This window comes from Ranitomeya imitator, chromosome 4, assembly GCF_032444005.1.
Source record: "Ranitomeya imitator isolate aRanImi1 chromosome 4, aRanImi1.pri, whole genome shotgun sequence".
Lineage (NCBI taxonomy): Eukaryota > Metazoa > Chordata > Amphibia > Anura > Dendrobatidae > Ranitomeya > Ranitomeya imitator.
In genome coordinates this window covers 144275364-144347452 of record NC_091285.1, presented here as the reverse complement: position 1 = coordinate 144347452, position 72089 = coordinate 144275364, and positions in this window count along the sequence as shown.

Sequence of the window (72089 nt, the reverse complement as noted above, 5' to 3'; positions counted from 1 at the left end):
GCGATCGTTTTCCCGACCGCCGTGGACATTTATTAGTGTAATGTCCTCGTTGGTGACAATTTTTACAAACCATGGGTACTCGAGCGGCCTGAGACTTAGGTCCCGCTCGAGAAACCTCCATAGGCTCATGGGAGTCGGACGCCAAAACGGAAGATTCAAGAGGTCTGGCGAAGGTGGGAGCCAGTTTAAACCTCTGCCTACACTGGGTCTGCTCTAACCTTCGTTCGTGAAAACGGAGGTCGATGTGGGTAGATAGAGAAATAAGCTCCTCCAGTGTGGCGGGTATCTCCCTGGTGGCTAAGGCGTCCTTCACGTGGTCTGCCAGTCCCCTCCAGAACACCGGAATTAGAACTTTATACGACCACTCTAACTCCGAGGCTAGAGTCCGGAACTGGATGGCAAACTGACTGACCACGGACGAACCCTGAGTGATTGTCAATAACTGGAGCGCGGTATCGTGTGTAATACGGGGTCCCAAAAAGACCTGCTTCAGAGCTTCCAGAAAGAGCGGAGCACTCTGTACCACACGGTCATCACGCTCCCAAAGTGGCGTTGCCCACTCCAACGCCCTGCCCGACAAGAGAGATAAAATAAATCCCACTTTCGCCCGTTCCGTAGGGAAACGCGCCGCCAGGAGCTCAAGGTGTATGGAGCACTGGCTTACGAATCCGCGACATTGTTCACTGTCACCAGCAAACTTGTCAGGAAGCGGGAGACGGGATAAAATCGGGGCAGAGGTGGCAGCGGACAAACTGGCTGCGGCTACACTTGCAGCCTGAACAGCGACAGCAGTGACATCCACAGCTGAGGTTGAACGCTCTAGAGCCGCCAACCTTCCCTCCAGCTGCTGGATGTACCGCTGTAAACGCTGATCGTCTGCCATTTACTAGCCAGACCCTGGCGCTAGTATTCTGTTAGGACTGGCGGAAAGCACCAAGAAAGATGTAATAGATGCTTTCGCAGTCCGGGGTCCACCGTGCAGGTAAAAACCTGCTGCTAGTAAATGGCAGCGTAATATGGCGGTGGAAGCGAACCCGGTAAAACCACAGGTCCGCAATACCGCACTAAAGAGTGCAAGCAAGGAGTCAGCGAACACAACCCCAAGACACAGGATTGAAGTCCGATTAGACCACTTGCTGACACAACACCGCAACAGGGTGTGTTAGGCAACTCTTATAATTAGAGCACCGAAGTGCGAACTGTGCCGTGCTGGCAGGCACCACTAAGCACCCAGACGTGGGTCAGGAAGAGCACTACTGGCGCGTGGCGCCGCACTGGCGGTCACAGCAATAGACGCTGATACGTGTGTGACACGTTGAGTGATCAATCGGGCGCTAGATAGCAGCCATACTCCATACGCGAACAGTCATACAATAGGGTAGGGGTATTTAATGAACGACTTGCACTCACAACAAACACACGTATTCAATTGTAAGACAATACTAGCGCATGGCCGTGCGGTCATGCGCAGTTTATATAGCAGCAGCACAGGAAGTGGCTACAGTACCTTTGCCCTTCCAAGACCTGCCAAAAGGACCAATGGAATGTGCTGCAGAGCCTGAGCACATGACCCTCGATCTCCAACGGGAGATCTTACCCTGGACATGCTCAGTACGTGCAGACAAGGACTTAGTCCCAGAGAAGTCCGCTCGCTGCTGACCAGCACTGACTTTAATGGCAGAGACTGGAGAAGCAGCAGTAACTCTCAGAACAGAGTGAGAATGAGCAAGACGCTGGGACCGACGTCTTTGCTGAGCAGACTCCACTGCGGCTGGACAAGAATGGGAGACCGCAGCGGAGGTGGCTCGAGATTCCCCCTGTGCAGAAGCGGGAACTCGACCCCTAACAGTATGACTGAAAAACAGATGCCTACAAAATTTTTAAAAGCATTTGTTCCCTGAGATCACAGAAATATTCACATACAAAGTAACACTGTATGTCTGAGAAATGGAGGCTTACAACACTTTTAAAAGCTTTTTTCCAGATTTAGAGATCTCAAAAATGTTCTCAGATCACGTAACACTGTATGTCTGAGAAATGGAGGCCTACAAAATTTTTAAAAGCATTTGTCCACTAAAATCACAGAAATAATCACAAAGTAACACTGTATGTCTGAGAAATCGAGGCTTACAACATTTTTAAAAGCTTTTGTTCACTGAGATCACAGAAATATTCGCAGACAAAACAAAACTGTACATCTGAGAAATGGAGGCCTACATTTTTAAAAGCTATTTTTCACTTTTACTGTTCACAAAAATTTCCATAGACCATGTAACACTGTATGTCTGAGAAATAGAGACCTACTAAATTTTTAAAAGCTTTTGTTCACTGAGATCACAGAAGTATTCACATACAAAGTAACAATGTATGTCTGGGAAATGGAGGCCTACAACATTTTTAAAAGCTATTTGCAGTTTTACTGATCACAAAAATGTTCATAGACCACGTAACACTATATATCTGAGAAAATGAGGCCTACAACATTATTAAAAGCTTTTTTGCAGTTTCACAGATTACAAAAATGTTCACAGACAACGTAACACTGTATATCTGAGAAACTGAAACCTATAACATTTTTAATAGCTTTTGTTCACTGAGATCACAGAAATTTGCCCCACACTACGGTATAGTGTGTGGCTGAGAAATGTAGCCCTGGAAAATGTTTCAATGGTTTTTGGGTGTGTTTGCTAACGCATAAAAGGACCTCAAAGAACAAAACAATTGATGGATCAAAGTATATTCAATTTTTCCAGTACCCACAAAAGAAATCAGCTATATATTTGCAAACAGACTGCACAGGCCTAGTCAATGACTTCAGACTGGATTCTGTCACTCTTCCTGCTTCCACGACTCTCCCTCCCTCTGTAGGCTATATGCAGATTGTATGTGTTGCAAATGATTAGACCTTAGAATGGCTGTTAGTGTGATGACTCAACTTCAGCACCAGTATCAACACTACAGGCCTCTGATTCGTTGTACTGTGTATACAGGCCTTGACAACCACTCTCTTCCTCCAATATGAAGTGTCACTGAGCTGTGCAATGGTGTCAGTATAACAAGTTCGGTGGCGCCTGTTCTTTTATACCCTTTGAGAAAGTCACAGGGCCAGCCAATAACAGTAATGGCACAACCAAGATGTCTGACATTACAATGACTCACAGGCAATTGGCTCATGCTTGTTGGCTGTGTAACAGGCTTCAAAGATGTGGGGCAGGGATTAGAGTTTTACATCAAGCATCGCCCAATACTCACTAAGCAACAAGCATATCCTAGCACCATGACACTCGATTGATAACCGAGTATCACCGAGTATGTTCATTCATCCTTAGTCTATGGATGACCCTCCTCATAATTTTTTGTCTGGTTTTGCACTTTCTGCAAAGCCTTTATGTCTGCAAAAGTAAACCAAGTACATTTTCAAAATATTTTCATTTAAACTTTTCTTATGGTCTCACTGACTCATCAATATAGATTAACATAATTATTGTTGCATTATGTTGGTATGTAAAACTTACAAAAAAGCATATAAAAATAGTTCAGGATTAGATTACTCATCCATACAATATTATGTGATTTTTGTCACATTTTTGAGGTATATAACAATAGAAAAAAGCATTTGAAAATGTTGTATTTTTTTCTCACATTTCTTACCAATATACACTATTTCATGTTCTATGCATATTTTGTAATGTTTAAGACTAACAAAAAACATTTAAAAACTTTTCTGGGTTACATTTCTCAGCCATACATTTTTAATAGTTCTTTTGGTACATTTCGTTTGCATATGAACCTCACAAATCTTGTTAAAAATGTATTGGTATTATATTGCTCATCCATAGGGTATAAAATATTTATGGGTACATTTTGTTGCTAAATAAGCATCAAGCAATTGATCAAAATTTTATCTGTATTATATTTCTCATCAATAGACTATTTTGTGGTCTGGAATACATTTTGTTGATATATAAACTGCTCAAAGCGTGTTTACAAAATGTATCTGTGTTATATTGCTCATCCATATACTTTTACATATTCTTGGGTAGATTTCATTGTTATATAAGCCTCAAAAAATGTTAAAACAATTTATAGTTATTATAATGCTCACCTATAGACTATTTTGTGATCTGGAGTACATTTCATTGGTAAATAACCCTCAAAAAATGTGTTCAAAATGTATCTGTGTTATATTGCTCACATAGAGTAGCACATCTTCTTTGGTACATTTGGTTGCTATAAAATCCTCAAGATTTCAGAATTTATTGGTGTTATATTGCTCATCCATAGGGTATTACATTTTCTTGGGTACATTTAGTTGCTACAAAAACCTCAAAAAAGTTGTTCCAAATTTATTGGTATCATAGTACTCAACCCTTAAGGTATTACATCTTCCTGGGTTTCGTTGCCATAAACGCCTTAAAAAACTTTTTCCAAATTTATCAGTATTATATTGCTTGCCCAATGGGTATTACATCTTCTTTGGTACATCTTGTTGATACAAAAGCCTCAAAAAACAAATTTAAAATTTATCGGTTTTATAATGCTCACACATAAGGTATTACATCTTCATGGGTACATTTTGTTGCTATATAAACCTCCCAAAACTTGCTCAAAGTTTATCTGTATTATATTGCTCATCCATAGGCAATTAAATCTTCTTGTGTACGTTTAGTTGATATACTGTAAAAGCCGAAAAAAGCTTGTTCAAAATGTATGGGCAGTACATTGCTCATCCATAGGGTATTACATATTCTTGAATATATTTCATTGGTATATAACCCTCATCAAACGTGTTCAAAATTTAGGCTGTGTGTACACATTGCAGATTTGGTGCATTTTTGTTGTGTTTTTTCTGTGCTGATGTGTGACAAAACCTGAAGCAATACCTGATGCCTTCAAAGTGAATGAGAAATCTGAAGTTTCATGCACATGTTGAGTATTTTTGACTTGCAGATTTGGTTCAGAGAATAATCTGCAATTCTCTGTGCATTTTTGCCCTGTGTTTTTCAACCTTCACTAAAATCAATCAAAAATGCAAGTTTCTGCACCTGCTTTTTTCCTGCCAAGAGAAGCAGAAATGGTGTACAAATTTTATTCAACATCTGCACATACCGGTACCGGTATTGCCGGTACTGGTATTATATTGCTTGCACATAGATTATTCCTTGGTCTGGAGTACATTTCCTTGGTATATAACCCTCAAAAGTGCATAGCCTTTATGGGCCTAGAAGTACCAATACATATGACAATGTGAGCAGAATGTATAGGAGGCAATCCTTTGTGTCTAATACAGGATGTATCCAAGTCCCTTATTTTTGGCAGCTCTTGCTTCCTTCATAAATGAAACTAAAATTTCCTATTTTTTAATTAACAAATCAATTTTATTTTACTTAAATTATATTATATTTTAAATCCTTTTTATATTTTGCCTTACATACAAGTCAATATACAAAAAAAATGTTCCTTATTTTCTCGTTGGTTTGGAATATTTTATTGTCACTCCTTAAAGTGGAGTAAAAGTGTGACAACATTGTTCTCTGCAGCGATCTGGGAGTCAGAGATGCTTCCAGGGGTCTTCTCTATGCTGTTCTTCTTCCATTCAGTACTTTTCCCATACATTTGAACATTTTCGCGGCCCCCAGAACTTTTTGTTGGGTTTGCCAGAGAAAAGATCGGCTTTCCCACTGACTCCCATTATACTGGTTATTCGAAACAAGCATGTGAGTGTTGGGAATTGCTTGGTTTGAGCAACGAGCACCCGAGCATTTTAGTGCTTGCTCATCCCTAAACCTAATGTCTTGTCCATTACTCCCTATGTCAGACCATGTACCAACAAACCCTTGTTTCATGTGGGCTTCCTCAGGAGGGTTTCAGGGGTGTGAGGGGGGTTTACACAGAAAACATAGCTCTTCTATATCTACAGCGGACAGAAAAGGAATTCTATCAAAACTGCACCAAGCAGTTCAGTAAGTCCATACATCCCTGAAATCAGGGTCTTTGCCATTATTGCAGTAAGGTACCAGGATGGGGCCAGTATTAAATGATGGAGGACACTAATGTAGGAGATGAGACATTATTACAGTGAGGGGACCAGGACAGAGATTATTATTTCAGGAAGGAGCCAAAATGGGAGAAATTATTAAATAAAGGTCCAATAATGGAGCACACTATTAGAGGATGGAGTGCATTATTATAGGATGAGGTATAGGATTATGGATATTATTCCAAGATGGGAGACATTGCTACAGGATAGGATACAGGATGAAGGGCATTACAAGGGCCCACAGATTTAACTACCTTGCTAGTGAGGGACACAGTCCAAATTTTGAACCTGGGCCCCAAGGACTCTAGTTACATCACTGTATATTAGCTTACAATTAAATATAAAGACAACTTTTCTTCCTGCAGTCTATGAAAACTGTACATAATTAATTAGAAAGGATATTATAACATTTCATTGTACATTCATCATGTATTTGTTTCTAGCATATGGAAATCATGGATTATTCTGAAGAGTACTTTCAGTGTGTACATTTACGGGACAGTGAATTGTATTAGTATTCCAGTGATCAACTGCAATATAATTGAGTGTTTTCGCTCTGGATAAGTGCTGGAGATGAGAATTGGTCAGTGATCTTCTGCAATCAATCAAATCAATTGTACTTTTCTTAAAATACTATATTCCAATGAAAAAGTCACTTTATTCACAAGTTATATTTTCTAGCACTCTTTATTCAGCATTAGATAGCAACTTCAGGCACCAGTGATTTCAAGTATTGGCTCTCAGCATGATAGGCTCTTGTATAGACAAGTTTTCTTTTCAGAATAGAATGCAATATATCACTGTGTTTTGAGTACCTCCATCATACTTTGTTAGAGGAAAATTATTTCTTATTTTGAACAAAAGAAATCTGTAGCTATCTGTATCTCTTTTCCTCATGCACGTATACATAGAAATGGCAATCACAAAACTTGGGTGATACTTTGCAAATTTCTTTTTCATTTATAAAAGAAAATGAAATTAAAAAGAGATAGGAAAAATAGATTTTGCCGCATGCAATATTGGTCCAAAAAATTATTCAACACATATCCAATTGCATCTCAATTCATAGATTCTGGCTTACCACTGTTATAAAGACTAATAAGGCTACTTTCACACTTGCGTTTTTTGCAATCCGTCGCAATCCATCGTTTTGGGCAAAAAACAGATCCTGCAAATGTGCTCGCAGGATGCGTTTTTGCCCATAAACTTGTATTAGCAATGGATCGCGAGAGATGGCCATACGTCGCGTCCGTCGTGCGATGGATACGTCGTGTTTTGGCGGACCATCGTCACAAAAAAACGTTCATTGTAACGTATTTTTGTCCATCGCGTCCGCCATTTTATACCGCGCATGCGGCGCCGAAACTCCACCCCCTCCTCCCCGGACTTCAGAATGGGCAGCAGATGTGTTGAAAAGCTGCATCCGATGCCCACGTCGTGTAGAAATTTCACAAAGTGCGTCGGTACGTCGGCCCGACGCATAGCGACAGACTCATACCGACGCAAGTGTGAAAGTAGCCTAAGACAAATCCAAGGATCATCTTATGTATATATAGATAAAGTAATAATAGATTCATCATGCATCTGACATAATAGAAAGCCACTCTTCAAAGAACAGAATCAAAACAAGGAGAAAAATTAAGTCGTTTAGGCTTAAAAAAAAAGAATTTTATTTATACAAAAAACACACATTAAAATTCCAGCAGGGGTTAAGACAAAAAACTGACAAATAGTAATTAACACTAAAGCGGTTAACCAAAAAATGCAGATGAGCACTGGAGATAGGATAAATCTGAGAAAAGATTTGTATAATAATGTATCCATGTCTGCCAATATGCCATTTAGACTTCTTCTATAAATAATCCCCATCAATTCCAGGATTTCTCAAACGTTACATAAGACAATCCTTACCATGCTGCTGAAAGGAGACCCCAGTGCACATGCAAGTAGAGAAATCCCCAATGCGTGTTATGCGTAGTCATACCTCACTTTCTCAAGGGGAAGTGATAGTATGTTGACTTCAGGACCTTTTGTCTATGTGATCCAGTCACAAAGTCATGAGCCCTTTTGTGAATTCTGTGATCAAGCTCCCTCCTGTGGTCATGAGTGGTACTGCGACTTCTGAGTTTCCTTCCTCAGGTGATGAGGTTAAGTCGTTAGGTGCTGCTCTATTAAACTCCACCTAGTGCTTTGATCCTGGCCTCCAGTCAATGTTCTAGTATTGGTCTTGCTTCCTCCTGGATCGTTCCTGTGGCCTGTCTGCTCAGCATAAGCTAAGTTCTGCTTGTGTTACTTTTTGCTATATTTTCTGTCCAGCTTGCTTTTTTGGTTTTGCTTGCTTGCTGGAAGCTCTGAGACGCAGAGGGAGCACCTCCGTACCGTTAGTCGGTGCGGAGGGTCTTTTTGCCCCTCTGCGTGGTTGTTTGTAGGTTTTTGTGTTGACCGCAAAGCTATCTTTCCTATCCTCGGTCTATTCAGTAAGTCGGGCCTCACTTTGCTAAATCTATTTCATCTCTGTGTTTGTATTTTCATCTTAACTCACAGTCATTATATGTGGGGGGCTGCCCTTTCCTTTGGGGAATTTCTCTGAGGCAAGGTAGGCTTATTTTTCTATCTTAAGGTCTAGCTAGTTTTTCAGGCTGTGCCGAGTTGCATAGGGAGTGTTAGGCGCAATCCACGGCTAACTCTAGTGTGGTTTGATAGGTTTAGGGATTGCGGTCAGCAGAGTTCCCACGTCTCAGAGCTCGTCCTATGTTTTGTGGTTTTTGTCAGGTCACTTGTGTGCTCTGAACTTCAAGGTCCATTGTGGTTCTGAATTACCTATTCATAACAGTACTGGAGGCCAGGATCAAAGCACTAGGTGAAGTTAAATAGAGCAGCACCTAACGACTTAACCTCATCACCTGAGGAAGGAAACTCAGAAGCCGCAGTACCACTCGTGACCACAGGAGGGAGCTTGATCACAGAATTCACAACAGTAACAGTACTGGAGGCCAAAAGTACTATGCTTCTCAATAGAGGGAAAAAAGAAGTTCTGAGACCATTTTTTTTTTCCTTTGCACTGTGTTTTGCCTTTTTTTTCCCCTAGACATTTGGGTGGTTCAGGACACAGGTGTGGTGATGGACATTAAAAGTCTGTCTTCATGTGTGGATCTTCTCACTGCAAGAATACAAAATATTCAAGACTTTGTGGCTCAGAATTCTATGTTAGAACCAATAATTCCTATTCCTGATTTGTTTTCTGGAGATAGAGCTAAATTTCTGAGTTTCAAAAATAATTGCAAACTGTTTCTGGCATTGAAACCTTGCTCCTCTGGTGACCCAGTTCAACAAGTTAAGATCATTATTTCTTTATTACGTGGCGACCCTCAAGACTGGGCATTTTCCCTTGCGCCAGGAGATCCTGCATTATGTAATATTGATGCGTTTTTTCTGGCGCTCGGATTACTGTACGATGAACCTAATTCAGTGGATCAGGCAGAGAAAAATTTGCTGGCTCTGTGTCAGGGTCAGGATGAGATAGAGATTTATTGTCAGAAGTTTAGAAAGTGGTCTGTGCTCACTCAATGGAATGAATGTGCTTTGGCAGCAATCTTCAGAAAGGGTCTCTCTGAAACCCTTAAGGATGTCATGGTGGGATTTGCTATGCCTGCGGGTCTGAATGAGTCTATGTCTTTGGCCATTCAGATCGGTCGACGCTTGCGTGAGCGTAAATCTGTGCACCATTTGGCGGTATTATCTGAGCATAAAGCTGAGCCTATGCAGTGCGATAGGACTTTGACCAGAGCTGAAAGGCAAGAACACAGACGTCAGAATGGGCTGTGTTTCTACTGTGGTGATTCCACTCATGCTATCTCCGATTGTCCTAAGCGCACTAAGCGGTTTGCTAAGTCTGCCACAATTGGTACGGAACAGTCAAAATTTCTTTTGTCCGTTACTTTGATCTGCTCTTTGTCTTCCTATTCTGTCATGGCATTTGTGGATTCAGGCGCTGCCCTGAATTTGATGGACTTGGAGTTTGCTAGGCGCTGTGGGTTTTTCTTGGCGCCCTTGCAGTGTCTTATTCCATTGAGAGGAATTGATGCTACGCCTTTGGCCAAGAATAAGCTTCAGTATTGGACCCAGCTGACCATGTGCATGGCTCCTGCGCATCAGGAGGATATTCACTTTCTGGTGTTGCAAAATCTGCATGATGTGGTCGTGTTGGGGTTGCCATGGCTACAAGTCCATAACCCAGTATTAGATTGGAAATCAATGTCTGTGTCCAGCTGGGGTTGTCAGGGGGTACATGGTGTTGTTCCATTTCTGTCTATCTCATCATCCACCCCTTCTGAGGTCCCAGAGTTCTTGTCTGATTACCGGGATGTATTCGATGAGCCCAAGTCCAATGCCCTACCTCCGCATAGGGATTGTGATTGTGCTATCGAGTTGATTCCTGGTAGTAAGTTTCCTAAGGGTCGACTGTTTGATTTATCTGTACCTGAGCACGCCGCTATGCGGAGTTACGTAAAAGAATCCTTGGAGAAGGGTCATATTCGGCCGTCGTCATTGCCATTGGGAGCAGGGTTCTTTTTTGTGGCCAAGAAGGACGGTTCGCTGAGACCTTGTATTGATTACCGCCTTCTAAATAAAATCACGGTCAAATTTCAGTACCCCTTGCCGCTGCTATCTGATTTGTTTGCTCGGATTAAGGGGGCTAGTTGGTTCACCAAGATAGATCTTTGTGGTGCATATAATCTTGTGAGTATTAAACGGGGCGATGAATGGAAAACTGCACTTAATACGCCCGAGGGCCATTTTGAGTACCTAGTTATGCAATTCGGACTTGCCAATGCTCCATCAGTATTTCAGTCCTTTATGCATGACATCTTCCGAGAGTACCTGGATAAATTCCTGATTGTATACTTGGATGATATTTTGGTCTTCTCGGATGATTGGGAGTCTCATGTGAAGCAGGTCAGAATGGTGTTCCAGGTCCTGCGTGCTAATTCTTTGTTTGTGAAGGGATCAAAGTGTCTCTTTGGTGTTCAGAAGGTTTCATTTTTGGGGTTCATTTTTTCCCCTTCTACCATCGAGATGGACCCTGTTAAGGTCCAGGCCATTTATGATTGGACTCAGCCGACATCTCTGAAGAGTCTGCAAAAGTTCCTTGGCTTTGCTAATTTTTATCGTCGCTTCATCTGTAATTTTTCTAGTATTGCTAAACCATTGACCGATTTAACCAAGAAGGGTGCTGATGTGGTCAATTGGTCTTCTGCTGCTGTGGAAGCTTTTCAAGAGTTAAAGCGTCGTTTTTCTTCTGCCCCTGTGTTGTGTCAACCAGATGTTTCGCTTCCGTTCCAGGTTGAGGTTGATGCTTCTGAAATTGGAGCGGGGGCTGTTTTGTCGCAAAGAGGTGCTGATTGCTCGGTGATGAAGCCATGCGCCTTCTTTTCCAGGAAGTTTTCGCCTGCTGAGCGTAATTATGATGTTGGCAATCGAGAGTTGCTGGCCATGAAGTGGGCATTCGAGGAGTGGCGTCATTGGCTTGAAGGAGCTAAGCATCGCGTGGTGGTCTTGACTGATCACAAGAACTTGACTTATCTCGAGTCTGCCAAACGGTTGAATCCTAGACAGGCTCGTTGGTCGCTGTTTTTCTCCCGTTTTGACTTTGTGGTTTCGTACCTTCCGGGCTCTAAAAATGTGAAGGCGGATGCCCTGTCTAGGAGTTTTGTGCCCGACTCTCCGGGTTTGCCTGAGCCGGCGGGTATTCTCAAAGAGGGAGTAATTGTGTCTGCCATCTCCCCTGATTTGCGGCGGGTGCTGCAAAAATTTCAGGCTAATAAACCTGATCGTTGCCCAGCAGAGAAACTGTTTGTCCCTGATAGGTGGACGAATAAAGTTATCTCTGAGGTTCATTGTTCGGTGTTGGCTGGTCATCCTGGAATCTTTGGTACCAGAGATTTGGTGGCTAGATCCTTTTGGTGGCCGTCTCTGTCGCGGGATGTGTGTTCTTTTGTGCAGTCCTGTGGGATTTGTGCTCGGGCTAAGCCCTGCTGTTCTCGTGCCAGTGGGTTGCTTTTGCCCTTGCCGTTCCCGAAGAGGCCTTGGACACATATCTCTATGGATTTTATTTCGGATCTCCCCGTCTCTCAAAAAATGTCGGTCATTTGGGTAGTTTGTGATCGCTTCTCTAAGATGATCCATTTGGTACCCTTGTCTAAATTGCCTTCCTCCTCTGATTTGGTGCCATTGTTCTTCCAGCGTGTGGTTCGTTTACATGGCATTCCAGAGAACATCGTCTCTGACAGAGGTTCCCAGTTTGTTTCGAGGTTTTGGCGAGCCTTTTGTGCTAGGATGGGCATTGATTTGTCTTTTTCCTCGGCTTTCCATCCTCAGACAAATGGCCAGACTGAACGAACCAATCAGACCTTGGAAACATATCTGAGATGTTTTGTTTCTGCTGATCAGGATGATTGGGTGTCCTTTTTGCCGTTGGCTGAGTTCGCTCTTAATAATCGGGCCAGCTCGGCTACCTTGGTTTCACCGTTTTTCTGCAATTCTGGGTTCCATCCTCGTTTCTCTTCAGGACAGGTTGAGTCTTCGGACTGTCCTGGTGTGGATACTGTGGTGGACAGGTTGCAGCGGATTTGGACTCATGTAGTGGACAATTTGACCTTGTCCCAGGAAAAGGCTCAACGTTTCGCTAATCGCAGACGCTGTGTGGGTCCCCGACTTCGTGTTGGGGATTTGGTTTGGTTGTCATCTCGTTATATTCCTATGAAGGTTTCCTCTCCTAAGTTTAAGCCTCGTTTCATTGGTCCGTATAGGATTTCTGAGGTTCTTAATCTTGTGTCTTTTCGTTTGACCCTTCCAGATTCTTTTTCAATCCATAACGTATTCCATAGGTCATTGTTGCGGAGATACGTGGCGCCTGTGGTTCCATCTGTTGATCCTCCTGCCCCGGTTTTGGTGGAGGGGGAGTTGGAGTATATAGAGGAGAAGATTTTGGATTCTCGTGTTTCGAGACGGAAACTCCAGTATCTGGTTAAGTGGAAGGGTTATGTTCAGGAAGATAATTCCTGGGTCTTTGCCTCTGATGTCCAAGCTGCCGATCTTGTTCGTGCCTTCCATATGGCTCATCCTGGTCGGCCTGGGGGCTCTGGTGAGGGTTCGGTGACCCCTCCTCAAGGGGGGGGTACTGTTGTGAATTCTGTGATCAAGCTCCCTCCTATGGTCACGAGTGGTACTGCGGCTTCTGAGTTTCCTTCCTCAGGTGATGAGGTTAAGTTGTTAGGTGCTGCTCTATTTAACTCCACCTAGTGCTTTGATCCTGGCCTCCAGTCAATGTTCTAGTATTGGTCTTGCTTCCTCCTGGATCGTTCCTGTGGCCTGTCTGCTCAGCATAAGCTCTGTTCTGCTTGTGTTACTTTTTGCTATATTTTCTGTCCAGCTTGCTTTTTTGGTTTTGCTTGCTTGCTGGAAGCTCTGAGACGCAGAGGGAGCACCTCCGTACCGTTAGTCGGTGCGGAGGGTCTTTTTGCCCCACTGCGTGGTTGTTTGTAGGTTTTTGTGTTGACCGCAAAGCTATCTTTCCTATCCTCGGTCTATTCAGTAAGTCGGGCCTCACTTTGCTAAATCTATTTCATCTCTGTGTTTGTATTTTCATCTTAACTCACAGTCATTATATGTGGGGGGCTGCCTTTTCCTTTGGGAAATTTCTCTGAGGCAAGGTAGGCTTATTTTTCTATCTTCAGGTCTAGCTAGTTTCTCAGGCTGTGCCGAGTTGCATAGGGAGCGTTAGGCGCAATCCACGGCTACCTCTAGTGTGGTTTGATAGGTTTAGGGATTGCGGTCAGCAGAGTTCCCACGTCTCAGAGCTCGTCCTATGTTTTGTGGTTTTTGTCAGGTCACTTGTGTGCTCTGAACTTCAAGGTCCATTGTGGTTCTGAATTACCTATTCATAACAGAGCCCACCAACGGGATTGATATTGTGGTGCATGCGCAAATCCCCACATGCGTTTCACAGAGACCCCAACCATCAAACCTGCTATGCATTCTTCCGGAAGAAACGGCGGTTGCCATGACCTCCAGATATGTGCAGACATGCATAAAGATGCCGAATCATGGGCGGACACAGAGAGCAGAGAGAGGCGCACACGCACATCAATCCCAGAGGTGGCATTTGTCTAGAATGGTACAAAACAATACTGTTATATAGAACCTGAAAAAAGCATGTTCTACCTGCCCCCCATCATCTATATCAAGAATGTGGTGTTTTTATATTTTTACTTACACAGCAGAATTACAGACACCAAAGTTCCAATTTGCTTTACAGACATCTCATAACTGTCGCCATTGGGGCACACAATCTAGATTCTCTACCAGTATGTCTTTGAACTGTCCCAATTTTCATGCTATGCAATTTGCCATTTCTTCTTTTTGAGTTTGCAACTCCTATTAATTAGCATTCTATAAGTTAAAGACTGTCCATTCCCTCTATTTCTAGCATACTTTTTTTCCTACCATGGATATTAAAAATGTGCTCAATGATTTGCCTGCCTAAAACTTCAAGTCTGTCTCAATGTATTCCTGTATGCAGTTTCACAGACAGGAGAGGAGGAACAGGGAGAGAAGACCTGTAATCTATCTTCAGGTGTCTGCTGCTATACTTTACAAAAGGCAGTAGATAGCAGTGGATCGGCAGTGCATAGACAACAAGAAGACATCAAGTAGTCGGACTCTTCACCATGAAGTGGTTTCTCATGGGTAGGACCACATAATATTTAAATAACAGCAGGAGTAGACATACTGCCACTGCAGCTGGTGCAGCTGCACTGGGGCCCGGAGGCAGAGGGTGATGATAATGAGGGAATTCTGGCCTGTTTCTTGGAGCCCAAGGTTCCGTGGGGCCCATTGCCAGATTGCCTTCATGCGCAGTGGGCGGGGAGCGATCCCTGCATTTCTTCTGCTACACGAAAAAATAGCAGTGGAGATTCAAAAATCCGTCCTTTGCTTCCTGTCTGGTGCTTTCTGCCTGACACAGGTTCATGGCTGGATGACTTGAGAAAGTTGCTGCTGCTGACAATTCTGCAGGGAAATGGACAGAAAGGTGAGTGTTGTTCTTATTTTTTTTTCCTTTCCTACCAATACTCTGGGGAGAGTTCAAAGACAATAAGGGATGGTGGGGGAGAACTATGATGGGGGTGGTGGAGAGGACAATTATTGAGGTGGGGGTGAACAATGATTGGGGTGGGGGAGAGGAGATGGTGGAGAACAATAATTTAGGTGGGGGAGAGGACAATGATGGAGGTGAGTGAGAGGACAATGATGGAGGTGGGGGAGAAGATAATTAGAGGAGTGGGGAGAGGACAATGTTGGAGATGGGTGAGAGGACAATTATAGAAGTGGGAAGAAGATAATGATGGGAGTAGGGCGAGGACAATGATGGAGGTGGGGGGGAGAACAATGAAGGAGGTAGGGGAGAACACAGTGATGAAGGTGGGGAGAGAACAGTGATGAAGGTGGGGGATAGGATAATGATGAGAGTGAGCAGAGGAAGGAGGGTGGGAGAGGACAATGAGGTGGTGGGGAAGAGGACAATGAGGGATATGGGGAAAAGAGAGTAGGTGAGAGAGATTACAATTAGGGAGTGGAGGAGAGGACAATGAGGGGTGTGTGGGATTGGTATGGTAGTAATGGGGATTTATAATGGAGTTATGAACAGATGGAGGGGGAAGAGGATGTTAGATATGGATGTAAAATGAATTGGGCTTTTGGAGAAGGTGCTAAGTCCATGATAGCGTCCTCCCCACCTCACAACGCATTATAACACTATCAAGGACTTAAGATTTATTGGAATGAGGATTGGGTAAGATGCATAGGACAGTTTATAATGAATTGAAAGGTGGGAGAAGATGCTATCAGGGACTTGTAATTAATTCAGAGCGGGGTAGGAAGTTCAGTAACTGATAATGTCTTCTCCCACCCCAAAATTCATTATGATGCTATCAAGTACTTCTAATGAATGAGTGGGGACAAAGGTCAGGGACTAAAGCGATGTGCACACATTCAGGATTTTCAGGAGAAAATTCTGCTGCATATCCTAATGTGCTGGCAGGAAGAACTCTGCTTAAAATACATTTTTTGCCACAGTTTTTAAATGCTTTTGTTGCCTATTTTCCCTCACTCATTAGCATGGGTGTTATATGCTGCAAGAATTGACATCATGTAGATTTTAAATTGCTGCAAATCTGCAAAGAAAAAATAAGCAGCGTGTGCATCAGACTTCAGTGATCTCATTCACTTTGCTTGCACTGTAAAATTTTGCATATTTTCCATGTGCACATAGCCTTAAATTTAATTGGGGAGCATCACAGAAACTGAATAGTTTCTATTATTGGGTGGCGGCATTTATAGTTGATGGGGTGAACAGTGCAGCTTATCACTTTATATTTTGGTTGGTGCGTGGATAATAGTATATTAATGGTGGGGTACATATATGTATTCACGGGTGCATTGGTGGGAGACACATGTATCTATACAATGTATGTGACCTTGTTATTTTCAGGGCTGCGACGATCATCATAACAAGACGAGTTGTGACTGGAAGATGTCTGGACTGGAAGATGTCGACATGAATGTTTGACCAGATGAAGAAGACACAGCAGCAAACGACTCTAATCAGATGAGACATCAGAGTTAAGTAACTGGATGTAAATATTATCCTATATCTGCACTGTGTGAGTAAGTAATAATGTTATCTGTAAAATCCTTTACTTCATGTTCTCACATTTGTGTGGAATGTCCATGTGCTGGCAGAGATTTTTTATCAGACAGCACATGGACTCGTAGAAAATCACAGATCTGAGAATGAGATCCATGAAGGTAAGAGAATGTCATGTTCTGATCGGATTTTGAGGATCAGAATAGAACAAGTCTGTAAAAGTGGTCAGCACACCAACACTGCACACAGATACAAGAATGTAGACATGTTATGTATAGCACAGTCCTTTAGTATATAATTTACTCACTTATTGTGCATAGCGCCATCCTTAGTTACATAGTTTCATTTTTTAATATGGACAGCACCGTCCCATATTACGTACCAATCTCTCTAGTTATACATGGTGCCGTCAATTATATAGTTTCCACTGCTGTTATATACAGTGCTATCCCTTATATAGTGTATTTTTTTATTCACCGAACCCTCTTTTATTACATTGCCCTGTCTTCTTAGATATAAAATGACTGCTGATGGAGCAGCATCTCACCAGAAGACCAGTTCATCAGCTACTCCATTAAAAAAGGCTTTTTCCCCGATTTAACCCTTAAATTGCCTTTAACCCTTAAATTTAATAGCTACAGGCAATTTAAGGGTTAAATCACGGAAAAAATTGGCGTGGTCTCCCGCACAATTTTCTCCGCCAGAGTGGTAAAACCAGTGACTGAGGGCAGATATTTATAGCCTGGAGAGGGTCCAATGTTTTTGCCCCCCCCAGCTAAAAACATCTGCCCCCAGCCACCCCAGAAAAGGCACATCTGTAAGATGCGCCTATTCTGGCACTTGGCCACTCTCTTCCCACTCCCGTGTAGCGGTGGGATATGGGGTAATGAAGGGTTAATGTCACCTTGCTATTGAAAGGTGACATTAAGCCAGATTAATAATGGAGAGGCGTCAATTCTGACACCTATCCATTATTAATCCAATTGTATGAAAGGGTTAAAAACACACACACACATTATTAAAAAGTATTTTAATGAAATAAACACACAGGTTGTTGTAATATTTTATTGTACTCTCAATCCACCTGAAGACCCTCGCTCTGTAACAAAGGAAAAATAATAAACCAACAATATACATACCTTCCGATGATCTGTCACGTCCCACGATGTAAATCCATCTGAGGGGGTTAAAATATTTTACAGGCAGGAGCTCTGCTATAATGCAGCTGTGCTCATGCCTGTTAAACCCCGGGGAATGAAGGTAATGTAGGTCAATGACCTATAGTTACCTTCAGTCCCGGTGATGCGCCCTCTGCTGGATGTCCTCAAATGACCATGAGCATGGGAACTTTCCTGGAAAGCTCCCAGGCTCGAGTTCATATGAGGACATTCAGCAGAGGGTGCATCACCACGAATGAAGGTAACTATAGGTCATTGACCTACATTACCTTTATTCCCCGGGGTTTTACAGCCATGAGCACAGCTGCATTAGCAGAGCTCCTGCCTGTAAAATATTTTAACTCCTTCAGATGGATTTACAGCGTGGGACATTACAGATCAACGGAAGGTATGTATATTGTTGGTTTATTATTTTTAATTTGTTACAGAACGAGGGTCTTCAGGTGGATTGAGCGAGCAATACAATATTAAAACAACCTGTGTGTTTATTTCATTAAAATACTTTTTAATAATGTGTGTGTGTTTTTTTAACCCTTTCATACAATTGGATTAATAATGGATAGGTGTCAGAATTGACGCCTCTCCATTATTAATCTGGCTTAATGTCACTTTACAATTGCAAGGTGGCATTAACCCTTCATTACCCCATATCCCACTGCTACACGGGAATGGGAAGAGAGTAGCCAAGTGCCAGAATAGGCGCATCTTTACAGATGTGCTTTTTCTGGGGTGGTTGGGGGCAGATGTTTTTAGCTGGGGGGGGCAATAACCATGGACCCTCTCCAGGCTATTAATATCTGCCCTCATTCACTGGCTTCACTACTCTGGCGGAGAAAATTGCGCGGGAGCCCACTCCAATTTTTTCCGCGATTTAACCCTTAAATTTAATAGCTAGAGCGCCAAAATTTTGCACATACACACTACTAGCATTAGTAGTGTGTAATATGCAAAAAAAGGGGGATATGACATGGTTTACTGTATGTAAACCATGTCTCATATCATGTCGGGTTTAGGCAGGAGAAATGAAAAGCCTGCAATTGAATTACCGGCGTTTCTGATATATCGCGCTGAAGCAAATATAAAAAAAGAAAATTCCCATTGACTTTGCATTGGGTTTCGTGTTTTGGCCGATCCCCGACCCCGACTTTTCAATAAGATTGGCCGATTTCACTCGGCCCAACTTTTGAGAAAGTCGGGTTTTGTGAAACCCGACTCGATCTCAAAAAATGAAAAGTCGCTCAACCCTACCTGCCAGTCCAACTGTTCTGCTGGATCAGCTTCTACCTGTCCCTCAGGCATTCCAATCCTACCCTGTTTGAGGGGTCCTACTACGGGTGTCTGGGGCTCGCATAATCACACCTCCTTCGGAGCTCCACAGACAGTGGTCCCATGGTTCCACAAAATTGCAATAAACGAATGTACACTGCTACATCTGTGCCTTCATTTCCATTTGCTACAGAGACTTTTGCTTCTAGTATTTTACTAAGTAAGAAGACCTGTAAACTTTGATGACAGGATGCATGCGCGGTGATGTCAGTGATGCAATTCCATTGGTTTGATGCCTTGATGACTCTCAACATAATCCTCCTATATGATGAGCGGATACATATCTCTTCTAGTGAATGAAATTGGCTGGTGAGCTAATCCAATAGGGATAATGGTCATAAGTGATGAATTTGAACACATGTGCAGATGCCATTGGCTGCTTACTACCAAAACTTTTGATGAAGTGTATGATTATAGGGATGACATCTAATGTTGAAGATAGGTATTGATCACCTTCTCTATACAAGAAATGCTGTGGTTAAAGAAAAGGTAGGGGTAAATTATGATGATAGTTGTTTCCGAGTGGCTGGATAAGTTAAATACATTGAGATTGATCTGTGAGAAGAATAATCACTGTAGAAAAGAAGTGTCTCAAAATGTATATATTTGCGTACATTACAAAATCAAACAATGCGAGTTGATCTTCTCTCCATTCTTCTCCTTTACCTGAGAATGCTAGATGAAGGACAGTTGTTAACTGTAAAAAAGTTATATGCCTCTGTAACATAAGCCAGAGATTCAGCCAAGACATCCAGACATCCAAAACAACCAGAGGCTCTCTACAGGACAGCAGCAAAGGCATCATGGCTCCATTATGAGGGGCACAGAATTTTCATTCTACAGGATGCTAGCTTAGGGGATCACGGCCCTGACTGGAAGAATACAGATCTGCTCCATTGACCATCACAAATCCATGTATACGTTTGGGGGCCAGGAATGGGATCCACCAGTTTCCTAGCTCCTTGGAGATGTTTTGAGATGCCAAGTTGCGACCCTCTGGTAAACTGGCCTCCTACCTGAATGGACTGTCATCTTCCTAAGCTTGGTGTTGCCTACGCTCTATGAGTGTCACAGGTAGGGTAGTTGGCTCTGGAAGCTCTGAAGTAACAGCTATTCTTATCCCGGTGAGTCAGTGGAAGGGTGAGACTCTGTAATGTGCACCATCTTGGATATTTTGCTGGAACTGTTCTACGTGTTATCTGCCTGTCTTGAGGTTCAATAAAGCATTACCACACTGTTTTACCCTCATCCTGTGTTGTCTGAGTAATGTTAAGCTTGTCTGAGTAATGTTTAGCCCACAGTGAAATGAGAGCAGGCATTCGGTGGGATGATCTTTGGTCCATGTGGTTTTGGTTAGAGAACTGGGGCACCCTCTGACTCCCCGTGTCTCCACAATAGCCACGATAATAGTCTATAAAATGATGGTAGTCTCACGATCAAAGCAGTAGTAGATAGTGAGATATGGAGTCTGTAAGTCAACATGTGTGTAGTATATTAGATAATTGTGGGTTTGTGTGATGTTGTATGCTATTACATTATTAGTGTTGTAGTACCAATATATGTTTACATATACATATATTTATAGTCGTCCACCTGAGTATAAATATATACTGTATGTATGTAATAGACTGTAGACTTATATGTATGTGACAAATATAATTTATTCATACAGGGTTTTGTCTCAGTTAATAAAAGGAACAGATAGTATTAAGGCATCTACCAGTTGTATATTAATTATTAATAGTCAAGTTTGACGTTATAATTAATATCAGAACCCAAAAGAGGTGTAGGAGTTCCATCTTTAAAAACTATTATTTTTGGAGGGAAAAATTTCCTGCCTTTTACAAATGGCGAGCCAAGCCCAGGTTCAGAGTTGTCTGATAGTTCAGACGGCTGACACAGCTTTTCATCCTGAGCTATACACGGGAAAAAATCTATAACAGATAACCTATTAATACTTTTTAAGTTTTCTGTGAATTTTGGATTGAATCAAGGGTGTTGTTGTGTGAACTAAGACAGACAGAGAAGCATGGACAGATAATGGACATACATGGTGGTGTGTCATATTATACTATGTGCTTAGACCTTGAGGTTTGGATGGAAAACACTGTTTCATTTAAAACTTGATGCAGGACACAGCTAAAAACAGTGAATCTTATTTTAATGTTTATTTTTCTTAAGGGTATTAACATTTTTGTGTTTCCTTTGCAAAGTAACATTTGATAGTGTGGGATGATCTATACCAAGGCATTCTTTCAAATAGGCATAGTCATTGTTTTCAAGGTAAACTCCAGCTAGTGGGGTAATGGCATTCCAGAAGTAAATGGACCTTTTTCAAGCAGCACAGAAGGGACAAAGAAGATGACCAAGATTTCTTCAGGATGAGTGACTATTGATTTATCTACCCTGAAACGCTTAGCAAAACACAGTGCATTTAACATAGTACCCCCTTCACCCAAATCTGTGGTCTGCTTTATTGGAGCAAGCATGTGGTTATGATAGTTTGTGTAGACAGATGGTCGGTTTTGAGTAAAAGAAGCAAACAACTGCACATGTTATTGTGGGGCCCCTGGGGCCCAGTCAACACAGATGTACTGCACCTCATCCAGAGGTGTGGTATCCCACTCTCAGGTAAGGAGGGAGCACTACCCAGGACTCTAACACTCACATCCAACACACACCAGTTAAGTCGGGGCAGCTGGGTGTACCCTTAGGGAGGAAGGCCTCATCCCAGACTGGATAAGAATGGGTGGTGGGAGTGGGTGAGGTAGGTAGAGTAGGGGAGGAGCTAATTAGGAGCGAAAGTAAGGAGATAGAGGGAGGAAGTGGAGGTGGGCAGACGTGTGGGTCTGCAGCTCCTGACGGACAGAGAGAAGTGTGAAATAGAGAAAGAAAAAAGCTCAAGAAGCAAGAAGGGGTCCTAGGAGCGTGGGAAGTGCAGAAGCCACCCGTGGGGCCCGCATCCAGAAGTGGAGCAACCAGGTGTTAGGTGTCAAATTCCCGCCGCTGCACAGGGGGAATCTTGAACCATGTCCTCTGCGGTCTCCTATTCTTCCCTAGCCGCAGTGGAGTCTGCCCAGCTGAGACGTCGGTCCCAGCGCCTTGCTCAAGCTGATACTGTGTGGCTGGTTACAGCTGCCACCCCAAGGTTCAGCCTTGGTAACGAGCATTGATCAGCGGCGAGCAAACGTTCCAGGGACTAAGTCCCGCTCTTGAGCATGCCCGTGGGATGACCTCTCATTGGAGGTCGGAGGTCACATGCTCAGGTCCTGTAGCGGCTCTGATTGGACCACTAGCAAGGTCTTGGAAGGCTACATCTATAAAAGGCTCGCATGGCCTCTCGGCTATGCACTAGTATAAGTCTGTAATCATGCGTGTGTGGATGTATGCCTGAATCTGGTGAAAGCTCCAAATCATACCCATTCCTAGTGTTGGTGTATGTACTTGAGTGATTGAGCTACATAACGCCAGATTGTGCCATCCAGCACCAGGCATGAGTTAACTGCGTCAATTTGCAGCGACCGCCAGTGCGCCATCGTGCGCAACTAGTGCGCTTCCTAGCCCTAGTTACGGTGGTTAGTGGCGTCCGCCAGTGTGGCGCTGTACGCACTCTGTGCAGTAAATCTTTAATTAGTCCTGACAACTGGTCTGTGTAGGGTGGGAACTCCCGCTTGATCTCAGCATCTGACTCAGGGTGTCCTCAGGTATGGGCTCAAAAGCCACCGAGAGTCAGAGCGAGATCAATCACCAGCATGGTGGGGGTGAATTTCAGGGACCCCACTAGCGTCCATCTGCTGCACCCAGTGACCGCTAACAGGGCACAGCCTTTCCTTTGTTACCCTGCGACTCTGTGCAGCAACAGAGTTCGCATCAGTTCATACTGGGTGACGGAACCCGTGTTTATTCTGGCGTAGTACCGCTATATAGTGTCGCCAATAACTAGCAGCAGGTTCCATCTCTGCACGGTGGACCCCGAACTGCGAACGCACCTTATTACTATCTTTATATTTATTCGGTGCATTTCGCCAGCCCTAACACCAGGTTGCAGTTAGGGGACTGGCCCCAACTTAGTGAGATGCTACAAGTCTAGCTAAGAAACTGGACGCTGTGACTTCTGCAAGAGTCACAGCCACAACCACCCATACTTCGCCAAAAAAGCAGCTGGATAGAATCCAGGGGACTCAGAGGACATCGTCCAACCAGGTTCGTGGCTGCTGGCTTGGGACACAGTGGGTAAGGCATTGGGAAGAAGAAAAGGAGAGCCAGCGTAGAGAGACGGCTATAGAAAGGCATATGAAAGGCGTTCTGGAAAAGTGTATTCCAATCTACCTGGGAGTTTGCTGGACCGCAGACCCGGAGGACACAGCACACCGGCTGGGTGTCATAAATAACTGTAAGTAAAAATCTGAAAACTGCACCTGTCCTTTGCGTTATTCCAATCACACCTGCCAGCATAGCCATCAACACCATCTTATATCTTAACACTACATCTGCCCTGGGGTTAGCTCTACCAGTGGAGAGCTGCACCAACTCTGCTGCATCACCATCTGCCTAAGAGGATCTGAACTGCAGAGTCGGCCACCATCTCGTTGCCAAATACAAGTGGCGTCACGAGCATTTCCCCTATAAACTTTATTCCCCTTTTCATCATCACTCTTTTATGGATGCCCAGGGCCATGGATCTGGTCACTGCTGCCGTGACCTTCCCCTTAAAGAACTACCATGTCGGACCCTGTACCAAGTACCCCATGGCCCCATGGGGCGCTCCACTAGCAAAACTGATTTGCAATTATGAGGAATCACAGTATAAGACGGATTCTCCAAATTTCTACTTCCAGTGTTGTGTCACCAATTTGCAGAGAATTTGTACCTTTCAGACACAACTGGCAGAGAATGATCAGTATAATGTTGATAGAGATAAGCAGATTTGAATGGTTGAATCGCAACTGCAGCTGATAAAGAAACATTGTCTTGATAATGATGCACATCTGACTCAGTCTAGAGCTAAGGGGTACGGTTTCTCCTTATGGAGAGTGACATACCATCTCTGTCTTGTCAAGGTAAGGAGGCTTATTCGCCGTGCAATGCTCCTCTGGGAAATATAATATGCAAATTGCCTCTTCTGAGAAAAAGAGGACTTAAACTCCAGTCCAGAGCCTCTCACCTAGCCAAATTAGTTCTCATGCTTCGTACTGACGAGGGCCAACAGCCCGAAACACCATGTCTGCGAATTGAGATACTGATTTGGCTTTTATCCTAAGTCATATTGTACGATTCGTTTAAAGGGTTGATTGTGATTTGTAGGATTGCTACTTCCAACAGGTGGCGCTATAGAGTTTAAGTCCTCTTTTTCTCTGAAGAGGCAATTTGCATATCAGTCTAGAGCTGAGATCTAAGCTTTTTAGCATAAGGCAACAGCTAGTGATGCCATAATCAAACAGTTGAGTGTAGAACATGATATTAGGTCCCAACTAGAGTTGAGCGACCTTGACCTTATTAGAGTCGAGCCGGGTTTCGCGAAACCCGACTATCTCAAAAGTCGGGTCGAGTGAAATCGGCCGATTATGACGTAAAGTCGGGATCGACCGAAACACGAAACCCAATGCAAGTCAATGGGGCAGCATAGTCGGCAGTGAGTGGGGGCCAGGAAAACACCTAGAGTGCCCATTTTAATGTCAAAACCATCCATTCTTCTTAATGAAGCTTGTCAAGCGTAATTTACCTTATAATAATTGGAAGGCATTTGAAATTGGGGGTCATTTGGCTAAAGTTGTGTGGGGTAGGGCTGGTTCAAGTAATTAGTGGGCCCAGGAAATCTGGACCACGTCACGGCAGTGGAGCAGGGAGAGGTAAGTATTTCAACTTTGCAAGTGCTGTGATCCTGAGCAAGCAGGGGGGGCCCACTTGTTGGCATTGGCACTGGCACAGGGCCCCTCAAAGTACAGCGGTGTGTTTGCACGGCGGGGGCGCCTCCCACCGGCAGCAACACTTTTGCGTACTATGAGAGGCCCTGTGCCAGTGACGTCGCCAACTAGTATTCCTCCCCCCACCTGATGAAGGAACCTGCACTTTCATCTGCACCTTCCTCTTTGTCCCCGTGTAAGGTGGTATGGTATGCGGGAAGAGCAACCTGACTTTCAGCAGGGTCACAATGTTGTTGTGTAGCATGCACGGGGAATGTTGCGTTATGGGTCAATGTACCAGCAGACTCATCTATCACTGGCTGGGCAATGGGCACGATGAAGTGGAAACACAGATATGGGCCCAAAGAATAAAGTGGGCTAAATGCAGTTCAAAATTGGTAACACAGGAATAACCAGGGGGCATTGCAGTGGAGGACAACTGGATTGAGAGGCTGACACAGAGAGTAGGGCCAAATCAGTAAGTAGTCGAAATGCAGTTCAAAATTGGCAACCGTAGTAAACAGGCGGCACAGCTTTGTTCAGTGGAGGAGAACAGCAAGGAGTGGCAGACACCGATAGTAGGCCCCAACCCAACTAGTAGGCCAAATGCAGTCTAACATTAACAACTACTTAACGAGAGCCTGAAAATGGAATTTCAGGACAGGAAACCAGGAGAACAGCAAGGAGTGGCAGACACCGATAGTAGGCCCCAAACCAACTAGTACGCCAAATGCAGTTGTTCCATTTAACCACAATTTAATGAGAGCCTGAAGATAGAAGCTCAGGAAAGGCAACCTGGGGAACACCTTGGAGTGTAACACACCATCTCTCTCCACCCCATACCCATTTTGTAGGCCTAATGCAGTGTACTTTTCTACAACTACTAAACGAGAGTCGGAAGACCGAAGCAATGGCAAGGAAACCTGGGGAACACCTTGGAGTGTAACACACCATCTCTCTCCACCCCATACCCAATTTGTAGGCCTAATGCAGTGTAGTTTCCAAGAACTACTAAACGAGAGCCGGAAGATCGAAGCTCAGGAAAGGCAACCTGGGGAACACCTTGGAGTGTAACACACCCTCTCTCTACACCCCATACCCAATTTGAAGGCCTAATGCAGTGTAGTTTCCAAGAACTACTAAACGAGAGCCGGAAGATCGAAGCTCAGGAAAGGCAACCTGGGGAACACCTTGGAGTGTAACACACCCTCTCGCTACACCCCATACCCAATTTGAAGGCCTAATGCAGCGTAGTTTCCAACAACTACTAAACGAGAGCCGGAAGATCGAAGCTCAGGAAAGGCAACCTGGGGAACACCTTGGAGTGTAACAAACCCTCTCTCTACACCCCATACCCAATTTGTAGGCCTAATGCAGCGTAGTTTCCGACAACTACTAAACGAGAGCATGAAGATCGAAGCTCAGGAAAGGCAACCTGGGGAACACCTTGGAGTGTAACACACCCTCTCTCTACACCCCATACCCAATTTGAAGGCCTAATGCAGTGTAGTTTCCAAGAACTACTAAACGAGAGCCGGAAGATCGAAGCTCAGGAAAGGCAACCTGGGGAACACCTTGGAGTGGAACACACCATCTCTCTACACCCCATACCCAATTTGAAGGCCTAATGCAGCGTAGTTTCCAACAACTACTAAACGAGAGCCGGAAGATCGAAGCTCAGGAAAGGCAACCTGGGGAACACCTTGGAGTGTAACACAACGTCTCTCTACACCACGGAAGGGCTAATTCTTAGGAAGGAAGGCTGTTGGAAATAAGCATTGCGCGTCCGAGGGTGATTATATTCTTATTAGGTATATACTCACCCTCGGACGCGCCCTGCTTCTTTATTTGGAATGAATGTTTATTTGCAATGTGGTGTTGACTTTCTCTATTATTTTGGTAATTAATGATTTTATTATTTTCATTGTTTTGCATCTTCTCGGCAATAATATAAAGAAGACGCGAAAGGACAACACTCGGTGGATGCCATATGTGTGTTTTCAATTTAAAAAACCTTTCAGTTAACTACTTGCAGGAGAAAGTAATTGTAGCTGGTGGCAATTTTTAGTACTGTACCAGATTTTAGTTGTGTGTTTGTTTTTAATGTTAAAATGTCTGCATTTGATATCTCACCAGTATTTTCTTTTTTATAAGCAAAATACTTTTTTTTTTATTTTATGATGTTGGTTCAAGGGGTACACGGGCAGCAGTAGACAGGTCAGTGGAGGCCTAGTGGAAGGAGGGACCGCAGACAGGCTTCGAAGCCCTAACATAATAAATTGGGCTGCCTGTAGGCAATTTAAAATTGGTTCCAGGGGAACACGGGCAGCAGTAGACAGGTCAGTGGAGGCCTAGAGGAAGGAGGGACCGCAGATGCGCCAATGTTTCCCCCATACCAAATTTGTAGGCCTAATGCAGTGTAGTTTCCAACAACTACTAAACGAGAGCCGGAATATCGAAGCTCAGGAAAGGCAACCTGGGGAACACCTTGGAGTGTAACACACCCTCTCTCTACACCCCATACCCAATTTGAAGGCCTAAAGCAGCGTAGTTTCCAACAACTACTAAACGAGAGCCGGAAGATCGAAGCTCAGGAAAGGCAACCTGGGGAACACCTTGGAGTGTAACAAACCCTCTCTCTACACCCCATACCCAATTTGTAGGCCTAATGCAGCGTAGTTTCCGACAACTACTAAACGAGAGCATGAAGATCGAAGCTCAGGAAAGGCAACCTGGGGAACACCTTGGAGTGTAACACAACGTCTCTCTACACCACGGAAGGGCTGATTCTTAGGAAGGAAGGCTGTTGGAAATAAGCATTGCGCGTCCGAGGGTGATTATATTCTTATTAGGTATATACTCACCCTCGGACGCGCCCTGCTTCTTTATTTGGAATGAATGTTTATTTGCAATGTGGTGTTGACTTTCTCTATTATTTTGGTAATTAATGATTTTATTATTTTCATTGTTTTGCATCTTCTCGGCAATAATATAAAGAAGACGCGACAGGACAACACTCGGTGGATGCCATATCTGTGTTTTCAATTTAAAAAACCTTTCAGTTAACTACTTGCAGGAGAAAGTAATTGTAGCTGGTGGCCATTTTTAGTACTGTACCAGATTTTAGTTGTGTGTTTGTTTTTAATGTTAAAATGTCTGCATTTGATATCTCTCCAGTATTTTCTTTTTTGTAAGCAAAATACTTATTTTTATATTTTCTGATGTTGGTTCCAGGGGTACACGGGCAGCAGTGCCCTGGTCAGTGTAGTAGTAGTTGAAAGAATGGACCGCAGACAGGCATCGAAGGCCTAAAATAAAAAAATTGGGCTGGCTGTAGGCAATTTTAAATTGGTTCCAGGGGTACACGGGCAGCAGTGGTGTGGTCAGTGGAGGCCTAGTGGAAGGAGTGACCGCAGACAGGCATCGAAGGCCTAAAATAATAACACATGGCTGTAGGCAATTTTAAATTGGTTCCAGGGGTACACGGGCAGCAGTGGTGTGGTCAGTGGAGGCCTAGTGGAAGGAGTGACCGCAGACAGGCATCCAAGGCCTAAAATAATAACACATGGCTGTAGGCAATTTTAAATTGGTTCCAGGGGTACACGGGCAGCAGTGGTGTGGTCAGTGGAGGCCTAGTGGAAGGAGTGACCGCAGACAGGCATCGAAGGCCTAAAATAATAACACATGGCTGTAGGCAATTTTAAATTGGTTCCAGGGGTACACGGACAGCAGTGGTGTGGTCAGTGGAGGCCTAGTGGAAGGAGTGACCGCAGACAGGCATCGAAGGCCTAAAATAATAACACATGGCTGTAGGCAATTTTAAATTGGTTCCAGGGGTACACGGGCAGCAGTGGTGTGGTCAGTGGAGGCCTAGTGGAAGGAGTGACCGCAGACAGGCATCGAAGGCCTAAAATAATAACACATGGCTGTAGGCAATTTTAAATTGGTTCCAAGGGTACACGGGCAGCAGTGGTGTGGTCAGTGGAGGCCTAGTGGAAGGAGTGACCGCAGACAGGCATCGAAGGCCTAAAATAATAACACATGGCTGTAGGCAATTTTAAATTGGTTCCAGGGGTACACGGGCAGCAGTGGTGTGGTCAGTGGAGGCCTAGTGGAAGGAGTGACCGCAGACAGGCATCGAAGGCCTAAAATAATAACACATGGCTGTAGGCAATTTTAAATTGGTTCCAGGGGTACACGGGCAGCAGTGGTGTGGTCAGTGGAGGCCTAGTGGAAGGAGTGACCGCAGACAGGCATCGAAGGCCTAAAATAATAACACATGGCTGTAGGCAATTTTAAATTGGTTCCAGGGGTACACGGGCAGCAGTGACCTGGTCAGTGTAGTAGTAGTTGAAAGAATGGACCGCAGACAGGCATCGAAGGCCTAAAATAAAAAAATTGGGCTGGCTGTAGGCAATTTTAAATTGGTTCCAGGGGTACACTGGCAGCAGTGGTGTGGTCAGTAGAGGCCTAGTGGAAGGAGTGACCGCAGACAGGCATCGAAGGCCTAAAATAATAACACATGGCTGTAGGCAATTTTAAATTGGTTCCAGGGGTACACGGGCAGCAGTGGTGTGGTCAGTGGAGGCCTAGTGGAAGGAGTGACCACAGACAGGCATCGAAGGCCTAACATAACAAAAATGTCAATACAATGGTATTGTCAGTGGCAGGCATTGAAGGATGTCAGCGCATAGACTAAACATTGGTGGAGCTGTGAGATAATTTTGCAAGTGGTAGAGCACTGTTTGAGCTGGGGTGGGGGGAAACTGTCTTGTGGCCGGCGGTACAGGCCCAGGGCCCCTCATATTACAACGGTGTGTCTGACGTTGGGTGCGCACCACCACCGCCAGAGACACTTTATTGTACTAGGAGGGGCCCAGTGGCAGTGCCGTCGACCAAAAGCGGGCTCACCCACCTCTTCAGACAAACTGCACTCTCACGGGTGCTGTCGCCAAGTGTCGATACCACGGCCCCGTGTGGGGAGTTTGGCCATTTAGTGAGGTGTAAACATGTCGTATGCTGGACAATCAGGTGCTGAAAATTACGAGATTGGAAAAGGCATTCAGAATAGTCCACAGGCAAGACCTTTTCATAGGAAAGCTAGGTGTCAGCCGGGCAAGGTGGGGCAAAAGATTTCGAAATCCAGTTGTGGTTCATTTTAATGAAGGTTAGATCATCTACATTTTGGGTAGCCAGACGAGTCCTTTTTTCTGTTAGTATTGAACCTGCAGCACTGAATACTCTTTCTGATAGGACACTAGCTGCCGGGCAAGCAAGCTCCTGCAATGCATATTCTGCCAATTCTGGCCAGGTGTCTAATTTTGATGCCCAGTAATCAAATGGGAATGACGGTTGAGGGAGAACATCGATAAGGGATGAAAAATAGTTTGTAACCATACTGGACAAATGTTGTCTCCTGTCACTTTGAATTGATGCTGCAGTACCTGTCCTGTCTGCGGTCATAGCAAAATCACTCCACAACCTGGTCAGAAAACCCCTCTGGCCAACGCCACTTCTGATTTCTGCCCCTCTAACTCCTCTGGTCTGCTGGCCCCTGCAGCTCGTGTGAGAACGATCACGGGCGCTGTGTGCAGGGAATGCCAGAAGCAAACGGTCAACAAGAGTTGATTGTTTGGTTGCTAATATTAGTTCCAAGTTCTCATGTGGCATTATATTTTGCAATTTGCCTTTATAGCGAGGATCAAGGAGGCAGGCCAACCAGTAATCGTCATCATTCATCATTTTAGTTATGCGTGTGTCCCTTTTGAGGATACGTAAGGCATAATCCGCCATGTGGGCCAAAGTTCCAGTTCTCAAATCTGCGGTTGTGCTTGGTTGAGGGGCAGTTTCAGGCAAATCCACGTCACTTGTGTCCCTCAAAAAACCAGAACCCGGCCTTGCCGCGCCACCAATTTCCAGTGGCCCCGGAAAAGCTTCCTCATTAAAAATATAATCATCCCCATCATCCTCCTCGTCCTCCTCCTCCTCTTCGCCCGCTACCTCGTCCTGTACACTGCCCTGGCCAGACAATGGCTGACTGTCATCAAGGCTTTCCTCTTCCTCAGCTGCAGACGCCTGATCCTTTATGTGCGTCAAACTTTGCATCAGCAGACGCATTAGGGGGATGCTCATGCTTATTATGGCGTTGTCTGCACTAACCAGCCGTGTGCATTCCTCAAAACACTGAAGGACTTGACACATGTCTTGAATCTTCGACCACTGCACACCTGACAACTCCATGTCTGCCATCTTACTGCCTGCCCGTGTATGTGTATCCTCCCACAAAAACATAACAGCCCGCCTCTGTTCACACAGTCTCTGAAGCATGTGCAGTGTTGAGTTCCACCTTGTTGCAACGTCTATGATTAGGCGATGCTGGGGAAGGTTCAAAGAACGCTGATAGGTCTGCATACGGCTGGAGTGTACGGGCGAACGGCGGATATGTGAGCAAAGTCCACGCACTTTGAGGAGCAGGTCGGATAACCCCGGATAACTTTTCAGGAAGCACTGCACCACCAGGTTTAAGGTGTGAGCCAGGCAAGGAATGTGTTTTAGTTGGGAAAGGGAGATGGCAGCCATGAAATTCCTTCCGTTATCACTCACTACCTTGCCTGCCTCAAGATCTACAGTGCCCAGCCACGACTGCGTTTCTTTCTGCAAGAACTCGGACAGAACTTCCGCGGTGTGTCTGTTGTCGCCCAAACACTTCATAGCCAATACAGCCTGCTGACGTTTGCCAATAGCTGCCCCATAATAGGAGACCTGGTGTGCAACAGTGGCAGCTGCGGATGGAGTGGTTGTGCGACTGCGGTCTGTGGACGAGCTCTCGCTTCTGCAGGAGGACGAAGAGGAGGAGGAGGGGGTGCGAACGGCTACAGCCAATTGTTTCCTAGACCGTGGGCTAGGCAGAACTGTCCCAAACTTGCTGTCCCCTGTGGACCCTGCATCCACCACATTTACCCAGTGTGCCGTGATGGACACGTAACGTCCCTGGCCATGCCTACTGGTCCATGCATCTGTTGTCAGGTGCACCTTTGTGCTCACAGATTGCCTGAGTGCATGGACGATGCGCTCTTTAACATGCTGGTGGAGGGCTGGGATGGCTTTTCTGGAAAAAAAGTGTCGACTGGGTAGCTCGTAGCGTGGTACAGCGTAGTCCATCAGGGCTTTGAAAGCTTCGCTTTCAACTAACCGGTAGGGCATCATCTCTAACGAGATTAGTCTAGCTATGTGTGCGTTCAAACCCTGTGTACGCGGATGCGAGGCTAAGTACTTCCTTTTTCTAACCATAGTCTCATGTAGGGTGAGCTGGACTGGAGAGCTGGAGATCGTGGAACTAGCGGGGGTGCCGGTGGACATGGCAGACTGAGAGACGGTGGGAGATGGTATTGTTGCCACCGGTGCCCTAGATGCAGTGTTTCCTACTACGAAACTGGTGATTCCCTGACCCTGACGGCTTTGGCCTGGCAAAGAAACCTGCACAGATACTGCAGGTGGTGCGGAAAATGGTGGCCCTACACTGCCGGAAGGGATGTTGCGTTGCTGACTAGCTTCATTGGCCGAGGGTGCTACAACCTTAAGGGACGTTTGGTAGTTAGTCCAGGCTTGCAAATGCATGGTGGTTAAATGTCTATGCATGCAACTTGTATTGAGACTTTTCAGATTCTGTCCTCTGCTTAAGGTAGTTGAACATTTTTGACAGATGACTTTGCGCTGATCAATTGGATGTTGTTTAAAAAAATGCCAGACTGCACTCTTTCTAGCATCGGATACCTTTTCAGGCATTGCAGACTGAGCTTTAACCGGATGGCCACGCTGTCCTCCAACAGGTTTTAGCTTTGCCATGCGTTTTGGGCAAGATACGGGCCCGGCAGATGGAACCTGTTGCGATGTTGATGCCTGCTGCGGCCCCTCCTCCTCCGCTTCAGAACTGCTGCCGCCTGCACCCTGTTTCCCCAATGGCTGCCAATCGGGGTCAAGAACTGGGTCATCTATTACCTCTTCTTGTAGCTCGTGTGCAACTTCGTCTGTGTCACCGTGTCGGTCGGTGGTATAGCGTTCGTGATGGGGCAACATAGTCTCATCAGGGTCTGATTCTTGATCAGCACCCTGCGATGGCAATGTTGTGGTCTGAGTCAAAGGACCAGGATAGTAGTCTGGCTGTGGCTGTGCATCAGTGCACTCCATGTCAGATTCAACTTGTAATGGGCATGGACTGTTAACTGCTTCACTTTCTAAGCCAGGGACGGTATGTGTAAAGAGCTCCATGGAGTAACCCGTTGTGTCGCCTGCTGCATTCTTCTCTGTTGTTGTTTTTGCTGAAGAGGACAAGGAAGCGACTTGTCCCTGACCGTGAACATCCACTAACGACGCGCTGCTTTGACATTTACCAGTTTCACGAGAGGAGGCAAAAGAGCTAGAGGCTGAGTCAGCAAGATAAGCCAAAACTTGCTCTTGCTGCTCCGGCTTTAAAAGCGGTTTTCCTACTCCCAGAAAAGGGAGCGTTCGAGGCCTTGTGTAGCCAGACGACGAACCTGGCTCCACAGCTCCAGACTTAGGTGCAATATTTTTTTTCCCACGACCAGCTGATGCTCCACCACTACCACTACCCTCATTACCAGCTGACAATGAACGCCCCCGGCCACGACCTCTTCCACCAGACTTCCTCATTGTTTTAAAAACGTTACCAAACGAACGGTATTTGTTGCTGTCACACAACTTACACGGTGAGCTATAACTTCAGTATGATTTAGCTACCCCATTACAGGTGGGTGAGACCACAACGAAAATCAGCCACAATGTTACACACTCTGTTGTTGTTGGCAACAAATGAGATGGCACACACGCAGGACTGTCACTGAAGCGCAAATGTAAATATTTATCTCCCACTGATTTGTGTTTGTTTTTTTTAAAAGGGAGACTGCAGAAAAAAAAAAATTTAAAAAAAATTATTTTTTACAGAAGAATTTATAAAACAAATAAAATGAAATGATTGTTTCAGGGAGAATTTAGGAAAAAAAAAAAAAAAAAGGCTTTGTAGGGCCCACTGAGTGAGAGAGGACGCACACAGGAGTCAGGAGTGGCACACAAGCCCAGAGGCCAATATTAATCTCCCACCGATTGATTTAGTTATTTTTTTTGGTAGATTTTGGAACCCAAATCAAGCAAAAAAATTAATAGGCTTTCTATGACCCACAATTGGGGAGAGAGAGAGAGATGGCACACCCAGGAGTCAAGACTGGCACACAAGCAGAAGGGGCAATATGAATCTCCCACAGATTTTTTTTTTTTTTTTTTTTTTTTTCAGGGAGACTTGAGAGAAAAAAAAATACAAAAAAAATGATTTTTTTCAGGAATAATTTAGAAACCAAAGAAAATAAAATGATTGTTTCAGGGAGAATTTAGAAAACAAATAAAACAAAAAATAGGCTTTCTAGGGCCCACTGAGTGACAGATGACGCACACAGGAGTCAGGAGTGGCACACAAGCCCAGAGGCCAATATTAATCTCCCACTGATTGATTTAGTGATTTTTTTTGGTAGATTTTGGAACCCAAATCAAGCAAAAAAATTTATAGGCTTTCTATGGCCCACAATTGGGGAGAGAGAGAGACATGGCACACCCAGGAGTCAAGACTGGCACACAAGCAGAAGGGGCAATATGAATCTCCCACAGATTTTTTTTTTTTTTTTTTTTTTCAGGGAGACTTGAGAGAAAAAAAAATACAAAAAAAATGATTTTTTTCAGGAATAATTTAGAAACCAAAGAAAATAAAATGATTGTTTCAGGGAGAATTTAGAAAACAAATAAAACAAAAAATAGGCTTTCTAGGGCCCACTGAGTGACAGATGACGCACACAGGAGTCAGGAGTGGCACACAAGCCCAGAGGCCAATATTAATCTCCCACTGATTGATTTAGTGATTTTTTTGGTAGATTTTGGAACCCAAATCAAGCAAAAAAATTTATAGGCTTTCTATGGCCCACAATTGGGGAGAGAGAGAGAGATGGCACACCCAGGAGTCAAGACTGGCACACAAGCAGAAGGGGCAATATGAATCTCCCACAGATTTTTTTTTTTTTTTTTTTTTTCAAGGAGACTTGAGAGAAAAAAAAATACAAAAAAAATGATTTTTTTCAGGAATAATTTAGAAACCAAAGAAAATAAAATGATTGTTTCAGTGAGAATTTAGAAAACAAATAAAACCAAAAATAGGCTTTCTAGGGCCCACTGAGTGACAGATGACGCACACAGGAGTCAGGAGTGGCACACAAGCCCAGAGGCCAATATTAATCTCCCACTGATTGATTTAGTGATTTTTTTTGGTAGATTTTGGAACCCAAATCAAGCAAAAAAATTAATAGGCTTTCTATGGCCCACAATTGGGGAGAGAGAGAGAGATGGCACACCCAGGAGTCAAGACTGGCACACAAGCAGAAGGGGCAATATGAATCTCCCACAGATTTTTTTTTTTTTTTTTTTTTTTTCAGGGAGACTTGAGAGAAAAAAAAATACAAAAAAAATGATTTTTTTCAGGAATAATTTAGAAACCAAAGAAAATAAAATGATTGTTTCAGGGAGAATTTAGAAAACAAATAAACCAAAAAATAGGCTTTCTAGGGCCCACTGAGTGACAGATGACGCACACAGGAGTCAAGAGTGGCACACAAGCCCAGAGGCCAATATTAATCTCCCACTGATTGATTTAGTGATTTTTTTTGGTAGATTTTGGAACCCAAATCAAGCAAAAAAATTAATAGGCTTTCTATGGCCCACAATTGGGGAGAGAGAGAGAGATGGCACACCCAGGAGTCAAGACTGGCACACAAGCAGAAGGGGCAATATGAATCTCCCACAGATTTTTTTTTTTTTTCAGGGAGACTTGAGAGAAAAAAAAATACAAAAAAAATGATTTTTTTCAGGAATAATTTAGAAACCAAAGAAAATAAAATGATTGTTTCAGGGAGAATTTAGAAAACAAATAAAACAAAAAATAGGCTTTCTAGGGCCCACTGAGTGACAGATGACGCACACAGGAGTCAGGAGTGGCACACAAGCCCAGAGGCCAATATTAATCTCCCACTGATTGATTTAGTGATTTTTTTTCAGGTAGATTTTGGAACCCAAATCAAGCAAAAAAATTAATAGGCTTTCTATGGCCCACTATTTGTGAGAGAGATGGCACGCTCAGGACTGGCACACAAGCCCAGAGGCCAATATTAATCTCCCATTTTTTTTTTTCCAGGGAAAATTTATAAACCCAATAAAAAAAAAAATAATAAATAGGCTTTCTATGGCCCACTATCTGAGAGAGAGAGATGGCACGCTTAGGACTGGCACACAAGCCCAAAGCCCAATATTAATCTCCCACTGATTGATTTAATGATTTTTTCAGGTAGAATTTAGAACCCAAATCAAGCAAAAAAATTAATAGGCTTTCTATGGCCCACTGAGTGAGAGATGGCACACACAGGAGTAAGGAGTGGCACACAAGCCCTGAGGCCAATATTTTTCTCCCACTGATTGATTGATTGATTTTTTCAGGTAGAATTAGGAACCCAAATCAACCCAAAAAATAAATAGGCTTTCTATGGCCCACTATTTGTGAGAGAGATGGCACGCTCAGGACTGGCACACAAGCCCAGAGGCCAATATTAATCTCCCACTTTTTTTTTTTTTCCAGGGAAAATTTATAAACCCAATAAAAAAAATAATAATAAATAGGCTTTCTATGGCCCACTATCTGAGAGAGAGAGAGATGGCACGCTTAGGACTGGCACACAAGCCCAAAGGCCAATACTAATCTCCCACTGATTGATTGATTGATTTTTTCAGGTAGAATTATGAACCCAAATCAACCAAAAAAATAAATAGGCTTTCTATGGCCCACTATTTGTGAGAGAGATGGCACGCTCAGGACTGGCACACAAGCCCAGAGGCCAATATTAATCTCCCACTTTTTTTTTTTTCCAGGGAAAATTTATAAACCCAATAAAATAATAAAAAAATAGGCTTTCTATGGCCCACTATCTGAGAGAGAGAGAGATGGCACGCTTAGGACTGGCACACAAGCCCAAAGGCCAATATTAATCTCCCACTGATTGATTTATTGATTTTTTCAGGTAGAATTTAGAACCCAAATCAAGCAAAAAAATTAATAGGCTTTCTATGGCCCACTGAGTGAGAGATGGCACACACAGGAGTAAGGAGTGGCACACAAGCCCTGAGGCCAATATTTTTCTCCCACTGATTGATGTTGTGATTTTTTCTGGTAGATTTTGGAACCCAAATCAAGCAAAAAAATAAATAGGCTTTCTATGGCCCACTGAGTGAGAGATGACACAGACAGAGATGGCACTCTAGCAGAAATGTCAATCTTAATCTCCCACAAAAAAAAAAAAAAAAAAAAAAAAAAAAGGAACTGTCCTTCAATTACTATCTCCCTGCAGTAATCTCAGCCAGGTATGGCAGGCAGCAATAAGGAGTGGACTGATGCACAAATTAAATAAAAAGTGTGGACAAACAAACAAGATAGCCGTGCAGAAAGGAAGGAACAAGAGGATTTGTGCTTTGAAAAAAGCAGTTGGTTTGCACAGCAGCGTACACACAGCAATGCAGCTATCAGGGAGCCTTCTAGGGCAGCCCAATGAGCTACAGCGCTGAGGAAAAAAAAAAAAAAAGGAGCTTCCACTGTCCCTGCACACCGAAGGTGGTGTTGGGCAGTGGAAATCGCTACAGCACAAGCGGTTTTGTGGTTAATGGACCCTGCCTAACGCTATCCCTGCTTCTGACGAAGCGGCAGCAACCTCTCCCTAAGCTCAGATCAGCAGCAGTAACATGGCGGTCGGCGGGAACTCCCCTTTATAGCCCCTGTGACGCCGCAGACAGCAAGCCAATCATTGCAATGCCCTTCTCTAAGATGGTGGGGACCAGGACCTATGTCATCACGCTGCCCACACTCTGCGTTTACCTTCATTGGCTGAGAAATGGCGCTTTTCGCGTCATTGAAACGCGACTTTGGCGCGAAAGTCGCGTACCGCATGGCCGACCACGCACAGGGGTCGGATCGGGTTTCATGAAACTCGACTTCGCCAAAAGTCGGCGACTTTTGAAAATGTTCGACCCGTTTCGCTCAACCCTAGTCCCAACTGTTAACAAGTTTGCAAAATATCATGAATAGTGTTGAGCGATACCTTCCGATTGTTAGGACTGGCGGAACGCACCAAGAGAGATGATATAGATGCGTTCGCAGTCCGGGGTCCACCGTGCAGGTGAAACCTGCTGCTAGGAAATGACAAACAATATGGCGGTATTCAAAAGTATACACGCGTGGGTTAAACCTCACCCAGCGTGAAGAAAGCGATCCTGTTGCGTCACAGGACCGCGATACCGCACATAGAGCGCGAGCAAGTGGTCAGCGAACTAAACCCCAACAGGGATTGTAGTCCGATTAGACCCTTGCTGGCACTACACCGCTACTGGGTGTGAAAGGAATTATATAATTTAGGCACCGAAGTGCGAACTGTGCCGTGCTGGCAGGCACCACTAAGCACCCAGATGTGGGTCAGGAAGCGCACACTGGCGCGTGGCACCGCACTGGCGGTCACAGCAGTAGACGCTGACACGTGTGTGACACGTTGAGTGATAAGTCGGCCGCTAGATAGCAGCCATACTCCATACGCGAACAATCATACAATAGGGTAGGGGTATTTAAAGAACGACTTGCACTCACAACAAACACACGTATTAAATTGTACACTAGCGCATGGCCGTGCGGTCATGCGCAGTTTATATAGTTGCAGGACAGGAAGCGGCCACAGAAACTTTGCCCTTCCAAGACCTGCCAAGAGGACCAATAGAATGCGCTGCAGAGTCTGAGCACATGACCCTCGATCTCCAACGGGAGATCTTGCCCTGGGCATGCTCAGTGTGCGCAGACAAGGACTTAGTCCCAGAGAAGTCCACTCGCTGCTGACCAGTATAGGCTTTACAGGCAGAAGCTGGAGAAGCAGCAGTAACTCTTCTCACAGAGTCAGACTGAGCGAGACGCTAGGATCGACGTCCCTGCTGAGCAGGCTCCACTGCGGCTGGAGGAGAATGGGAGACCGCAGCGGAGACGGATCGAGATTCCCCCTGTGCAGCAGAGGAAACTCGACTCCTAACATTACCCCCCCTCCTAGGGCCCCCCCCTCCTTGGGCCTCGCTACGTTCAAAGGCAGCAATGAGCTGTGGGGCCCGAATGTTTTCAGCAGGCTCCCATGACCTGTTCTCTGGACTATAACCCTTCCAATCCACCAGATAGAACTTTTTGCCGCGTACCACCTTGCACCCCAAAATAGCGTTCACCTCGTAATCGTCCGTAGACGAACCCGATGTCCCGGCAGATGACTCGGAAAACCGGGACATGTATACAGGTTTCAAGAGGGACACATGAAAGATGTCGGTGATACCCAAGCGTGGAGGAAGAGCCAGGCGGTAGACCACAGGATTAACCTGTTCGAGAACCTTGAAGGGACCCAAGTAGCGAGGCGCAAACTTAGTGGACTCAACTCGCAGCATGATGTTACGGGCGGAGAGCCACACCAAGTCGCCAGGAGCAAAGGTCGGAGCGGGGCGCTGATGAACATCGGCGGAGGACCTCATTCTCTCCTTGGAAGCCCGAATGGCATCCTGAGTGCGATCCCAAATGTCCCGTGCCTCCACAGCCCAGTCTGCCACCCTGGAATCGGCGGAAGACACGGGCATGGGCACAGGTACCCGCGGATGCTGACCATAGTTAAGGAGGAATGGGGTCTGTCCAGTGGAGTCAGCTACAGCATTGTTAAGTGCAAACTCCACCCACGGTAGCAAAGATGCCCAGTCATCTTGTTTAGCAGAGACAAACTGTCTCAGATATGTGACCAAGGTCTGGTTGGCTCTCTCCACCAACCCATTCGTCTCGGGATGATATGCCGAAGAGAGATTCAACTCGATACTGAGAAGGCGACAAAGCTCTCTCCAGAACCGAGACGCAAACTGGGGACCCCGGTCACTGACAATTTTGTCTGGCATACCGTGAAGACGGAAGATGTGTTTAAAAAACAATGCTGCCAAGGCCCGTGCAGAAGGTAGCCGGGGAAGCGGCACCAAATGCACCATTTTGGAAAAATGGTCGGTGATAACCCAAATGACAGTACAGCCACGTGACTTGGGCAAACCCACCACAAAGTCCATCCCGACCATCTCCCAGGGCCTGTCTGCCACCGGCAGAGGGTATAACAACCCAGCTGGCCGTTGACGGAGAGACTTATTTTTGGCACAAGAGACACATGCCCGAACGTAGTCTCCAACGTCACGAACCATATGTGGCCACCAATACATTCTCGCCAACAACTCAGATGTCCTCTTTGCCCCAAAGTGTCCACCCACTCTGGACGAATGAGCCCACCAGAGAACCTCCGGACGCAAATTGATGGGGACAAAAGTCTTGCCCGGAGGCACAGACTCAATCGAAACCGGAGCTACGGTTCTCAGACTCTCTGAAGGGACAATGAGCCGAGGCTCGTCCTCTTCCTCCACAGTTGACACCAGGGAGCGAGAGAGAGCGTCAGCACGAATGTTCTTCTCCCCGGCGAGATAATGTAGAGTGAAGTGAAACCGGGAGAAAAACAAGGACCATCTGGCCTGACGAGAATTCAGCCGCTGGGCTGTCTGTAAATAGACCAAATTCTTGTGGTCCGTGAAGACTTGGAATGGGAACCGAGCACCCTCCAAGAGATGTCTCCATTCCGAAAAGGCCAACTTCATTGCCAGCAACTCCCTATCCCCGATGGAGTAATTTCTCTCCGCTGGTGAGAAGGTTTTTGAGAAGAAGCATGGATGCTTCCGACCTTGAGCATACTTTTGATAGAGGACTGCTCCTGCACCAACGGAAGAGGCATCCACCTCCATTAGGAATGGCTTATCCACATCGGGACGATGTAAGATGGGAGCGCTAGCAAAGTGGGACTTAATAGAAGTGAAGGCCTTGGAGACCTCTTCGGACCACGATTTAGGATTCGCTCCCTTCTTGGTGAGGGATACCAAGGGAGCTACCAGGGTTGAGAAGTGGGGGATGAACTGACGATAGTAATTTATGAACCCCATAAAGCGCTGCACCGCTTTCAGAGAATGGGGTTCCTGCCAGTCCATCACTGCCTGTAGTTTGGCAGGATCCATAGCCAATCCCTGGGCCGAGATGATGTAGCCCAGGAAAGGTAAAGACTCCTGCTCAAACATACACTTCTCCAATTTGGCATAGAGGAAGTTTTCCTGTAGGAGGTCGAAGACTTTGCAAACATCTCTCCGGTGGGAGTCAATATCTGGAGAGTAGATAAGAATATCATCCAGATAGACTACGACCGAGGTGGAAAGCATATCCCGGAAGATATCGTTCACAAAGCCTTGGAAAACGGCTGGGGCATTACAGAGCCCGAAGGGCATCACCAGATATTCATAGTGCCCATCCCTGGTGTTAAAGGCCGTCTTCCATTCGTCCCCCTCACGGATGCGAATCAGGTTGTAAGCACCCCGCAAATCTAATTTAGTAAATACCCTTGCTCCCCGAAGTCTATCGAATAACTCAGATATCAAGGGCAAAGGATACTTATTCTTAACGGTGATGGCGTTAAGACCCCTGTAGTCTATGCATGGGCGCAATTCCCCATTCTTCTTCTGCACGAAGAAGAACCCTGCCCCAGCAGGTGACACTTACTTCCTAATGAATCCTCTTGCCAGATTTTCCTGGATGTACTGTGACATTGCCTCCATCTCCGGGAGAGATAGCGGATAAACTCGACCCCGGGGAGGCTCAGCACCAGGCAAGAGATCAATAGGACAGTCATAGGGGCGATGAGGCGGAAGGACCTCCGCCGCCTTTTTGGAGAACACGTCTGCATAAGACCAATACTGCTTGGGGAGAGAGGATAGATCTGCGGGTACCTCAGTAGTAGCAACCTGAACGCACTCCCTCTGACACCTACCCCCACAAGATTCACCCCAACCCAGAATTCTGCCTGAGGACCACTCGATATGAGGAGAGTGGTACCGTAGCCAAGGTATTCCCAACAGGACCTCATCAATTCCGTCCGGAATGACGAGCACAGAAATTATCTCCTGATGAGATGGCGACATGGACAGAGTAAAAGGGATGGTCTGGTGTGTTATCTGTGAGGGCAATGTCGACCCATTCACCACTCGCACCGTTACTGGTTGAGCAAGCATAACCAGGGGTATTGCGTGACGTTGGGCAAAGGCAGAAGACATAAAATTGCCCTCCGCCCCAGAATCCACGCAGAGCTCTGCCGAGTGGGAGAATGAGCCAATAGTAATTGTCCCCTTAAAGGACAACTTAGAGGCAAACGTCGCCGTGTCTAGTGTACCTCCACCTACTACCACTAGACGCTGACGTTTCCTCGACCGCTGAGGACATCTGGTGGCTAGATGTCCTGACTGCTGGCAAACATGACAGACCTTGAGTGCACAAGCGGTCCGGGACTTAGATCCTGCTTGTGACACTTCCCTGGCCTCATGTGACTCAGGAACCAGGACCGGAAATTCCAGAGGTTTGGCGAAAGTAGGAGCCAGCCGAAACCTCTGCCTACACTGGGCTCGCTCTAACCTCCGCTCGTTAAAACGGAGGTCAATTCGAGTGGAGACAGTTATTAACTCCTCCAGTGTGGCAGGAATCTCCCTAGTGGCCAGAGCGTCCTTTACGTGGTCAGCCAAGCCCCTCCAAAATATGGGGATAAGAGCTTTATCCGACCAATCCAGCTCAGATGCTAAGGTGCGGAATTGGACGGCAAAATGACTGACCAAGGACTCACCCTGAGTTAATGCCAGCAATTGGAGCGCAGTATCATGGGTGACTTGAGGTCCTAAAAAGACCTGTTTCAGAGCGCTCAGAAACAGCGGAGCACTCTGCACCACATGATCGCCACGCTCCCACAGCGGCGTAGCCCATTCCAACGCCCTGTCCGACAATAGAGACAGAATAAATCCCACCTTAGCCCGCTCTGTGGGAAAACGTGTAGCCAGGAGCTCGAGGTGAATAGAGCACTGACTCACAAATCCCCTACAAAACTTGCTATCACCAGAAAATTTTTCTGGCAGCGGGAGGCGAGATAATGTCGGAACAGGGGTGGCAATGGACATAGTAGCTGCAGCCACGCTGGCAGCCTGTACAGCTACTGCAGTAACATCCACAGCTGAGGTCGCGCTCTCGAGAGCCGCCAACCTACCCTCCAGCTGCTGGATATGCCGCAGAGATTGCTGTTTGTCTGTCATCACTAGCCAGACCCTGGCGCTAGTGTAATGTTAGGACTGGCGGAACACACCAAGAGAGATGATATAGATGCGTTCGCAGTCCGTGGTCCACCGTGCAGGTGAAACCTGCTGCTAGGAAATGACAGACAATATGGCGGTATTCAAAAGTATACACGCGTGGGTTAAACCTCACCCAGCGTGAAGAAAGCGATCCTGTTGCGTCACAGGACCGCGATACTGCACATAGAGCGCGAGCAAGTGGTCAGCGAACTAAACCCCAACAGGGATTGTAGTCCGATTAGACCCTTGCTGGCACTACACCGCTACTGGGTGTGAAAGGAATTATATAATTAAGGCACCGAAGTGCGAACTGTGCCGTGCTGGCAGGCACCACTAAGCACCCAGACGTGGGTCAGGAAGCGCACACTGGCGCATGGCACCGCACTGGCGGTCACAGCAGTAGACGCTGACACGTGTGTGACACATTGAGTGATAAGTCGGGCGCTAGATAGCAGCCATACTCCATACGCGAACAATCATACAATAGGGTAGGGGTATTTAAAGAACGACTTGCACTCACAACAAACACACGTATTAAATTGTACACTAGCGCATGGCCGTGCGGTCATGCGCAGTTTATATAGTTGCAGGACAGGAAGCGGCCACAGAAACTTTGCCCTTCCAAGACCTGCCAAGAGGACCAATAGAATGCGCTGCAGAGTCTGAGCACATGACCCTCGATCTCCAACGGGAGATCTTGCCCTGGGCATGCTCAGTGTGCGCAGACAAGGACTTAGTCCCAGAGAAGTCCACTCGCTGCTGACCAGTATAGGCTTTACAGGCAGAAGCTGGAGAAGCAGCAGTAACTCTTCTCACAGAGTCAGACTGAGCGAGACGCTGGGATCGACGTCCCTGCTGAGCAGGCTCCACTGCGGCTGGAGGAGAATGGGAGACCGCAGCGGAGATGGATCGAGATTCCCCCTGTGCAGCAGAGGAAACTCGACTCCTAACACCGATATCCATAAGTATCGGTATCGGATTGTATCGGCCGATATTCGAAATATATCGGATATCGCCGATACCAATACCCGATACCAATGCAAGTCAATGGGACCAAAATATCGGAATTAAAATAAACCCTTTCTTTCCTGGTAGGTTAATTCTACATGAAGGAAAACAACTAAGAATAATGTAGGATGTATTGGGGGAGGTGGATGAGACATTAAAGGCATAGAAGTTTAGCCCAAGCCCCTCTATGCAATCCTATAGTGTTTTCCCACAATCTAGCTGAATATTGATGGGAAGCCACTAATAGGATAAATTTGAACAAATGTGCTGCTGGCTGCACTAGTTGAAAAACGGAAAAATGGAACGGTATGAGGCAGTGATGCACCCTGAGCTGACTACAACCAGCGGTGGCTGCAAACCAGACTACAGAGTGAGCTGCACTCACACAAACACCTTGCAGACACCTGTGAACAGCGCTGCAAGGCAAAAACAAGGTTCTCACACAGCGGTTGCTAAATTAGCCTGGGTAAAGCACAATGAAGCAAATCGCTTTCTCTAAACTGGCCCTCAGTCAGAACACAGCATCCTGTCCCTAACTGAATTCACAGCAGTGTGAACCCAAAATGGCGGCGGCGACTTTTATAGTGCATCATGACATCATTTCAGCAGCCAATCACAGCCATGCCAGTAGTTACATGCCTACCATGCAGAACAGGATGTGCCCACACTTCTAATCATTCCTCATTGGCTGAATTCTGGCTGTTTGAATTATAGGAACTTCCGATTCCGGTATCCGATATACTGAAAATATCGGAACACGGTATCGGATTTCCGATACAGCAAATATCGGCCGATACCCGATACTTGCGGTATCGGAATGCTTAACACTAATCATGAATGATTTTTCAAACATGGTGCCGGTCTTCTCCTTGTCTTTGAGACCAAGGCCAAATTCCCAACCAATTGTAAGGGGAAGTAATAGAGTAAAGGTACCGTCACACTTAGCAACGCTGCAGCGATACCGACAACGATCCGGATCGCTGCAGCGTCGCTGTTTGGTCGCTGGAGAGCTGTCACACAGACCGCTCTCCAGCGACCAACGATCCCGAGGTCCCCGGTAACCAGGGTAAACATCGGGTAACTAAGCGCAGGGCCGCGCTTAGTAACAGGATGTTTACCCTGGTTACCATCGTAAAAAAACAAACAGTGCATACTTACATTCAGCTGTCTGTCCCTTGCCGTCTGTTTGCTGCACTGACTGCTGGCCGCAAAGTGAAAGCAGAGCACAGCCACAGCGGTGAGTCACCGCTGTGTGACTCACCGCTGTGTGACTCACCGCTGTGCTGTGCTTTCACTTTCACTTTGCGGCCAGCAGTCAGTGCAGGAAATAGACGGCAAGGGACAGACAGCTGAATGTAAGTATGTACTGTTTGTTTTTTTACGATGGTAACCAGGGTAAACATCGGGTTACTAAGCGCGGCCCTGCGCTTAGTTACCCGATGTTTACCCTGGTTACCAGCGAAGACATCGCTGAATCGGTGTCACACACGCCGATTCAGCGATGTCTACGGGGAGTCCAGCGACGAAATAAAGTTCTGGACTTTCTTCCCCGACCAGCGACAGCACAGCAGGGGCCTGATCGCTGCTGCCTGTCACACTGGACGATATCGCTAGCGAGGACGCTGCAACGTCACGGATCGCTAGCGATATCGTCTAGTGTGACGGTACCTTAAGCATGAAGTAAGTAATGGAGTAATTATGGGATAAAATATTCAAATTGTAATCCTATCCATAAATGTAAAAACAAGTATGTGCTTTCTAAAATTTATGAGAAAATGCAAACGTAAGAATGTTGAAAGTGCATCCCTAGTAATGGAACAGTTTAAAAGATCCTGTCAGAATGAAGTATGTTCTGTTACAGGACCCAAAGCAAAGCATGGCATGTGTTACATGTTACGCCTGTGCTGGCTCAGGTTATATTTCCAGGTACTGCAAATTGTCAGGTACAAAAAGAAAGAGGAAATATTGCTCTCTTAAATGTTATAAATGTGATCACTTTGGACATGTTGCAAGGAATTGCTATTGTGAGAAGTACAGCAGTATTGTGATGAAGAATAGGAATTTACACAGACAGAATAGCATTTTCTCTCAATTTCTTGTGCCCCACCATGTGTAGAAGGGTCAAAATGGCCAATTACAATCAGGGAGGAAAGTGTAAATTTGCACCCTAGTGAAGCCTTGATTTAAAGTCAGTAAATCCATGTGCAGCATAGTTTTTAACAGGCTTGTAGTGTTTCTGTATGTTTATGGCTGTTTTGTTTTATTACTTTATTTTACTTTTATTTTGTTTACTAGGTTTGCTCTTTTACAATTTTAATATATTGTTAGACCTGTGAGCTTCAGACAAGTGGCAGAAAAGTTTTATCTGACGTTCAATGTAAATGCAATTTATAACAGGTGCTGTTAGTATGCTGGTTGTTTTCTGTGTTTTCTATTAGACCCCTGTGAAGTGAACGAGGTTTAAGTTCCAGTTTTTCAATAGGATTCATAAGGATAAGAGTAGCACAGATCAAAGGATAAGAGCCACATCCACAGATGTGCTGGTTTTGTTGCATGGGCTAAGATAGAGAAATGTGGACAGGTATATATTATGCACCTAGACCTTGAAGTTAAAGCTGGTTGTGGTTGCCTACACATCTTAAACAGAGGTATGTGGCAACTTAGAAAATTGTACCCAGAGATGAGCAGTTTCATGATGAAAAAGCAGTTTCATGATGAAAAAGAACATCTTTCCTTACTTATGAGACTGGCAATGGGCCCCTGGGACATTACTCCAGAAATCCTATCATAGTCTAAGCCAACTATAAATGAGGAGCTTTGTCTCTGTTTAGTCAGTTTGAAGCTATGTACAGGAAGGTAAGTAGCTGTGAGGGCTGCATGTTACTCTTTTGAATTGGGAAAATTTAGAGGGTGTGTCTATATAGGAATAGAATGGACTAAAGAAAGATTGCACTTATTTGGGGAAATAGAATAAAGATATAAGTTTTGCTATAAGAATTTACTGGACACTTCAGGAAAGGTTAACGGGGTGAGGTCACTCTAAAGGAACAGCCACACCCATGTCTATATCATATTTTATGGAAACAGTGAGGTTCATGAGACAGGGAGTGTAGGGGGGTGGTGCTGTTATGGACAGTAGGAACATGCTGCCACTTTAAGAGACAGCACCCTCTTGTCTGGTGTGATGGAATACTCTGCTCCCCCTGCAATAGACTGTGTGAATGAACAGCCCTGTGCTGAAGGGAGAGCTTGAGCCTTTAGAGGGTGTCAGCAAAAAGCTGCTGGAGAGAACATGTGTGCTTGTAGCTGTGAAAGAGGACCCACAGCCTGGGACGGAGTGGACTCGTGAAATTGGACAGACTCTTCAGGTGCAGCAAGGATGGCTGTCCTGTGCTAGTTTGAGAAGTCATGAAGATACCAAGAAAGGGATTTACAGTTTCAAGGAGCACCTCCCGGACCCAGAAGCAAGGAGAAGACCACATTTCATGGAGCTGACAGAGAGCCATGCAAACCACCGTACTAGACTGTTGGGGCCCCCCGAGACAGGATCTGAATTCCCAACATCACCTTGAGTTTGTTACTGTTTTGTGCACATGTCAGGGTCTAGTGTAGGCTTCAACAGACAGAACACGGCAGCCGTGTGACCTGCTTGGTAGGAGGCCAGGGAGGCTATACTTAGAGTAGCATCATTCTTTGTTTATTGTTTGCATTTGTTTGTGTACGTATATTGATTCTGAAATAGTTGGAGCACTGTGCTATTTGATAGCCCAGCTAAAGATTCTAAATTATCCTTTGCCATTGCATACCCCTGTTTGCACCTTCATCTTCCACTTCATTCCTTTCCTTCCAATAAATTTACCCTTTGTTATTTGCACCTCATCTTGTGTGCGGTAGTCTCCCTGCACCGCGGTGGTTCCCCGGCCATCGCTTCAAGTGGCGCTGCGAGCAGGGTACTGTCACCAAGATGGAGGCAGCAGACAGCAACAGCAGAAATGCTAATGTTAATGGGGATGCTGTGAGCATTGGTGGAACCCCTGCAAGTACTCTCCCTGTGGGCACCATATTTAGTGTGCTACCAAAGTTTGATGGCAATAATATGCTTCTGTCCGACTGGGTGTCCCGGCTGCAAAGCACCCTGAAGATTTATAACATCAGCCCAGACCTTGATATGGACATTGCTTTAACTGCCCTAGAGGGAGAAGCCTGCAGAAACGTCTGCCTACAACAAGAACTAACCCATAGTATCCTGAAGGAGCTAGTGAAGTTCCTGGAAGAGATCTACGGCAAGACTGCTAGCGCGGGACACCTTTGCGCCAAATTTTTCTCTGGGCTGCAGCGGGAAGAAGGAATTTCTCAGTATGCAACAGCACTGCAGGAAGTGTTAGCGGAGGTGCAGAGAAGGGAGTCTGATGGATTTGGCGGCATGGGCTCTAAAGACTGGATTCTCTGGTAGCAATTCATTCTGGCACTGCACAGCACATCCTTGAGGCAAGCACTGTCAGAATGGGTCTGGGCAGAACTGGCTCTTACATTTCAGCAAATCCTGGCGGAAACAGTGGCCTGAAATAAAATAGAAAGCTATGCATCTGGCGTGATGCGTTTCCAGGGTGCCAATACCAGAGGGGACCCAAACCATCAGGAGGTGCTGGTCCTGGTGGTGCAAGAGAAACTGACCCAGATGGAGCGAAGAGTGTGGGAATTACAACAGTCTGACACATCGTACTCATGCAACTATTCATCTGCCCAATGCATAAGGATCAGTGGAAGCAAGCACCCTCCCATCAGGCATCGGAGGCATGAGGACAGGCTCGAGGTGCGCCCCGGCGAGGAGGAGGCATCCAATGCTGGAAATGTGGAGGACGGCTACACCTTGCCAGAGATTGTTGGAATTATGCTCAAGGCCAGCGGAAGCCACCGTCAAACTACCAAACCCAGCAGTAGTGCAGCACTCTGCAGGGGAGGCACAGAGAGAGGCTGCTCAGTATCATAATGAACACTTGATTGCTGGGTGTCCCATCCTGAATTCAAGGGTGTTCTAGTTGATTGCTTGATAGATACCGGGTCACAAGTGATGACGATGCCAGAAACGTATTTCAAGCAGCATTTCCAGGCCCTGGCCAAGCCAGAAAAAGAGACATTGATCCAGTTCTTTGCCACCAACCAACAACCGATCCCGGCCACAGGGGTCGTGTGGATGAATATTCGAATCTGTGTGCAAGAAGTGGGGAGAAAAGGGATCCTGCTAGTCCCTGAGCCTATCAAAGAAGATGTGCCTGTAGTATTGGGAATAAATATCCTCAATCTCGATCAGATTATGTTTACCAAATGGGGTCCGGATATTGGAAGAAGGCTACTACAAATAAGTCTACTCAAGAAGCCCTCAAACGACTGATCCATGTCTGTGGGACACAGAAGAGTGTGCCATCTTATCAGACAGTAGCGTTCATCAGGGCTCCTGGTAAAGAGTTTGTAATCCTGCCTCCCAAGCAAGAAACTATATTACACCTTCCAGTGGGGACTTACTGCAACATCGATGGGTTGGAAGTGATTGTTCAGCCTGTGGAAGGCGGAGGAGTGAACCAAGAAGTCATGATAGCTCGTAAGATAGCTGTGGTCCAGCAAGGACACCTCCCCATAAGAGCTTTGAATGTGGACCCCAGGGAGGTCACCTTGCCATGAGGGATAGATCTGGCCCTGGTTTACCTTCTTAAGATTGAAGTGATGAGTCAGGAGATGTATTTATCACCGATAGTAGGTGCGGGGTGAACCCTAGCAGTTGCTGCGGGGGTCGAAGAGACGCCATCCCTGGAGTGGAATGGATGGGTCATCCTTGATCAAATGGAAGTGGATGTGAAGTCTTTGGGCCCTGATTGCGTGCAAGCGATAGAAGCTATGCTGTGGAAAAGTCAGGCCACACTCACCCATCATGCTGAGGATTTTGGCTGCACTGAAGCCATCACGCATGAGATACCAACCGGGGAAGCTCGTCCAATTTGAGAACGATACCGGCAGATCCCGCACGAGATGTACTAAGAGGTGAAGACATTACTGAGGCAGATGCTGGATTCAGGAGTAGTGCAGAGTAGTCAGATCACTGGGCAGCCGCGGTGGTGCTCTTAAAGAAAAAGGATGGGACCATCCGGTTCTGTGTAGATTACAGGAAACTCAATGCCTACACTGTTCCAGATTCATATCCTTTACCCCGCATCAAGGAATCCTTGACAGTATTGGGGAAAGCCAAGTACTTCTCCACCTTGGACCTAGCAAGCGGATACTGGCAAGTAGCCGTGGCAAAGAAAGCTAAAGAAAAAAACACCATCATCCTCCCTATGGGACTGTTTGAGTTTAACCGGATGCCCTTCAGGCTCTCCAATGCTCCGGGCACGCTTCAACGGCTGATGGAAAAGTGTTTTTTGGAGACTTAAATTTTGAGGCTACCTTGATCTATCTGGATGACATCATTGTGTTTTCGACCTAATTCGAAGAACACCTCTCCCGGCTTGGACAGGTACTCGGAAGACAGTGGGCTTATAACCTGAAGGTGAAGCCATAGAAGTGCCACCTCTTCAAAAGAGAGAGATAAAGTACCTGGGTCACATAGTGTCACAAGATGGAGTTCTAACTTCATCAGAAAAAGTGGCTGCTACCCAGAAGTGGCCAATCCATCGAACAGTGAGAGAACTCAAGGCCTTTCTGGGGCTCACCGGGTACTACCGTTGATTTGTCAAAGATTTCGTGAAAGTGGCGGGTTCTCTGAATGAGCTGCTGAGGGGGACCACTGGAGTGCCGAAGACCCAGTGCATCCCTTGGGCCCAGAGACAAACCGAGGTCTACCAGGCTATAGGGAATACCCTTACTTCAGTCCCGATTTTGGCCTATGCAGATTTCAATCAATTGTTACTGTTGTACACAGACGACAGCCTTCATGGACTCGGTGCAGTACTTTCTCAGATACAGGATGGACATGAGAGAGTCATTGGGTATGCCAGAAGGTCTCTGCGAGACAGCAAAAGAAACCCCCACAATTACAGCTCCTTCCAGTGAGAGCTCCTGGCCCTGGTGTGAGCCATGACAGAGAAGTTTGCAGGCTTCCTGACAGGGACCAAGATTCAAGTTCGAACAGACAATAATCCCCTGGCCCACCTTGAGAATGCTAACTTGGGGGCCTTAGAACAATGGTGGGTGGCTCGCCTAGCCAAGTTTATCTTCACCATCCGTTATCGCTCTGCTACCGAAAATGCAAATGCTGACAGGTTGTCAAGAGTGACTGTGGAGACTCCAGTGGGGGATGTCGATGAACAACTTGAGGAGGAAACCCCAGACTTTTGTAAGTTTAAGCCCCCAGTGGTTGTGGCCCAGTCAAGTAGGGAGGCCTGCGCACTACCCCGGTCCCTGGGGAGAGCCAATGAGAAATGGGGACATGTTCAGTGTGAAGACGAAGGGCTGAGACAGATGAAATAGTAGGTAACTTTGAAGCAAAGCCTGGCAAACTAGAAAGAGTTGATCTGGATGCTGAGCTGAAGAGTGTCTTACACCAGTGGGATAGACTGGAAGTGCGAGAATCAGTGTTATACCATAAGAGACATCAGCCAAAAGATATGGAAGTAAGGTGGCAGGTGGTCATCCAAGGAAGAATGGCTCAAGAAGTAGCTAAAGAAGCCCATGAATTTGGAGCTCACTTCGGACCCACAAAGACCTACCAATGGTTACAGCAGTACGTGTATTGCCCCCGATTGGAGTCTGTGGTGGAAGAGGTTTGCCGGCAATGTCGAGTATGCGACCTCATTAAGAGTACCGAACAGAGAGCACCCATCCAGACCATACAAACTAAGGAACCGATAGAAGTCTTAATGATCGACTATCGCCTCATGGGACACTCGGCCCAAGGGCTACAGTACTGTTCAGTGATGACCGATCATTTCTCCAAGTTCGCAGTAGTCACCACGACTAGAGACAAGACTGCAGAGTCGGTGGTGCGAGCCATCTGTCAAGACTTCATCCGGGTGTATGGGTGTCCAAAGTGCATCCACTCCGACCAAGGCTCATGTTTCCAAGGCAAGGTGATGGAAGAATTGTATTGTATGTATTGCATCAAGCGGTGTCGAACCACCCCTTACCATCCTCAAGGCAATGGAGCATGTGAATGCTTCAACCGAATCCTACTTCAAATTCTGAGAACGGTGGAAGAGGATAAGAAGGCATGTTGGCCAGACTACCTGCCAGAGTTGTTCTGGACCTACAACAATCGGGTCCACTCCACCACGGGTTATACCCCTTATCTACTGCTGTTTGGAAGAGCTGGACAAGAGATCATTGAGCTGAATTTGGAACAGCCAGATGAGCTGATGGAGAAAACTGTCACATCATGGGTAAAAGAGCACCGGCAATGATTACAAACATTACGGCGGCTGGCGGGACAGCAGCTGCAGGAAAAAGAACATATGGGTCGCAAACCGACTCAAGAGACACCGCTCCAACCCGGAGACCGAGTATTTGTCAGAGAGAAATGCCCCAAGGGAAAACTAAGTTAGAGATGGGAAGTACAGCCACACAGAGTAATCAAACGAGTGTATTCTGATGGCCCGGCCTACAAGGTGCAGATTGAGAGTGGGGCATCCACCCCCAGAGTACTTCACCGAAATATGCTGCAGCCCTACCGGTCTGAGGTCTGTTCTGCACCATTGAGGCCTGAAGGCGCTACTCCACTTCCTGAATCTGTCATGCCTGATGGTGAAATCGATGATGAGTGGTGGACTTTCCCTGACACAGTAGGAGGTCCTCAGCCATACAGAGATGGTAGTCCCATGGTTGTACCACTACCGCCACACGAGGATGAGACCCGATAAGAGCCCACTGGGACTCTTGCAGCAAGTGTTCCTCTGGAAGATAATCAAGCCTTGCCTGACAGCCAAGAGCTTTGGAGATCCCCGAGGTCTACTGCAGGAGTTTCACCAGTTATACAGTGTCAGTATAGGTCGTAATCATATATAGTGGACTCTTTCTGATTTTCAGGAGGACCAAAAGACTGGCTGTTCAACTGCATAGAGCTTAGGCTGTGCATAATAAGCTCGGCTGGAGATGGGAGTTAAGGACATAAGACAAATCCAGTCCTTTATCCTGGATCCAATGTACAGTGGGTGTGGAAAGTATTCAGACCCCTTGAATTTTTTCACTCTGTTTCATTGCAGCCATTTGGTAAATTCAAAAAGCTCATTTTTTCTCATTAATGTACACTCTGCACCCCATGGTCATAAGTATTCAGACTCTTTGCTCAGTATTGAGTAGAAGCACCATTTTGGGCTAGTAGAGCCATGAGTCTTCTTGGGAATGATGCAGCAAGTTTTTCACACCTGGCTTTGGTGATCCTCTGCCATTCTTCCTTGCAGATCCTCTCCAGTTCCATCAGGTTGGATGGTGAACGTTGGTGGACAGCCATTTTCAGGTTTCTCCAGAGATGCTCAATTTGATTTAGGTGAGGGCTCTATCTGGGCCAGTCAAGGATGGTCACAGAGTTATTCTGAAACCATTCATTTGTCATTTTAGCTGTGTACTTAGGCCAATGTCTTGTTGGAAGGTAAACCTTTGGCTAAGTCTGAGGTCCAAAGCACTCTGGAAAAGGCTTTCATCTGTACTTGGCTGTATTCATGTTTCCTTCAATGACAACCAGTCATCCTGTCCCTGCAGCCGAAAAGCACCCTCATAGCATGATGCTGCCACCACCATGTTTCACTGTTAGGATTGTATTGGGTAGATGATGAGCAGTGCCTGGGTTTCTCCACACATATTGCTTAGAATTATCACCAAAAAGGTCTATCTTTATCTCATCAGACCAAAGAATCTTTTCATAGTCTGGGAGTCCTTCATGTATTTTTTTTTAGCAAACTCTATGTGGGCTTTCATATGTCTTGCACTGGGGTAAGGCTTCCGCCAGGCCACTCTGCCATAAAGACTGACTGGTAGAGGGCTGCAGTGATAGTTGACTTTGTGAAACTTTCTCCCATCTCCCTACAGCATCTCTGGAGCTCAGCCACAGTGATCTTGGGGTTCTTCTTTACCTCTCTCACTAAGGCTCTTCTCCCATGATTGCTCAATTTGGCTGGATGGTCAGGTCTAGGAAGACTTCTGGTGGTCCCAAACATCTTCCATTTAAGGATTATGGAGGCCACTGTGCTCTTAGGAACTTTGAGTACTGCAGAAATTTTTTGTAACCTTGGCCAGATCTGTGCCTTGCCACAATTCTGTCTCTGAGCTCCTTGACCAGTTCCTTTGACCTCATGATTCTCATTTCGTCTGATATGCACTGTGAGCTGTGAGGTCTTACATAGACAGGTGTGTGCCTTTCCAAATCAAGTCCTATCAGTTTAAATAAACACAGCTGGACTCAAATGAAGGAGTTAGAACCATCTCAAGGAGGATCACAAGGAAATTGACAGCATGTGACTTAAATATGAGTGTCTGAGCAAAGGGTCTGAACACTTATGACCATGTGATATTTCAGTTTTTCTTTTTTATTAAATTTGCAAAAATTTCTATATTTCTGTTTTTTTTCAGTCAAGATGGGGTGCAGAGTGTACATTAATGAGAAAAAAACGGAACTTTTTGAATTTTACCAAATGGCTGCAATGAAAAAAAGAGTGAAAAATTGAAAGGGGTCTGAATACTTTCCATACCCACTGCATATACCAGAATGGGTACATATACTAGGATAAGGGATTAGCACAGAATTGGGGGACATTACCCTTATAACAGTGTCAACAGCAGAAACCCACTCCTTAACAGTGCGTCATGACCACATTTTTTGCTTCGATTTTTTTTTACATTTTCCTCTTCTAAAACCTAGGTGCGTCCTACAGTCCAAAAGATACAGTATTTAAAATTCTGACTCATCAGACCAGAGTACCTGCTGCTACTTTTCTGCACCTCACTACCTATGTTTTTGTGAATAATTGAGTCACTTGGCCTTGTTTCTATGAAGACAACTTCTGACCAAACTTTTCTGAACAGTATACTGACATAGCTGAATCTCAATGGCCGTTCTCCATTCTGATCTGATGGCACTTCTGTTTCAATAGGAAGTAAGCATGGTGTATATTTAATCTGATGCACTGCAAGTTTCCATGACTCCTCACTGTATTGCTGTCCTCAACATTGCCTATTATCTGGTAGCATCAATGCTGAAAAAAAGTACAGTATAGATATGTATCCATCATGCAATATCAGCAAAGAATCATCTGAATGGCTCCAATTTTTTTATGCAGCATGACAATGACCCAAAAACATGAGATCTATCACCAATGTCAAGAAGAACAATAAGGCCTGGAAAAGAGATGATATGACCCCAAAAAACATGATCTCAACTACATTGAGTCTGTCTAGGATTACATGAAGAGACACAAATACTTTCACAAGCCTACATCTCCAAAATATCAGTGGTTCTTGAAGATTTTTTGGAATGACCTTGCTTCAAAAGCTACATGCAAATGTACCTAGAAGAAATTGTGATTTGAGGCACTTTTGAAGACAAAGGTCCTTCACATCAAATATTGATTTAAGTTTCTCTTTTGTTCATTCACTTTGGATTTTGTTAAATAATAAAATATTAACATTTCTATTTTTTTTAAATAATCCTTACTTTGTATATATACATTGCCAGCTACAGATAGACATTTGAATGTGTCTGCAACTGTATTGCATTATATCGAAACTCAGAGACTGAGTTAAATAAATATGATGATAGATTATTTTTCTAGTATTTTAACTAGTGCATCCTAATTAATCATACTGCTATTATAATGAGTTTTTTTCTTATTTTACATTTTACTTTATTCTCATTTTAAGATTAAAGTACATTTAAAAGCTTTTGACCTTGTATAACATCTAGTAGTTAATACAAAGTGGGCCACAAGGAGGCATTGTTGGACTGCAACATTCTTCACACTTGAGTAGTTAGTTCTGTGAGTGATTTTTGCAGTTACTGTAGGTGAAACAATGGGTACACAAATGCTGTTTCCGTCAAACTTGCAGCACAAATATTTGCTCCTCCAAACCATATACATATGTAATTATGTATATGAGGATAATCTTTACCAGGAAAGATAGTCAGCAGGGAATAAAGCTCTATTTATTATTTTCACTTTTACACAGTGTACTCAACAAGAATATTTTGCAATGCATATGTGCTATTTGAGAGAGAGAAGTATAGGTTATTTTGAAATTTTGCGAATGAAGACTATTGAGATACTAGAGTAATACATGTATATTACAAGCATTTCTGCTCTGTTCTAATAGTAAAGTAGCAGACAGTGGTGCCTTCATTTTTTAGTGAAATTACGTTGTTAACTAGCTTGATTTACAAAATAGGCTGACGTGCAATCTTTAGTCATTATTTTAAGTAATATCCCATATTCAGTTTGTCTCTAGAAGGAGAAATACTAGTACTCCCCACTTTGCCTTCAGGGTGTTGCAATCAGTTAGCCAGACTCTGCTCTGCATTGTTGAGAGGCCAAAACAGGTGAATTGTAGACAGGGCTAGCTTTAAATAAAGTGTGGCCCTAAAAGCTAAGATATTGCACCATCACACAGTAGTCATGTGAAAACCATATATAGCCTGGTGACACCAGGTAAAATCCATAAAGTGGAGAAAACCTCTACAGCCGGGGTGGGGAACCTGCGGCCTCAGACAGATTCCCAGGGATAGCAGTTCTCGGGCCGGTGATATGGGTCTGAAAGAAACGAAGGGAAAAGGGGCTATCGGATTGAGAATTGAAGTAAATGTCAAGTTTGGTGGAGGAAGCCTGATGATATGGGGTTGTTTCACAGCCAAAAGCGTTGTATACTTGACCAGGATCGATGGTGGTCTCAATGCTGAGCTATATGTGACTATCCTACAAGGTGAATTACTTTGTACACTCAAGTACTATGGGTATGAAAAGGACGACATAGTGTTCCAACAGAACAACACGAAGCATACTTGAAGATTGGTGAAGAAATGGTTCAATGACAATGAAGTAGATGTGCTGGATTGGCCCCCACAATCCCCAGACCTCAACCCAATCAAACATTTGTCATCAACAAAACATCCCAACCCAAACAGCTGGAGGGATAAAAAAGCATAAACCTGAAAACTTAAACAATTTTTTATTAACAAAATTATTTAAAAAAAAATATTTCACAGGAATTTAAACAAAAGGGCATTTCTTTTAAAAGTAGCAAGATGTAAATTATTAGCTAGCTAGGGACTTAAATGTCTGTAGAAAGTAGTTTCTAGTTATTGGCATATGAACACAATCAAATTAAATACTGTAAACATCAAATATAAGGAAGGTGCAATGTGCTTATGATAATATGGAGATGAAATCAGTGCTTTCAAAAACAGGCAGTTATTTATATAGTAAAGTTGTTTAAACATGTTGGAACATATTATATTAGGGTCTAGTTACCATGAACCTATAAAGGATTAGATAGAATTCCTAAAAAAGGAGATATGCTTAAACCCACTTATATATGAAAGTGCCAAATGCTTGTGTAGCAAAGCCGCCTGGGGTGGTAGTCCCAGCAGAGTCAACTAAGCCACAATCAGTGTACACCCCGGCTCCTGGTACATAAATAGACAGGACAGATGCAATCCGAGGCACAGCCACAATCCAACAGGGAAACAGTTTAATAGAAAAGATGAATAAGTGCAACATCAACTTCCTGCTCTCCCTATCGACGTCCATGGCTGTACCCACAGCAGCCACAGTGGCCGAAAGAGGAGATAGTCCATATGGACTCTTAAAGTCCCTTCAGCAGGACACCTAGATAATCCTGGTGCCCGTTTTGCTGCCCAAAGGTCCTGGGCAGCACCCTTTTCCCTCCTGGGGTCTGGCAAAGCTCCCATCTGCAGCTGAGCCTCTGCCCTGGGCCAACGTGCCCATGCTCTGCTCTCCCAACCGGAACTTCTGTCCCTATTGAGCTGTTAGCCCATCCTTCGGGGTTAACCCCTTATGTCCCTAGCTCTAATATGAAACAAGGTGAACACTGCATAATTAGTCCAATGCAACTACACAACACGTACAGTTCATCTTACACATTAATAACAGCACAAGACATCTATTTTACAAGTCAATACACATGACACATATAAAAAGGGTCGCATAGGTCCCATGTGGGGGAGGGGCAAATGGAGGGTCTCCACCCCTTCTTACACTCGTGCATATAATATTATGGTCAAGTGACTGTATAACTGTAAAACTATATATATATACCCAAGTGAGTACACCAGTATGCACCAACTTTGGGAACATGTAGAAAAGACCTAAGATGACATTTCGGTCACCACTTGTTTAATTCTGATCAAGAGCATGCCCAGAAGAATTCAGGCAGTGTAGAAAGCCAAAGGTGGATTTACAAAATACTAACAAAATTATAGCAAGTAAAATGTAGATCTTTAGGAGCAAAACAGTAACAATGCAGTGACATGACAAGAATAAGCATAACTAATCATATGCTAAATTGTTGTAAGTCAAATTTAAGCATGAGATATCCAAGATGATTGTCTGTAAAATGATGGTAATCTCAAGCAGAAGTGGATAATGAGATATGGAGCCTGAAAGTCAGAAGTTCAAAAATCGTTACACTTTTGCTCTTCACTGTTTATTACTGCAATAAATGTAAAATAAACCACACGGGTTTATAAAGGCCCAAATTAAAAAAACTATTGGGGAAAAAAACAAAATACAGGAGAAAGTGGTGGGTATGGCTTAAAGTGGCATAACGTATAGGATACTGTATATGTAAAGCAAAACACAGGCGGGGTACAGAGTTTCATGATATAAACTGAAAGTGCACAAATAGATTTATATGTAATATATCAGTAAGTAGATATGCAAGCAAATGCTATCAAGATGCAGTACACCTGCTCATTCCATGGAGAGAACCACCACATCAAATAGTATAAACAGTGTAAAATTAGTAATAAATGAATCATATATGCACAGTAGCAGTAAAAAGTAAAAAGATATGTTTCCAGGGATACACCATGGGCAGAGCAGAAAAAACTCACATTGATTTTGTGGACATTTTTATTCAGGTTGACGAGAATGGATACTTACAAACAGATCTCTTCCGCAAGCCCACATCTACGAATAGTTTACTATATGCTTCTTCACAACATCCAAAACATTTGCTTCAAAATATCCCGGTAGGGCAGTTCTTAAGAGCTAAAAGGATATGCTCGAAGAATTCTGCCTTTGAGAAAAAAGCCATGGACCTACATCAACGTTTTTCCGATTGTGGGTATGGGCCACAATCTATTTGCTGGGCTTACAGATGGGCATGTGTGAGTGACAGGACTGAATTATTGAAGAAGAAGATCCCTAGAACAAATGTGGACTCTAAAGTAAGATGCATTCTTGACTTCCTCTCAAGGAGTGATGAGATCTGCAAGGCCTTTCAAAACATTGGGCAGTTCTGCATTTGGATAATACCATCACTAAACTAATTGGCAATACTCCATCTGTCACTTACAGGAGGTCCAGAAATCTCTGGGATAAACTCGTACACAGCCATCACAAAGCAGACAAAGATAAATACAGAGGTTTTCACCCAGGATATCTCTGTACTTGGCTAAATTCATGTTTCCTTCAATGGCAACCAGTCGTCCTGCCCCTGTAGCTGAAAAACACCCCCATAGCATGATGCTGCCACTACCATGTTTCACTGTTGGGATTGTATTGGGCAAGTGATGAGCAGTGATTGGTTTTCTCCACATATACCATTTAGAATTATCACCAAAAAGGGCTATCTTTGTCTCATTAGACCAGAGAATCTTAGTTCTCATAATCTGGGAGTCCTTCTTGTGATTTTTTAGCAAACTCTATGCAGGCTTTCATATGTCTTGCAATGAGGAAAAGCTTCTGTTGGGTCACTCTGCCATAAAGGCCCGACTGCTGGAGGGCTGCAGTGATAGTTGACTTTGTGGAACTTTCTCCCAAACAAAATCTAGGGAATGGAGTATGGTAACCACTTACAACCAATCTCGAGCAAGTATTCAAAGGTTATTAAGTAAGTATTGGTTCATCTTACAGGCTGACCTAATTCTTTCAAACCATTTGCCCAACAGGTCGAATATTGCTTATAGAAGAAACCGCTATTTGCGGAGTATGGTGTCACCTAGCAATATTTTTTTTGAATCAAAAAATACAAATGAGAAACCCATGAATTCTAATTTGGGTTGTTATACTTGCAACACCCCAAAATGTCTGTGCTGCAGTACAATTGTTGGTGGAGCCACTTCTTTTAGATCACAAGCCACTGGGGAGAGCTTCACCATCAATTGCAAGGTGGACTGTCAGTCAACTTATGTTGTTTATCTCCTGCAATCAAACTCTTAAAAGAGGGTAAATCATCACACAATGTTGCAAAATATGTTGGTTGTTCACAGTCAGCTGTGTCTAAAATCTGGACCAAATACAAACAACATTGGAAGGTTGTTAAATGCAAACATACTGGTAGACCAAGGAAGACATCAAAGCATCAAGACCGGAAACTTAAAGGGAAGGTGCCACCAGTTTTCTTGTATTTTGTTTTTTTGTGAAATTAAGCTTAAAATAGTAATTAAAATGTATTAATGCAATGTTTGCACTGTTTGCAAACATTTCTATATGAAAAATATTATATATTTTTCTACAAATATACATATTTACCACTAGGGGGAGCATTTTCCGTTTTAGACCTCAAGCAGCTATAGTAAGATTTAGCAGCTCTGCCCCCGGGATATTAGACCACCCAAAAGGGGAGGGAAATGGTGATGTCAGCAGTTACTGCTCCAACAGTAAGAATGAAGAGCAGCATCACAGGGCAGAGCCATTTTGTGTGTGACTGCCCTGTGACCTGCTATCACCAGCAGTGACTGCATCAGAGTGACAGCTCGTATATGTGACAGCTCATATATATATATATGCAGCATGTATGTAGCATGTATGTAGCATGCATGTATGTAGCATGTATGTAGCATGCATGTATGTAGCATGTATGTAGCATGCATTTAGCATGTGTGTAGCATGTATGTAGCATGCATGTATGTAGCATGTATGTAGCATGCATTTAGCATGTGTGTAGCATGTATGTAGCATGCATGTATGTAGCATGCAAGGATGTAGCATGTATGTAGCATGCATTTAGCATGTGTGTAGCATGTATGTAGCATGCATGTATGTAGCATGCATGTAGCATGCATGTAGCATGTATGTAGCATGCATGTATGTAGCATGTATGCAGCATGTATGTAGCATGCATGTATGTAGCATGTATGTAGCATGCATGTATGTAGCATGTATGCAGCATGTATGTAGCATGTATGTAGCATGCATGTATGTAGCATGTATGCAGCATGTATGTAGCATGCATGTATGTAGCATGTATGTAGCATGCATGTAGCATGCATGTAGCATGCATGTATGTAGCATGTATGTAGCATGCATGTATGTAGCATGCATGTATGTAGCATGCATGTATGTAGCACGTATGTATGGAGTATGTATGGAGTATTTTTTTTTTTCATTCAACACATTAGCCGGATGATGGGACTATTACTGTCCCATAATTGGCTAATGTGTCAATCACTGTCATTGTAGCAGGCATCGTCCAATGGGACTTGTAGTCCCATCGGACGATGCTTGCATACACGCATAGAGACCCCCCCACGCCGCACTGAGCCGCCCCCCCACGCCGCACAGAGACCCCCCACGCCGCACAGAGACCCCCCCATGCCGCACAGAGAGGTAGAGCGACACGGGGAGAGTGCAGTTTACCGGACATCACTGGAACTGTGTGCAAGTGGGGAGGCGGAGACAGAGCAGAGGGAAGCACACAGGGCAGCGTGTGAGAGCAGAGGATGTCTGCCTAGAACCTGCCTGGAGTACAGAGGAGCAGTCAGTGCTTCTGTCCTGCGATAGAGAGTAAGTTGAGCTCAACAAATAGCACTGGACTATGATAAAATGGCAGCTAGTCACACCTACAGCAGTGAGTTGTGCAGCCCACAGAGGCATGCCCAGCTCACTGCTAATGCTGCTGCAATGTTACAGATGGGGTCCGAGCCGGTCTATTATCTCCTATGTCCATGGGGTGCCGTAAAATGACACTGATAGTGACATGCTACTGCTGCAAAACCAAGATGTCAGCCCCCAGTTCCTTCTTTCTACTCATATAACACACGAAATCTGTTTTACATGCATTCAAATCTGGGTTATAACAGCATGTTATGCTACATTACATTGATTAATTAATGATCTACAAACGCGGTACCTTCCCTTTAAAGCAAAATGTCTCCAAAGCTGGAGATGCACAACAAAACAAATGAGGAACGAATGGGTGGAAACTGGAGTCAACGTCTGTGACCAAATTGTAAGAAACCGCCAAAATTAAATTGGATTTAAATATAGAAAAGCTAAATGAAAGCCATCATTAACACCTAAACAGAAAAAAACAAGGTTACAATGGGCTAAGGAAAAGCAATCGTGGACTGTGGATGACTGGATGAAAGTCATATTCAGTGATGAATCGCGAATCTGCATTGGGCAAGGTGATGATGATGGAACTTTTGTTTGGTGCCGTTCCAATGAGATTTATAAAGATGACTGCCTGAAGAGAACATGCAAATTTCCACAGTCATTAATGATATGGGGCTGCATGTCAGGTAAAGGCACTGGGGAGATGGCTGTCATTTCATCTTCAATAATAAGTTTATGTTGATATTTTGGACACTTTTCTTATCCCATCAATTGCAAGGATGTTTGGGGATGATGAAATCATTTTTCAAGATCCCATAAACTAGTACCTTTAAATATTCCATTAACCATTCTTATTTGTAATGAAAAATAAAAACAAAGAACAAATGATAGCTCATAGGTTTCATTAAGGCCGGGGTCACACTTGTGAGTGTGATGCGAGAATCTCGCGCAAGTCTCTCACATTAATACCCGGCACTGCCGCCGGCACTCGGACCCGAGCGTTCGGTTGCATGCAGCCACATGCTCCGGTCCAGAGTGCTGGTGGTAGTGCCGGGTATTGATGCGCCAGTTTCTCGCCTTACACTCGCAAGGATGACCCCGACCTAAGTCATATCCATGATTAAATTAGAACTGTTTAGTGCTCTGCTCAAGAATTGCAAAGGAAGGAGAGAAAATAGGAGAAATGGACACCTTCATCCCTCATAGTGTGTAGGAGGATGCGAGACGAGTGCTCTTCTTCATGCATTCAATACCTTGATTAAAACAAGTCTTCCAAAGGACCAAGAACTATTTGTCAAGCAGATGAATGTGTCAGGAGAGCAGCCTACACTCCCTAGCAAGCAGCATGAAAAATTAAAACCTTTTTATCTGTGATAGACTGGAAGCTTTTTCATAGCTACAGGTGAGAATTCATGGGGAAAAGGGGGTTAATACGATAATGGCATGGTGTGGCTGTGCTTGTGACAGGTAGTTCTGGCATCTCCAGTTGTTTTGCAGTTTGAGTCTTTGACAATTGTCTGTTTTGCCTCACATGCTGTCTTGTGTGTGTTACTGTTGCACATGCTTTTTTTCTACATTAATTCACTGCAGTAGCCAGATGTTACTTTGCAGTCAGAGATCCCACTCATACATTAAACTGCCCATTTTTGGAGTCGTTGATATAATAAAAATCATAATTACAGTTATGCTGTGTTTTTTTTTTCCCTGTAATTTTCCTGCAATTTATCCCATTGACTTTATATACTGTAGATCAGGGGTGTCAAACTGCATTCCTCAAGGGCCGCAAACAGGTCATGTTTTCAGGATTTCCTTGTACTGCACAGGTGATAATTTAATCACCTGCACAGAATGATTCCAGCACCTTGTTCAATGCTAAGGAAATCCTCAAAACATGACCTGTTTGCGGCCCTTGAGGAATGCAGTTTGACACCCCTGCTGTAGATAGTACCGCTATGCTGTTTTCCATAGAGACTATTCTGGAAGAATTGTCCTAAAAGTGTCATTTTGTACAAAGTTGTGATCTCTCAAAACGGAACAAAGTACTTCAGGATTTCATTCTGTAGTGTGCTCTCTGCTGTACTATTCTGGCAAAGGTTTCAAGAACTCTAAAGCATTAAAGGGGTTGTCCAGGATTATTATTATTATTTTTTTTCTACTAGAGTATTTGCCCACAATTCGGAGTTGCTGTGGGTTTGACTTTGTGTATTTTTGTCAAACCTACAGCAGCCAGATGTTACAGCATAGAAGTCCAATGTTGACTATGCGTCCACAGACACCCGTGGAGACGAACATGTGGCACGTCTTTCCAGACAACAGCATGTCAAATTCTCTTGCGGAGACACTGGAATGTATGGAACGTAGTAAATCTGCATGGTTCAGTGAACAAATGTGGATTCAACTGCGTTCAATAGACGGCAGAGCTTTGGGTGCAGCGTATGTTTGCTGCTACTTCCGGATCGTGGGCACCCGGCACTAAGGGCTTTAAAAAACTAACAGGCATGTAGTTGCCAACAGAGGCAACTTCCTGCATAATCTACCCGCCACCGGTTCGTCACATTTAGGCAGCAGGAAACCAGCTGGCTGCCAATCTGCATGACATCAGCAGCTGTAGAGTAGAGCAGAGTCCCCTGTTGAAGTGATGTCAGCGGAAGCTGCTGAATTGCTTATAGGAGTCACCTGTGGCCATGCTGTGGTGGTAGTGATCGGTTTCGAGCACAACAGGCAGGTATCTAGCAAGTACCTACCTAAGGCTGCAGTCACACTATCAGTATTTGGTCAGTATTTTACATCAGTATTTGTAGCCAAAACCAGGAGTGAAACAAATAGAGGAGAAGTATAATAGAAACATATGCACCACTTCTGTATTTATCACCCACTCCTGGTTTTGGCTACAAATACTGATGTAAAATACTGACCAAATACTGATAGTGTGACGGCAGCCTAACAGTTCTTAGGATCATTTTTAAACAGTAACGTAGTCCTGGATGACCCCTTTAAGCTAAGGACACTGAGTGGGTTAAGATGTTTAGAAGAGGTTGACCATCCCTTTCTTTAAATTAAAAAAATAAATAAATAATTTCCCTAGTCCATGATGTCTTGATGCAGAAAAATACCGCATTAGCTCATAATTGATATAGACTTGATATTATAAAAATGAAAAGAAAGTGTGTAGGTGCAAAGAAAGGCAAGCAGAAAATTACAGATTTTGATCACAGCACAAGAAGGACTTCTTACAAAAGAGCGCGCCTTCAGGATCGTGCTGGCACTTTGCGAAGGGTTAAACAACTGAGAAAAGGTTTATAGCTCTCCGCTTCAGAGTATTCTATGGCAAATATAGGCAGGGATTAAAAGAAAGCAGCTAAGGGAGGGAGAAGCACTGAAGCGCCAGTGGGCAGATGAAAATCTAATCCTTCAATAATAATGGCCCTTCTACCTGAATGCATTGTGTCACAGGTCCCACGCAAAGGGATTACTTCAGGCAGGTGCCACCAGCGGCAGATGAGTTAACTCATCATCATTCATCAGTACTCAGAGGTCCTTTCTGAGTATTTAATCATATTTAAACCAGAGAGAGCTGTATGAAGGAAGCGTACATGTTCAGATTGTACTTATGATGGGTTTTTACTGCTCCATGTTATGAGCGTAATATGTGATATATTCCATTTACATACAGAACATATTCCACCTTCCCTGGGGAGACATCAGTGCAGGAAGAAGGTTCAAAACGCATGATAATCCAACTGAATCGCATGTCATCTGAGCAAAAATCAAGTCCCAGAACCAAATCAATGAATCATAAATCATCTCAAAGTGATCCAATCAGCAAGGCTCATTAGAATGCAAATATATTCAAACCTGTGGCATTCTGCATTCTGCTCATTACTGGAGCTATCCGAAATCATCACTGTCTGAAACATTCTTAAAAATAATACTGCTGCCAGGTTAAGTGGAGCACATCGCAGTCATATCGTACGCAGGAGCTTAGATAATAAGTGCAATTAGGAGTCCGTAAACTAATGATTTATTTATACAAGACAGTTTCGGAGGGGTTTTTGACCAAAATTGGTGCAACAATGCCACAATAAAGCAAAAGTGAGAAAACTTCAAGTGCACAATATGTTCAACCCTAACCCTAGTGAAAAAATGGAATTAAATACTTATTTTACTTCACTATTTTTATAAAACTAAGGGGGTGATAAAGGGGGTTATTTACTATTTTTTTTATTACATCATAGTGCTCAAAATGAACCAATAGGAAACATTTCTTATTGCTGCTGTGTGGCGACCAGCAGATCTCAGCAGATGCACTGCGCATGCACCGGTCATTTTCTTCCCGGAAAAAGACACCAACAGCCAGGGGACAGGACCGGGGATGCAGGAGGGTCCAGGGACACCAGAGGTAGCGGCCGGGGGGGCTTCTGGGGCCCCATTTCTCTCTCCTCTGATGTTCTAGATCATATCAGGGGAGAGAGAAATTAAAATGGGAAATCTGACATTTTATTTTCTATTGCATAGCACTTGTCAGTATTACAGACTAGTGTGACTCCGGCCTTACAACACAATTTACAAAACCATTTTTTTTAGGGACATCACATCATATTTGAAGTGTCTTTCAGGGGCCTATATAATAGAAAATACCCCAAAAGTTACACTATTCTAAAAACTGCACCCCACATTCACAAAGTTTATTAAGCCTTCAGGTGCTTCATAGGAATTAATGGAATGAGGAAAAAAAATAAATATTTAACATTTTTTTACAAAAAATATTCCATTAGACCCATTTTTTTTTTTTGCTTTCAAAAGGGCAACAGGAGAAAATTGACCATATAATTTGTTGTGCAATTTCTCTTGAGCACACGTATACCTCATATGTGGGGGAAAACAACTGTTTGGGCACATGGCAGGGCTCTGAAGGGAAGAACTTTTGACTTTTTGACTGCAAAATTTGCTGGCATAATTAGGGGAGGCCATGTCATGTTTGGAGAGCCACTGATGTGCCTAAACAGGTGGTGGCAACCCCCTAAAAGTGACATCATTTTGGAAACTAGACCCCTCAGGGGACTTATCTAGATGTGTGGTGAGAACCTTGAAACCCCAGGTGCTTCACAGAAGTTTCATAATGATGAATAAAAAAAATAAAATTTTTCACACATAAATTGTTTTTTTTAGCCCCAAATTTTTCATTTTCACAAGGGTAACATGAGAACATGGATCAGTCCAATTTTTCTGGACTAGTTTGATGTTGCCTTGTCACATTAGTAGAGCCCCTGAGGTGCCAGACATGCAAAATTTCCATAATTGACCCCATTTATCAAACTACACCTCTCAATGAATTCATCTAGGGATGCAGTGATCATATTGCTACCACAGGTGTGTCACAGAATTGGGCAGTGAAGAAAAAATAGTGTGTTAGCCCCAGATTTTTCATTTTCATACAGGGAAATATATAAAAATGGCACCAAAATTTGTCACACAATTTCTGCTGAATTTTACAAAGCATCCTAGGTAAGTATACCACCACAGGATAAAGGAGGGGAGGCAGAGGGGCAGGACTCGCTTACAATTTTGTCACACTGCCAGGATCCAGGTAAAAATGTCACAATCTTCCGTCAGCATTGTGTCACCATGCCTGATTACTCAAAGTAACTTCTTTGGTAGTTTTGTAACTTCATGGAAGTGTCTTTGCTCCAATAGGAGACATGTAAGGTGGTTTGCATTGCTTTGCACAGACCTGAATGCACATACTATTGATTAAAGATACCAACATGGTAATAAGATTATAATACTTTATGACTGCATCTTGGCCTCTGCAAATTGATTACAATTATGTTATAATTTATATGCTATTTATTTATTAAAGGGTTGTAAATTATCTCTAGTGTTGATAGCACTTAGCAGAAAATTCCTTATAGTCTCATTGATGGGACTTCTATGTGGCTACTTTGAGCTTTAGGTTTGGTCTCGTCAATTTACTATACAGCAAATTTTACTATTTTTGAGTCCTAAGTCCCTCCATCCATTTCTGCACCCTTCCTAATTGTTTTACTTCTTCTTTTATCATGTTATTGACTGAATAAATTTTTTTTTATTTTTTGAACTGTCTGTTTAGATCCATTCCTTTATCCTGTTGTGGTATACTTACCTAGGATGGTTTGTAAAATTTAACTTTGAATGTGGGAGTGGAAACCTTATATAATAGGATTACCACTTTGAATAAGACCTATTTGTGCATTAATTTCAGCTGAATGCAGAAATACCCTGTACAGTACTTCTTAGCCATACGGTGAGGACAGAGCGCTATTTGCCTCCTGGAGGGCAGATTTTCCTAGATTAGTTTGTGGACTCCATATACAGAGCCCTTAAGCGCAAGAAGAGAAGGATACCCCCTCAAGTGACCCCATTTTATACCCTTTGGGAATTTGTCTGCAGGTGTAGTGATGATTTTGACTCCATGTGTGTTTTCCAGAAACAAGCAGCAGTGGATATTGCTGAGTGAACATTACAAACTCCCATTGTAGTGACCAGTATGTTGAAGTGACCAGTACATTATAGTGACCAGCTCATGCTTCTGGACACATGAACCCATAATTCAGATAGAAATGCCAAACATGTTGGCAACACATGTGATTTAGACACACTGGGGCTCAAAAGGGAGAAGGGTATTTGAATTTGGGAGCACCGAATTTGCTAAATTATCTTTGGGGGAGCCATTTTGCTTTTCCAGTGCCTTTGTACTACTAGTAACATGGAAGGCCCCTATATTTCCATTAAAAGATGATGTACGTTAGTGGGGACTTGATTTTTATGACATTTAGGATCACGTTTATCTAGCGCTCTACGCTGAGTGCTTACTTTGGGGTTTCCATCTAAATCTCTGAGTGACATCATAAATTAAACCCCCGAGAGATCCATTCATTATAATGAGACAACAGAGTTACTCTTGACACAGTTTGGCCTCTGTTCAGCTGTGTTTTTCTTTTGAGAAGTGCACAAAACTGTAGTCAACTGGGCTTTTATGCTCACCTAAAAAGACGGACACCACTAGATCACAGGTCCTATGGTGTCCACAGTGCCTCCATCTGCCTCATTATAGGGAATCTTCCAAAGGGGTTCAGTCAGAATCAGGTATTTCACAGATTTACAAGGAAACCCCGGTGTAAGCGCTCAGCACAAAGCGCAGGATTAATGTGAGCCGAGCCTTGCTGTCATCTTTGGGAGGCAGAATGAACAAATCAACAGCAGGTGATGTATTGGTTTTATTTTTTTATGCAGTTCTTACTTTGTCAGAATAATATTATTAATAATTATATTATTATTCAAGGTCTCATTGAGTCAACATTGCCATGTGTGGTTTACACAATGTACTTATTTTATAAAAATACTTTCCTTCTATGAAAGCCCTAAGACATCCATTGAAAATTATAAATCCGCGTAGCTACCTACTCAGGAATTATTATGAAGTTTGGAAAATGTAAAAGATTATATCTTCATATATACTGCTTAAAAAGATGAAGGGAACACTTAAACAACGCAATGTAACTCCAACTCAATCACACTTCTGTGAAATCAACCTGTACAGTTATGAAGCAACACCGATTTTGAATCAATTTCTCCTGCAGTTGTGCCAATGTAATAGACAACAGGTAGAAATGATAGGAAATTGGCAAGACAACCCCTATAAAGGAGTGGTTCTGCAAGGGGTGAACACAGACCATTTCTAGGTTCTCATCCTTTTTGGCTGTTGCTTTGATCCCTTTTGCATTTTGTCATTGCTGTCACCCATAGAGGTACTGTACAGTAGCATGAGGCGATGTCTACAACCTGCGGAAGTTGCTCATTTAGCGCAGATCATCCAGGATGTCACATCAATGTGACCTGTGGCAAGAAGGGTAGCTGTGTCTGTCAGCACAATGATCAGAGTATGGAGCTGATACAGGGAGACAGGCCAGTACACCAGAAGATGTGGAGGGGGCCGTAGGAGGGCAAAAATCCAGCAGCAGGAACGCTACCTCCTCCTTTGTGCAAGGAGGAACAGTGCCAAAACCTGCAAAATGACCTCCAGCAGGCCAATAACATTTGTGTGTCTGCTCAGACTGTCAGAAACAGACTCCATGAGGGTGTTATGAGGGCCCGACGTCCACAAGTGGGTCTTGTGCTTACAGCCCAACATCATGTGGGGTAATTGGAATTTTCCAGAGAAGACCAAGATTGGCAGATTTTACATTTGCTCCTTATGCTCTTCACAGATGAGAGCAGGTTCACACTGAGCACATGTGACAGACATGACAAAGTCTGGAGATGCCGTGAAGATTGTTATGCTGCCTGCACCATCATCCAGAATGACCATTTTGGCAGTGGGTCAGTAATGGTGTGGGGAGGCATTTCTTTGGAAAAGAAGCCAGAGAAGCGATGTGTGTGAGACCACTTGAAAGTGCAGTGGGCCCTGGGTTCCTTCTGTTGCATGAGCATGAAAATGCTAATCCTTATGTGGCTCAAGTGTGTCAGTAGTTTCTGCATGATGGAAGCATTGATGCTATGCACTGGCCTGCCTGTTCCCCAGTTCTGAATCCAATTGAGCACATTTGGGACATCATGTCTCATTCTATTAACCACAGACTGTCCAGGAGTTGACTGATGCTTTAATCCAGGTATGGGATGAGATCCCTCAGGAGAATATCTGCTGCTTCATCAGTAGCATGCTCAGACATTGTAGGGATGTCATAGAGGCGCTTGCAGGCCACACACACTCCTGAGCATCATTTCCTTGACTTGAGGCATTTCCACTGAAGTTGGATCAGCCTGTAATTTAATTTTTACTTTGATTTTGAGTATCATTCCAAATCCAGACCTCTATGAGATATTAATTTTGTTTTACATTGATCATTTTTATGTTTTATTGTTCTCATACTACTATGTAATGAATAAACATTTGCAACTGGAATATTTCATTCAGTAATATCTAGGATGTGGGATTTTTGTGTCCCCTTTATTCTTCTGAGCAGTTTATGTTAGTGACAAGTGCTGTATGTTTGTCATGTGAGAGGTTTTAAAAAACAATCTTATATGTGGTATACAACAAACACAACTCATTTATAACATCGCTATAGTGCAATAATGGATGCTTTGTCTTTAGATTTAGAACCAATCAAGCCCTTAGTTGGTCAGAACATTTTCTTAGGTTCTCCAAGCTGAGCCAACAATCAAATGCTCTTTAATTTTCTATTTTCTTGAACCCAAGACTATATAAATTCACTACAGGAACTACAGTACATTTACTGGTTACCAAGGTAATGAAACATAAAAAAAAAAGTCTCAGAGGTGAAAGATTCAGTGAATAGTTCAAATGTCACTTTGTGCCGTAGGGTAAACCTTCAGATGTCTGAAACTAGATTTATATACATTTGGCAGAAAATCAATATGGGAGAACATTGTATTCTTTGCTCTTCTCCTGATTAACAAAGATCTCATCAGTAAGATAATTTCTAGTTAGTAATTTTGGCATGCTTGTTACTACCAGTATCATCTTTGTTTTTCATCTGTAAGTAATTAAAAATGTCATCCCCCCCACAACACACCCTACTGCGGCAAATAATACGA